The 60,982-nt window shown below is 38.4% G+C and overlaps 2 protein-coding genes across 2 annotated transcripts in view; both read right to left on the bottom strand.

The window, feature by feature from the left end:
- Positions 1 to 984, bottom strand: part of SPINK7 (serine peptidase inhibitor Kazal type 7) — a 3,325-nt gene extending 2,341 nt beyond the window's left edge. The window contains exons 1-2 of the mRNA XM_037802086.1: positions 924 to 984; positions 22 to 47 (exon numbers count right to left, since the gene is read on the bottom strand). Of these exons, the coding sequence (XP_037658014.1) occupies positions 22 to 47; positions 924 to 984 (87 nt within the window). The remainder of the gene's footprint in view (positions 1 to 21; positions 48 to 923) is intronic.
- Positions 985 to 15,910: 14,926 nt separating this feature from the next.
- Positions 15,911 to 48,117, bottom strand: SPINK13 (serine peptidase inhibitor Kazal type 13). The gene is made up of 5 exons (XM_037802007.1): positions 48,097 to 48,117; positions 46,831 to 47,017; positions 23,132 to 23,244; positions 22,362 to 22,489; positions 15,911 to 15,959 (listed from the first exon to the last, which is right to left on the bottom strand). Exons 1-5 carry the CDS (start codon positions 48,115 to 48,117, stop codon positions 15,911 to 15,913), a joined length of 498 nt encoding a protein of 165 aa, XP_037657935.1.
- Between the last annotated feature and the right edge of the window lie 12,865 nt (positions 48,118 to 60,982).

The raw sequence follows: 60,982 nt of genomic DNA, 5'->3' as shown, positions 1-60,982 counted from the left end.
CAATGTATGTACTGTACTCACCATTGGTAAAGACAGACTGGCAGCTTCTGGAAGAGAAAAGCATATAGAAATGTTAAAATAAGGCAAAGTCTTGAAATCTAATTAGTTAATGTAAGTTTGGTCCTATAGGTCCAATAGGTCCTACAGGTTAACAATTTTGCATTTCCTCTGGCAATAGTCTTAGCGCATACCCCATCCTTATACAAAATTCCAGCTATTCAGCTATTTGCTGAGGAAACTGAATGACCAAGTGACAGGTAAACCCTTGGTTCAGGCAAGAGAGTTATCCATATTTCCTCCTGTGATTGGCCGCCAGATATTTTTTGGAGCTCATTGTGTCTTTGATAATGGCCCAAACTTATATAATAGTAGTGCAAGTAGCATTGCAGTCACACTTCTAAGAGCCTGAGAAACACCATCTTTAATGTGCTTTCCCTCCTAATGAGATACAAGAAGGTAATTGAATGCCTTTAAGGTACTAGATTCTTATTTTAATTGATTTCATACCATATAAAATTCTAATGGTGGACATCTGGCCAATGGAAAATTGTGTTTTATTTTGATCCTCCTGGATTGATCTAGGGAGACATTCAAGTTCTGTATCATTTCACTGAAGAATAGTGTCAAATAGCACTTATTTCCAGTGTCGTTATGGGGTGGTAGAACTATGGAGAAGATAATTCAATTTTTTTGTTCCATGGATGACAATCAGAATCCATGAAAGGGAACGATATTAGCTCCAAATCCCTCAATCACCAGCTGGGGCCTAAGATTCTCCCTTCCCAGACAAGGGCCGTTTCTATTACAGAACAATACACTTTAAATCCATACAACTACACATTTTTCTCGGATGCTCACATCCAATGAAAGATTTTTCAGACAAGCTGCATGGATGTATGGGGCACTGTCCACCCTTCACTCACCTGCCCTGTTGCAGAAATGGGCCACTGTACAGAGCAGAAGGACGCCCCCGATGACCTTCATGGTGGGGATGGCTATGAAGCAGAGGCTGCTCGGGGACCGTCACCACAGCTGCATCAGCCATGCCTGAGGAGAGTGGCCATGTATATAAGCAACCGCGGCTTCTCCACCTTCCCTATGAGATCATCCAGAGTCAATGTTGTCCCTGAGTGGATTTCTAAGCAGACATCACACCCTGGGTGGGGTTACAGTCCTTGTCACTTAATCGCTACTTCCCATCTGACTAATTTCAGGTAAGAAGTATTTTTCTGCCTGCACCTTAGGTGGGGACTGTTACTTTGAATTCTAAACTTCGTATAGTAAACGAGATTAGGTATGAGCTTCTTGACCTAGTTAGAAAATAAGTGAAATTTTCAAATTTTTTGTATTCCCACAAAATGAGGGATATTAAACCCAGATTAGACAGATTGTACCTATGTTTATATTTTGCTTCCTAGGAAAGTGTTGTTTTATTTTTGAAGCAATAAACCTATGAAGTAAACCAGGTTCTAGTGGAGGGGACAGTGGCCTCACAGGCACCATCCCTACTTTAATCCATCCTCTTTGATGCCTTCAGGTGAATCTTAGTCAAAAGCCTCGTGATGTTCAGCCTCTGTATCTTTGTCCAAGAGCCTTCACTATGTGACTCCAACATTTCTCTTCATCTTCATCTTTCCATGCTGGCCAAAGTAAATTCTCCATCCAGGCCAAATTTTCATACTATATAACTAGAAAATTGGTCTACCATAGTCTTTTTTATTTTTTATTATTTTTAATGCAATTTTATTGAAATGTATTCACATACCATACAATCATCCAAAGTGTACAGTTGTTCACAATATCATCCTATAATTGTGCATTCATTCATCACTACAGTCAATTTTTGAACATTTTCTTTACTCCAAAAAATAAAAATAAGAATTAAAATAAAAGTAAAAAAGAACACCCAAAACATCCCATACCCCCCTATTATTCATTTACTTTTTGTACCCATTTTTCTACTCATATATCCATATACTGGGTAAAGGGAGTGTGAGCCACAAGGTTTTCACAATCACACGGTCACACCATATAAGCTATATAGTTATAGGGTCCTCTTTAAGAATCAGGGATACTGGATTGCAGTTCAACAGTTTCAGATATTTCCTTATAGCTATCCTAATAAACTGAAAACTAAAATGGGATATCTATATAATGCATAAGAGTTATCTCCAGAATGACCTCTTGACTCCGTTTAAAATCTCTCAGCCACTGAAAATTTATTCTGTTTCAATTGTGTTCACCCTTTTGGTCCGGAAGTCTTTCTCAGTACTACGATGCCAAGTCCAGGCTTATCCCTGGGAGTCATGTCCCACATTGCCAGGGAGATTGACACCCCTTGGGAGTCATGTCCTACATAGGGGAGAGGGCAGTGAGTTTACCTGCCGAGATGGCTTAGAGAGAGAGGCCACATCTGAACAACAAAAGAGGTTCTCTGGAGGTGAGTCCTAGGCATAATTATAGGTGGGCTTAGCCTCCCCTTTACAGCCGTAAATTTCACAAGAGCAAGCCTCAAGATCAAGGGCTTGACTTATTAAGTAGGGGGTTCTTAATTTCACATAGCATATGTTCCGTCCAAGATAAACAATCAGTGTCTCACATTGTCTTCAGTTGGTTGTACAATCATCATCACTCTCCATTTAAAGCAATTCTCATGACCCCAAACACCCTAAAACTCTTGTCAGACCTTAATAATTTATCCCTAGTATTTGTGTGGTACTAATAAGGTATTCCTATTAATTATAGTCCCTAGTATGCGATAGGTAGTTTTTCCCATATACCACTCTGTTGTTAACTCTTTGTACCAGTGTCATACCTGAGAAGTACATCATGTAAGCACTTATTTATATTTATAGTGCTCATCTGTGGGATACATGCCTTTAAACAACCCCTTTCTATCATGTTTGCCTTTCTTGCAGCTCTGATACTTATAATCCCATTAACGAATAGTCATTACCCCATCCATTCCCATATCTTTAAATTCACCCTAATTAGCATATCTGAACATATTAGATTATCATTTCCTGTTTACTAGCTTCTGTCTATCTCTAGGTCCCCTATATTCTGTTATGAGACATTGATTTTACGTTGTTCAGGGAGTTCATATTAGTGATAACATACAATGTATCTCCTTTTGTGTCTGACTTATTTCACTCAACATTATACCTTCAAGGTTCATCCATGTTGCCGTATGTTTCAGGACCTTGTTCCTTCTTACTGCTGCATAGTATTCCATTGTATGTATATACCACATTTTATTTATCCACTCATCTGTTGAGGGACACTTGGATGGTTTGCATCTCTTGGCAATTGTGAACAATGCCGCTAAGAACATCAGTGTGCAAATGTCTGTGCATGTCACTGCTGTCAGATTTTCTAGGTATATACCAAGAAGTGGAATTGCCACATCATAGGGTAACTCAATAACTATTTTTCTGAGGAACCACCAAACTGTCTTCCATAGTAGCTGTACCATTATACATTCCCACCAGCAATGAATAAGAGTTCCAATTTTTCTACATTCTTTCTAGCATTTTCTTGTTTTCTGTGTTTTTAATAGCAGCCATTCTTATTGGTGTGAGATAGTATCTCATTGTGATTTTGATTTGCATTTCCCTAATAGCTAGTTAAGATGACCATCTTTTCACATGTGTTTTAACTATTTGTATTTCTTCTTTGGGAAAATGTCTTTTCATTTCTTTTGCCCATTTTATAATTGGGCTGTTTGTACTACTGTCTATGAGTTATAGGATTTCTTTAAATATGCAGGATATCAGTCTCTTATCAGATATATGGTTTCCAAATATTTTCTCCCATTGCGTTGGTTGCCTCTTCACCTTTTTGAAAAGTCTTTTGAGGCACAGAAGCTTTTGATTTTGAGTAGCTCCCATTTACCTATTTTCTCTTTCATTGCTTGTGCTTTGGGTGTAAGGTCTAAGAAGCTACCTCCTATTACTAGGTCTTGAAGATATTTCCCTATATTATCTTCTAAGAGTTTTATGGTACTGTCTCTTATATTGAGGTCTTTGACCCACTTTGAGTTAATTTTTGTATAGGGTGTGAGGTTGGGGTCCTTTTTCATTCTTTTGGATATAGATATCCAGTTCTCCCAGATCTGTTTGTTGAAGAGACTGTTGTCCCACTTCAGTAGATTTAGGGGCCTTATCAAAAATCAGTTGGCCATAGATCTAGGGGTATATTTCTGAACTCACAATTTAATTCCATTGATCAATATATCTGTCTTTGCGCCAGTACCATGCTCTTTTGACCACTGTGCCTTTATAGTGGGCTTTGAAGTCAGAAAGTGTAAGTCCTCCCACTTCGTTCTTCTGTTTTAGAGTATTTTTGGCAATTTGAGGCCCCATTCCCTTCCACACAAAAACTAGTTTTGTGTTGAATCTTGTCTTATTCCTGATCTTAGGAAGGGGGAGGCTTTCAGTCTCTCCCTGCTGAATACTATGCTGGCTGTGGGTTTTTCATATATGCCCTTTATCATATCAAGGAGGTTTCATTCAGTTCCTACCTTTTGAAATGTTTTTATCAAAAAGGGATTCTGAATTTTATTGAATGCTTTTTCAGCATCTATCCAGATGATTATTTGATTTTTCCCTTTTGATTTGTTAATATGTTACATTACGTTGATTTTCTTATGTTGAACCACCTTTGCATTCCAGGAATGAACTCCACTTGGTTCTGGTGTATAATTTTTTTAATGTTCTTTGGGTTTGATTTGCAAGTATTTTGTTTAGGATTTTTGCCTCTATATTAATTAAGGAGACAGCCCTATAGTTTTCCTTTGTTGTAATATCTTTGTCTGGTTTTGGTATGAGAGTGATATCAGCTTCATCAAATTAATTAGCCATTGTTCCTTTTTCTTCAAATTTTTAAAAGAGTTTGAGCAGGAATGGAAAGTTTAATAAAATTCCCCTGTGATGCCATCTGGCCTTGGGATTTTATTTGTAGGAAGATGTTTGATGACTAATGGGATTTCTTTACTTGTGATTGGTTTGTTAAGGTCTTCTATTTCTTCCTGGGTCATTTCTTCTTGGGTAATTTCTTCTAGGTGTTCATTTGTTTCCAGGAAATTGTCCATTTCCTATAAGTTGTCTTCTTTGTTGGAATATAGTTGTTCATTGAATCCTTTTATGGTTTTTTAAATTTCTTCAGGATCCATAGTGACGACCCTGCCCTCATTTCTTATTTTGTATATTGGGTCTTCTCTCTTTTTTACTTTGTCAGTTCAGTCTAACTAAAGGTTTGTCCATCTTGTTGATCTTCTCAAAGTACCAACTTTTGGTTTTATTTATTCTCTCTATTGTTTTTTTGTTCCCCAGCTCATTTATTTCTGCTTTAATCTTTAGGATTAGTTTGCTGATAATTCTCTTGCCTCTTCAGTTGTTCAGTTAGGTCTTTAGTTTTAGCTCTTTCTTCCTTTTTAATGTATGCATTTAGAGCTATAAATTTCCCTCTTAGCACTGTCCTCACTGCATCCCATAGGTTTTGATATGTTGTGTTCTCATTTTCATTTGTCCCTAGTTATATACAATTTCTCTTCCAATTTCTTCTTTGACCCACTGGTTGTTTAGCAATATTGTTTTATCTCTCTATATTTGTGAAAGATCTGGTTCTTTGGTGGTTATTCATTTCTAGTTGCATTCCATTTTGGTCAGAGAATGTGCTTTGAATAATTTCAGTCTTTTTAAATTTATTAAGACTTGTTTTGTGCCCCAGCGTGAGCACTAGAGAAGAATGTATATCCTGGTAATCTGGGATGTAACTATATATGTCTGTTAAGTCCAATTCATTTATCCTATTGTTTATGTTCTCAGTTTCCTTATTGGTCCTCTGTCTAGTTGTTCTATCTGTAGAAGAGATTGATATATTGAAGTCTCCCAACATTACTGTAGAAATTGGGTTTGTTCCCTTCAGTTTAGCCAATGTTTGTCTCATGTATTTTGGAACGCCTTGCTTGGGTGCATAAACATTTATGATTGTTATTTCTTCTGGGTGAATTTTCCCTTTTATTAACATATAGTGCCCCTCTTTGTCTTTTATGATGTCTTTGCATTTAAAGTCTATTTTGTCTGATACAAATATAGCAACCCCTGCTTTCTTTTGGTTGTAGCTTGCATGGATATTTTTCTCCATCCTTTCACTTTCCATCTCTTTGTGTCACTGGGTCTAAGATGGTCTCCTGTAAACAGCGTATCAGTGGGTCGTAGTCTTTAATCTATTCAGCCGATTTGTATCCTTTTATTGGGAGTTTAATCCATGCGCATTCAATGTTATTACTATGAAGGCAGTTCTTGAACCAGCTATCTTATCCTTTGATTTTTAGTGGTCAGATCTATTTTCCCCCCTCTCTCTTTCTTTTCCTTTAAGTTACCTTTGCTAATAGTCTTCAGTTCTGTGCCCTTTCCAGACCTCACTGTCATTTCTTTTTTCCTCAGCCAGTGGAGCTCCCTTTAGTATTTCTTGCAGGGCAGGTCTCTTGTTAACAAACTCTCTCAGCATTTGTCTGTCTGTGAAAATTTTAAACTCTTCCTCAATTTTTGAAGGAGAGCTTTGCTGGATAAAGAATTCTTAGCTGGCAACTTTTCTCCTTCAGAATCTTAAATATGTCATTGCCTTCTTGCCTCCATAGTGCCCGCTGAGTAGCACTTTGTGGTTTCCCTTGTATGTGGTGAATTGCTTCTCTCTTACTGCCTTCAGGACTTTCTCCTTCTCTTCAGCATTTGACAATCTGATTAGTATATTACTCAGTATAGTATATTACTCAGAGTGGGTCTATTTGGATTTATTCTATTTGGTGTTTGTTGGGCTCATGTGATTTGCATATTTATGTCATTTATAATGGTTGGAAGTTTTCCTCAACTGTGTCCTCCAATACTCTTCTTAGCTCTTTACTCTTCTTCTGGGTAACCAGTGATTCTTATATTTGTGCACTTCATGTTGTCTTTCATTTCCCTGAAATCCATTTCAATTTTTTCAATTTTTTCACCATTTGTTCTTTTGTACATTCGTAGTCAATTGCCATGTCCTCTCATTCATTTATTCTTTCTTCTGCCTTTTAAAATCTGCTGTTGTGTGTCTCTATTTTTAATTTGATTTACAGTTCCTTTATTTCCATAAGATATGCTTTTTTAAAAAAAATTCTTCTTTCATATTCTTCTTTATGCTCATTTAAAATCTTCTTGATGTCTTTAGCCAACCCACTGAAGTTGTTTTGGAGATTTGTATATACGTCTTTGATTAATTGCTCCAGATTCTGTATCTCCTCCTGCTTTTTAATTTGGTCATTTTTGCATGTCCATACCTACTTGGGTCTTCATGTGCTTTCTTATTTTCTTTCGGTTTTGGGGCATTTGCTTATCTTGATAAGGTTATTTTGGGATGTGCAGGATTATTTGAACATTTATCTATAATTTGGCAGAATTACAGCTTGCTGGAGTATACTTTCTCTGTCTTCCCAGCAGATGGCACTCTTGAGCCACCTCTTACCCTCAAGTCAGCTTTTTCCCAATTTCACCTTTGCTCTGTGAGGGTTCCAAACCAAGTGGAAACCCAATCAGCGCACCAGTTCTTCATGTATGCTGGGGACTGCCAACTCTGTGGGTGGGGGGCGGGCCGTGTGCAATTTGGCCGGGAATCCACTCAAGGGCAGTGAGTCTGGCAGTTCCCAGGTCCCCGAGTGGACCACTCAGGCTGTGGGGCTGCATCTCACCCTCCAGCTGAAAGGCACCACAGTCCATCTGCCTTGCACCTGCGAGACTGCGAGGTTGAGGAAGGGTTCCTGGTGCTTCTGTGCAGTGCCATTGCCTTTCCCTGCCTCTCCCTTGTACACACCATGGGCTGTTGTAGAGAAGTAAATGTAGTCACCACAAGTCTGCTGAATCTCGAGTTGCATCATGGGATCTCTTGGCCACAGAGCTGTGAAAGGTAATCTCCCCAGCAACTGCTGAGATGGGTACACAGAACATGGAAAACTGCCCCCTCCCCCCCCTTGGCGGCTGGCTCCAGCCACCAGCCCCTGGCAGCAGTCCCGACTGAAGAAACTCACCCTGTCCTTTCGGAGGCAGTTTCTCCACTTTTCATAGAAGTCCCTGCTGTGTGTTGTAGAGGTCCCTGTCCAGGCGGTCTCGCCCTGGAACTGCTGTTCTGGGTCATTTTCTGACCTTTGTCTAGGTTTTTTCACAGAGGATAAGTTTGCTCTGCTTCTTCTAATCTGTCATCTTTCTGAAAGGCCTGGATTAGCTTTAAGAACATGATTTTCTGGGGTCTGTTCAGCTTCAAACTACCACACTCCACTGTCTGGACCCCAAAAAGACATGTTCCTTCCGTATGCAAAATACATTCATGCCATTCTAGTAAATCATTTCAGTGACAATATTAAGTACAAAGTCTCATCAAAATTGGTTATAGGTTTGGTCTGTCCTAGAGCACAGTCCTCCTCTGGCTGTGGACCTGTGAAACTTAGAACAAGTTATCTGCTTCCAGTATGCAAAGGAAAGACAGTCATAGAGTAAATATTCCCTTTGCCATAGGGAGAAAATTGGAAGAAAAACAGGGGTCACTGGTCCCAAACAGTTTCAAACCCCACAGGGCATACTTCGCTGGATTTCAAGGTCTGAGAGACATCTATAGAAGGATGCCTTGTCCACGGAGCCTATTATAGTGGCAGCCGAACCCTTTGCAAGTGCTTGTACAGTGGCCATGCTCTTGGCTCCACCCTCCTCAAGCATCAGGGTGGCAGTCAAGCCTTCCACAATCCCCCTGGCATCTGAGAACTGTGGGGTGGTAACACTCTTCCTGTAAAACATGCTGGAAGCTCCACCGTCTGCAAACTCAGGGGCATACTCACCCTTTCCACAAGCATAAGTGGGACCACTCTCTTGGCCCTAGGTGTCTTTGCTCCAGATCTCAGCTTCTGTGATTCTGCCTTTGAAGTCATTTTTCCTTCAAACTTTCCCTTTTCTGTCCCTTTTAGTCTAGGCTGGCAAAGGATCTGTTTATACAGATCTCACAAAAAACTTGTCAGTTTTGCATGCAGCATACGTGGGTCCCAAATGTCAGATATTAGGACCTTCCACAGATCCTTCCTGGATAACTACATTACCAATTCTGGCTTGCACTGAAATGTCTGACTGGTTCCATATTCAGTTAAATCCTTACATGGAGCACTGTTCTCTGAGGACTTATTTTCTGGAAACTCAGAATTTCCCAAACCATTAATTTCTATTTTCTTTGTACCCAGGAGTTCAGTTCCTAGCTTATCCCTTTCCTCTAACATTTTACTAAAAGCTGCAAGGAGAAGCAAGGCATCACTTCCCACATTTAGTTTGGAGATCTCAGCTAAATATCCAAGCTTGTCACTTTCAAATTCTGCCTTCCATTCTGTATCAGGACTCAATTTTGCCAAATTCTCTGCCACTTTAAAACAAGGATTGCCTTCCTTTCAGTTTGCAATGACATGTTCATCATTTCTATCTATGCCCTCACTGGAAGTACCTTTAGCATCTGTATTTCTACCAACTCTTCCTTCAAGCCTGCTCATTTCTATCAAGCATCTCACAATTCTTCCAGAATCTTTCCTTTATTCATTTATAATGCCATTCCCACATTTTTGGTATTTGCAATATAACACCCCACTTCCTTGGTACTGAAATCTGCTTTAGTTTGCTAGGCTGCTGAAAGCAATATATCAGAAATGGGTTGGCTATTAACAATGGGAATTTATTAGTTTACAAGCTTACAGTTCCAAGGCTGTGCAAGTGTCCAAATGTAGGCATTATCAAGACTATGCATTTTTCCCCAAAGACCGGTTGCCAGTGATCCTGACTACTCTGTCACATGGCAGGGCACATGAAATAACCTATCAAAAGTCCCACCCACAAGAGGTTTACATCTGCTGGAATGGATTAGCTTCCAGTATGTGATTCTCTGGGGTCCATTCAGCTTCAAATTACCACAAGTAGTTTTTTTCAATTTTCTCTCTTTCCTTATGTTATATTTGTTCTTATTTAATTTATTAAAATTAATTTTGTATCTGAATTTAAAATAAATGTGGGCTTGTTTGTGTCTTTATAACTTTTTATTATCAATCTCAAAATTAATTTTGTATTTTACAAAAATATTGGTCTTCAGTGGGTTGCAAATAGAAAAGAAAGAACTGGTCCTTAAATACAAAGAACTGGTCCTTAAATACAAATTATTTAAGAACCTCAGTAGAAAGCTTGGTGACTATGTGGCTGTCAGCGGAGTTCTCGAGAGATGAAAGGAAGGGTAAAAATTTTGAGACTCATGTCAGAAAATGAAGCTCCATCAAGTGAAATAGGCACAGATGGAGGAGGAGTTGGCTTGTGGGGAGAAATGCTTGGTTCAGTTTTGGACTTGGTGAGTGGGAGTTGATGGTAGAAAACACAGATGAAGGGTCAAGCAGGCGATTGAAGCTCTGGGTTGGAGTTAAGGTCAGGAAAAAAATAAGACCAAGGACTCATTTGCATAAAAGTGTTAGTTTCATGGAAATGGTAAGACCTTCAAAGGAAAGAATGCCCTAGGACAAAGCCCCTATAATTTATCACATAGGAGCTTTCAATAAAACTGGCTTACACTTTCCGTTAAAGTTGATATCCTTCCAACTGATTTCAACATTTCTAATAATGACCAGAAGAAAGGAATAGCATTGTTGGTGATGATGAAATAATGATGATGAAATAATTATAAAACAATGATAATAAAAACAAGTACTTATGTAGTCCTTACATGTCAAGTGAAGTTTTTATCACATAAGAAAGTTAAGACACAGAGGGGTTAAGTAATTTGCTGAAGATCACTTAAATAATGTGTGGTCAAACAGTGAACCTTATTGTAAGTGGTGGACTATAGTTAATAATACAATTATAAAAATGTTCTTTCATGAATTATAACAAATATACCACACTAATGCTAGGGATGGTATATGTAAACTGTGTTTTATACATGATTTTTCTATAAACCTATAATTACTCTAATTAAAACGAGAAAAAAAGATTTGTGGTAGAGTTGAGATTTGAATTCAGGAAGTTTATTTCAAAGCCGATATTCTTAACCATTAACCTATTAACCACTAACCACCAACAAAGTTGAGGTGAATATTGCTCAGAATCATTAACATAGCCATATAAGAAAAATACAGTTGTGTCTCCCAGGGGAAAAAAAAAAAAGGAAAAACTTGTCTTTCTCAAAGTCTCCTCTAAGGAGCCTAAACCAAGGCTTCTCAAACTGTCGTGTGCATTAGAAATTCCCTGGGGATCTTGTCAAAATGCAGAATTTGACTTGCAGGTCTGTGGTGAGATCCGTAATTTTGCATTTCTAACTAGCTCCCAGTGCTGTTGCTACTGCTGCTACTCCATGGTCCAGGCTCCCAGGAGAAGGGTCTGGGGAGTTGGGACCAGGGGGAGGGGTGTAGGGAGGCCAGATGAAGATGTATGAATCTGTCATAATGTTCACAGATAAGTTATGTTCAGAGTAGTGTCTAGAGGAGTTGTTCTGCTCAAAGTTTTCAGTGTTGAAGAACTAGTCCTTCTAATGACTTTCATCTCACATAGAACAAGACCTGGACTTTAATCCATGGCTTGTAACCCCGAGTCTCTCTTTTCTCAACTCTGGGCCTTGACTTCTCATGAGCCTTCTGGCATCTCTCTGCCTGGTGCTGTAAAATTGCACAGTTTACTTGCTTGTCTGAGTTTAATTTCCTCATCTGTAAAATGGGGGTGACAGTGATATCGAACTCAGAGGACTGTGTGGAGGATTAATTGAGACAAAGCAAATAAAATACTCATTATAGCACTTGACATGGTGGATGTGCTCACTGGACATGGGCTCATCCTTGTTGGAACTCTACCTCTGCCCAAAAGGCTAGGCCAAGCCAATGTGTCAAACTGCCCCTTCCTACATTGAATACTTGTGTTCTTACTGGAAACCTCAGGTGGTTATTTCTGTTCTCAGTTGACACCCTCTTCCCATGCCCTCCTCAACTTCATATATACTTAGCTTCCATACTAATGTTCATGTCTGTCTCCCAAACAACACAGGATTTTTACACAACAGTGAAGGCATTTCTTATAAATCAGGAATTTCTAGGCTCTGCCTGTTTCCTTATTAAAAATAAATAACTGTGGATTCTCTCTTTTTTGAAGGGATTAAAAAAAAAAAGAACAGAATTTTTCCTTGATTTCCCCCTTTTATTCTGTAGTAGGACAGGTTTTCCATTCTACTCTCTCCTTTTTGGGAGAGGATTTTGATTTTGTTTTTGTTAATTTTTGTAAGCAGAGAAAGGAAATAGAGAGATTAAATAATGAAACAGATGGTCAATATATGTAGGAGAAAGTCATATTTTAGCAGATACTTGAATTTGAAAGGCTTGAGAGACCTAAGCTCTATCTCCCCAGCTCCATAGTAGGGAAAGGGCATGGAAACTACTGTCTAGGTGCAAAGGGGAAAGGAGGGAGCAAGATGTAAGAGGATGAAATTCCCTAGTGCCCACAGAAGTGGACTGTGATATTAGCTGGAAAGGTGATGGTGAAAGTTAAGAAGAGTTATACACTGTATAGATGTTGTTTAAATAAAGAGCTAGGCAGATAAAACTAAGGAAAAAAGAGCGGGGCTGGCATCTAGTGGCAACAACAGGTAATGACATAGAGAGCCCAGCGGCCAAACAGCAGTTTTTCACCTTTTGTCTTCTGTCTTCAGACATAATGATGGCTTCCTCCATCTATATTAGTTAAGATTCTTTGCAGGATAGGCCACAGGACAATAAACCAAATTAAACCAAAAAGAAAAAGGAATTTATTGATTGAAGTAATATGAAGGATGGGATGGAGGGATCATTAGGATGGCTAGATCTAAGAAGTCAAATGATACCGAGGTTTCTCCCTTGGAAAACCATGCCTGCCCTTCCTTTCTCCCCCCTCCCTAATGTCTTGGCTTTCCTTCTCCTTCCTTCTGTTTGCATGGGGACATTATTCTCTCCTAATGTACATGGGCTTCATCCATGAGATTGAGGTAGATGGCCACAGAGCTGAGTGGATGTATGCATGTGTTTGTGGGGGGAAGGGTATATTAGGTTATCTTTTCTCCTCCAGTTTCTATGCGCTGATGACTTCCAAATATTTTGTCACTCTCCATTGCAATTCCAATGTCCTGACCTATATATTTAAATGACATCTTTACCTGGATTTCCTATAAATCAAGCACAAATTAATCAAAATAGAAGATGCTACTCCTCCTATGTTCTTATTCTTGATTATTTGTGTTTCTCTCATATAGCAATGCTATGTATAATTTCCCTTTGGATCTGTCTGCATCAGAGATGAGAACCTATTAGGGGGTTAATGCATATTCATTAGATAAATGAATAAATATATACTTAATGGGCAAAATGGAGATGACTCTACTTACCCCATAATTTTACTTCAAAGATTAAATGAAATAACATGTAAAATGTCCACTACAATGCTTAGCATTATGTAAATTCCCAACCAATGAGTGAGATGGATACAAATGATATTATTGTTTAAACTGATATCTTCAGTATCCACAGTTTAAAAATGTGTATCATGACATGGAAGGATCAGAGAATATCCTCACCCTGGGACAGCAACTTCACCATCAAAACATCCTTTAGACTACTTCTGGCCATGCCTTTCTATTTGGGAGCAATGATGGGATTGTTTGCATTTGCCAGTACAAGGAGAAAAAGTGGGGGAGAACACTTTCTCCACCTAAATGGAGCTACCACTACCAGATCTCAGGGCCTTGTCAGATATAGATTCCATTTCAGCCTGGGATTCTTTTGAAATGAGTCGGGTGAAAGATAAAATGAACATATAAAAAAAGCAATAAACCAGTTCATAAGGGAAATTATACACCAGATTTCCCAGGCATAATCTCTCTTAATGTTTACAGGAATCTTGTACGTGAGACAGACATTTTCATTAAATGTGGAGAAAGTGATGCTCAGGGATTGTAAGTCACACAAGTGGTATGAGGAAGTGAACCAAGGTCTCTGTTCTTCGCATCCATCCCAAGTGCCCTGCGTCACAGCTCCACATTAGACCATCAGGAAACCTCTTCCCCTACGAGAAAGCACTGGGATGGCACCTTTTGCAGTTTTCAGAATCAGGCCTTCTTTTCTTTCGGGATCAACATTTCTTGCAGAAGTGGAATGTATCCTTCAGTATGGAGCCTAGAGGTGTTGAATGCCTTGCAATCTCATTGTGTCATGAACTATTGAACAGGAACAAATCTTAAATTGCAGTTGCATAATTGTGTACCACCATCATATAAATACACTCAAGACCATCACACCTGACATTTATCATGTCTAGGCTGGGATGTCCATACTACCTTTATAACCAGGGGAAAAATTGGTTTCCAGTATGAATAGACTCTGGGAAAGGATCTCTGCAAAAGCAAACTATCTAGGGATTTGTTTTTCTTTTAGATCCTTTGTTCTTAATGTATTATTTGGTTTGTCTGAAGAAACAGACAGCAAGATGCAAACTGGGTTAAGAAAAGAAATTTATTAGTAAATGTAAAGGAAACGTAAACAGTAGACCTGATTTAGCACAGCTGGAGACAAAGTCAGTGACATCGGTTACAGTTTCTTTCCATCTCTTTCCCTGCTCCCTCTACTTTACTTCATTCTTTAACAGGCTTTCCATTTGTTCTCACAGACAGCTGCCTCTCCCTCTGAGGGAAGATTTTTCCAGGTGTATGTCCAGGAGAAAAGAGGGAGTGTCTTTCTCGCAGCATTTCCAGGTAAAGACTTGAGTCTCAGTGGCTCTGTTTTAGTTAAGTGCTTATGCCTGGATCAAGATCTGTGGTAACTCCATTTGTTGATTAGCATAGACCCAGGCTATGGGCTCCTTCCCTGACCAAGATGGAGTGAACACAGCTAAGGCTGAGGGTTGGGGTAGTTCACCAAAAAGAAATTGGATTTCAATTACTAGAAGGTAGATGACTGGATATTCAGGCAGCAGCAAAAGATGTCCACTCCTTAACTGCCATACCAGCTACTAACAAGACTCAGTGTTGTAGAGGAATTATCCTATGGTAGAATATTGCTGCTATCTGATATAAAGTAGTTGACTTTAAAATTCCAATCTTGCTTGCTAACAAATGAAGGATTAGTAGTAGCTCTCATTGGGTGAGGCCAGATGCTAGTTTAAGTGGCTGGGTTATTCTTCTGCATAAACAATACAATAAGCCAAACCAAGCAAATTCTGAAGCTACTGTGCTCAGAAACAGTGAAAACTGATGTGACCCAAAATTTAATAGTTTGTCAGTGGCAAACCTGAGGGCAGAATTCGGTCTCTTTATTTCCAGACTAATGTTCTTTCTTTTTCTTTTTTTGAAAAAGAAACTTCCATTTGATTAACACTCCTAATTTCCTCACCTCTCTCTCTTCTGTTTACTTTTTCAACCATGGGAGGTGTAACTTATTTATTTGGTGAGTGAAAAATAGAACTAAGCTGGGTAGCTCAGTGACTTTCTCTTTTGGGGTCTTCCGTTTGTTCCATGCCTTTAAGTGAGATTGGTGGGGCAGATGGGCCTGCAATTTGGGGTAAATTTAATTCAGGGGAGTATTAGTAATCCCACTAAATGAACGAACCTTAGACCCAAAGAAAATGGAAGTTAACTTAAAAAAATCAAGAAACTAAATGAATATCTATCAGCTCTGTTTATTCATAATAATTCTGATATTTGAATCTTTGTTCATTTGATTGCTTTGTTTGTCTCTCATTTGGATCCAAATTAGGGTTCAGCAGCAGGAGCATGTTATTTATCATATGCCTTCAAATTCCCAGAGAAATAATTTTCAGAATTAAGTAGTGAAAAGAATAAGCAAGTATAGTTACTCTGTTACCAATTAGTCACATTTTCCATATTTATCAAATTTAATGTGAGAACCAAATTGCCTAAAGAGAAGAGAAAAGAAGGTTAGTATCATAGGGAAAGTAGACATTGCTCATGAATGTCCTCTTCCTTATCTTTCAAAGAAGTCTTGAAAAACAGAGCTGCTTTTATAGTTCCTTTAGGCCTATCTCATTTTTTTTTTCCATTTCTGTTGTCACCACCATAGTATGGATATTCCTCCCCTGTCTTAATTATTCAAAAAGTATTCTAGGAAGGTATTTCAAGGTAGATCTTTCATCCTCTAACTAACTCCCATTTCAATACCTTTGCATTCATCATTAACAATGCCAGATTTTTCTACCAAGAAAAATATAATCAAAACAATAATGCTATCCATAATAATTCAAAACTTCACACTCTGCTCAAAAGAGTCACGGGTCACACTGCCCATACACTGGAGTCAATTTTCCTTGCTCTCATATTTTTGTTTCTCAGAAGACTTACTTGCCTAATTCTCCATCCTTACATTTTACTATTCTCTAAATATATAATATTTCTTTCAACACACTCTTTCTCTTTATTATTTCTTTAAAGGCATTACACCTTGTCAATTCCCAATTTTTCCAAAGGAACTAACCCCGTGTAGATTGTCCATTCCATTTTCTTTTGTATATTTTTTCTAAAAAATTTCTCTTTCTTCAAGAGACTCCTTGCTCCAACCTTCATAATCAGGCTCGTCTTTGAAATATATTTGATCTACTTATCCTGTTCAAAGTTTGCAAATATAAATGCTTGTCCAAGCCAAGCAGGTAATATGAATAAGTGAAGCTGATGTGGAATCCTGAACTGCATTTGATGGGTAGCTACTGCTGAGTAGCTGCTGCTTATTTCTTACATGCAAATTATGGCTTACTATTACTATATTAATTGAATTTTCAAAAAATTGGAAATTCATAGTTTTAGGCAAAATCTGATTTTTGAAATACTGTCAATTATTTCAAAATTTACTAAGACACTAGTTTGGTCAAACAAATCCGATGCTGTTTTCTATTATCATGAACTTTACTATGCACATATCCTTTTTGCCAAATAAGACCACAATTTTGTAAGGAGTCCTAGGGTCTCTTTGATAGAACTCTGTTTTCTTAGCACCTATTTCAGGGCCCTATATGGAGTAGGCATGGGAGATTCCTTTCAGGATAGTGACTATGGTGTAAGCATATAAAGGATATAAAACCTTTAAAAGGATTTACATTGTTCACAAGTGGTATCTCTCAGGGTTATGAGTTCATTTTGCCAGGAATTTTTTTCAAAACACTGCCAACAGCAAAGACTGAGAAATTACTCTCTTCCTTCATCACTCGGAAGAGCGTCAGAACAGTTCTTTTTACCCCAGATGTAGAAATAGGATGAAGCTTTCACATGCAAAATTGCATGGAGAATTAAAACAAGGTACAAGTGTTTCACCACCCGTCATTGGTGTCAGCGCCATCTGTGTTCTACAATAAGACACGTCTGAGCTGAAGGGGAGGACATCTGCCGCAGCCCCAGGGTATCACAGCCACAACCTCAGGAACAGCTGAGAGTACTGGGTCTTAAAGCCCTCTTCCCTGCCAGACTACACAGGGCACAACCCCCAACCACAGGGCTGGTAGTCCCCATTGCACACAGAAAATTGGTGCAACAATTGGATATCCACATGGTTTGTATCCCTACTCTCTGTATAAATGAAGTTGGGGAGATCTAGATTGAGGATAAGAGGTGGCTGTGGAGCACCATCTGCTGGTAGGTCAGGAAAAGTGCACTGCATCAAGTTGTAGCTCTGTCAAATTATAGATAATTGTTTAAATAACCTTGCATATCCTAAAAAAAAACCCTATCAAGATAAACAAATGCCAAGAGGCCAAAAACAACAGAAAATTATAAAGTATATGAAGAAACCAGAAGATATGGATAACCCAAACACCCAAATTAAAAAATCAGAGGAGATATAGAACTTGGAGAAATTAATCAAAGAAGTAATCACGAACACCAATACCATGGCTCAGGAAATAAAGGACATCAAGAAGACCCTAGAAGAGCATAAAGAAGAATTTGCAAGAGTAAATAAAAAATAGACAATCTTAGGGAAATAAAAGAAACCATTGATAAAATTAAAAAGATTCTTGATACACACAGTAATAGATTAGAGGAGGCTGAGGAAAGAATAAGCAAACTGGAAGAGTGGAGGTTGGAAAGTGAAAATACCAAAGAGGGAATGGGAAAAAAAGAAAAAAATTCGAAATGGATTTCAGGGATATGACAGACAACATGAAATACACATATATGAGAATCATTGGTATTCCAGAAGGAGAAGAGAAGGGTAAAGGACTAGGAAAGGTATTCAAAGACATTGTTGGAGAGAACTTCTAAACCCTTCTAAATGATATAAATATATAAATCATAGATGTCCAATGAATACAAACGGAATAAATCCAAATAAACCAACACCGAGACATATTCTGATCAGATTGTCAAATGCTGAAGAGAAGAAGCAAGTTCTGAAAGCAGCAAGAAAGAAACGATTCACCACTTAAAAGGGAAACAACATAAGACTAAGTAGTGACTACACAGCAGCCACCATGGAGGCAAGAAGGCGGTGTATGACATATTTAAAATTCTGAAAGAGAAAAATTGCCAACCAAGAATTCTTTATCCTGCAAAGCTCTCCTTCAAATTTGAGGGAGCATTTAAAATCATCACAGACAAACAAATGCTGAGAGAATTTGCTAACAAGAGACCAGACCTACAAGAAATACCAAAGGGAGCCTACCAGCTGAGAAAAAGAGAAAGGAGAGAGAGGTATGGAGAAGGGCACAGAATTAAAGAGTTTTAGTAAGGATACATTAAAGGAAATAAACAGAGAGAGGAGAAAAAAATATATCTGACAAAAACCAAAGGGTATGATGGCTGATTCAAGAAATTTCTTCACAGTAATAAAATTGAATGTGAATGGATTAAACATCCAATTAAAAGATATAGATTGGCAGAATGGATTAAAAAATATGAATCATCAATATGTTGTTTATAAGAGACTCATGTTAGACCCAGAGACACAAAGACATTGAAAGTGAAAGGATGGAAAAAAATTTTCCATGCAAGCTACAGCCAAAAGAAAGCAGGAGTAGCAATATTAATCTCAGATAAAATAGACTTTAAATGTAAGAATGTTATAAAAGACAAAGAAGAACACTGTATACCAATAAAAGGGACAATTCAACAAGAAGAAATAACAATCATAAATGTCTATGCACCCAATCAAGGTGTCCCAAAGTACATGAGACAAACATTGGGAAAACTAAAGGAAGCAATACATGTTCCCAGAATAATTGGGGGAGACTTCAATACATCACTCTCCCCTATAGATAGATCAACCAGACAGAGGAACAATAAGGAAATTGAGAAACCAAACAATGTGATAAATTATTTTGACTTAGCAGACATATATAGAGCATTACATCCCAAATCACCAATATATACATTCTTCTCTAGTGCCCACAGAACTTTCTCCAGAATACATCATATGCTGGGACACAAAACAAGCCTCTGTAAAGTTTAAAAGATTGAAATTATTCAAAGGACATTCTCTGATCACAAAGGAGTAGAACGAGAAGTCAATAACCATCAGAGATTTAGAACATTCACAAATATTTGGAGGTTAAACAACACATTTCTAAATATTCAGTGAGTTAAAGAAGAAATAGCAAGAGAAATTGCTAAATATCTAGAGACGAATGAAAAGGAGAGCACAACATATCAAAATTTATGGGATGACTGATTGGATCTTTTTGCTTATGATTGGTTTGTTGAGGTCTTCTGTTTCTTCTCTGGACAGTCTAGGTTGTTCATATGTGATATTGAGGGAAATTTTATAGCTCTAAATGCATACATTAAAAAGGAAGAAAGAGCTAAAATCAAAGAACTAATGGAACAACTGAAGAAGCTAGAAAATGGACAGCAAACTAATCCTAAATCAATCAAAAGAAAAGAAATAACAAGACATAGAGAACAAAAAAATAGATTAAATAAAACCATAAGTTGGTTCTTTGAGAAGATCAACAAGATTGACAAGCCCTTAGCTAGACTGACAAAATCTAAAAGAGAAGACTCAAATAAACAAAATAATAAATGATAGATGGAATATTACTGCAGATCCTGAAGAAATTTTAAAAATCGTAAGAGGATGCTATGAATAACTGTACGCCAACAAACAAGATAATGTAGAGGAAATGGACAATTTCCTGGAAACATGTGAACAACCTAGACTGACCAGAGAAGAAACAGAAGACTAGCTATTAGGGAGATGCAAATTAAGACCACAGTGAGATACTGTTTCACACCAATTAGAATGCCTGCCATTAAACAAATAGGAAACAACAAATGCTGGAGAGAATATGGAGAAATTGGAACTCTTATTCATTATTGGTGGACTGTATAATGGTACAGCCACTCTGGAAGACAATCTGGCATTTCCCTTGAAAACTAGATATCGCATTACCCTTCGATTTTGATCTAGCAATTTCACTTCTTGGTATGTAACCAGAAGATCTGAAAGCAGTGAAGTGAACAGATATTTGCACACTGATGTTCATAGTGGCATTATTCACAATTGCCAAGAAATGGAAACAATCTAAATGCCCTTTAACAGATGAGGGGATAAACAAAATGTGGTATATACACATGATAGAATATTACGTGGCAGTGAGAACAAACGAGGTCATAAAACGTATGACAACATGGATGAATGTTGAAGATATAATGCTGAGTGAAATAAGCCAGACACAAAAAGAGATATTGTATGTTACCACCAATGTGAACTCTGTGAAAAATGTAAAATAAATACTTCATATTGTAGAATGTAGGGGACATAGAAATAGACAGCAACCAGTAAAGGGAAATGATAATCTAATAAGAACAGTTAAGCTATTGAGGGTAATGCTCAGGAATGATTATGGTTTACAAACTTTCTTGGGTATGATAGGATCATGTTGGAAGCAATGTAGTTATTTTAGGTTATTTGTTTTTCTTATCCTTTGTTTTGTTAGGGTTTGTTAATTTTCTTGGGATATGGTAGGGACATGTTGGAAGCAATACATTTGTTTTGGGTTATTTGTTTTTCTCATTCCTTTGTTTGGTTTTATTTGAATTGCTTATTTTTTTGATAAAGTAAAAAAAAGCTATTGCATTAAAAAATTAGCTTCAATGTTATTTTAGGTTATTTGGTTTTTCTATACATTTGTTTGATTATGGTTTGTTAACTTTCTTGGGGGTATGGTAGGAACATATTGGAAGCAATGTAGTTATTTTAGATTACTTGTTTTTCTTATCCCTTTGTTTGGATATGGTTTATTAATTTTCTTGGGGTATGGTAGGAACATGTTGGAAGCAAAGTAGTTATTTTAGGTTATTTTTTTTCTTAATCCTTTGCTTTATTTTGTTTGAAATATTGTGGCTTTTTTGTGGTTTGTTTTAATTTTTCAATCAAGTTAAAAAAAAGGAATGATAATGTAAATTTCATTTTTACATTTATCTTTCTTTGGAACCAATGGTAGAGACTTAGTTAAATCACATTTTTCTTCCATCCTTTTCCTTTAATGCCATTTCCATCATTCTCTGACTCTAGTATTTGCTCTGATGAGTATCAGTTTCTTTTATTGGGCTAACTTCTTAAGGGATGCAATCTTCACCATCTCCTTCAGTGCTCAGCAGTAATCCCCATGGGATGGGAATGTGATGCTGAAAGCCCATGAGGATTCTTCCCAAAGGAAGATCTCACCAGGCATGGAGAGTTTTATATATTAGGCTGATTTGTAAAACAATTTCACATGGAGCAAAAATATATCTGAAGGAATATTATTGATTTTTAAATGAAATTTTCTACTGAATTTATTTGGAAGATAGTTGACTGTCAATTGTTAGCCACTTAAGACCACGTAACCACTTCCTACTAATGTGCATAGCTATGCCCTATCTATGTCTATGTCTACATCTGCATGTAGACATCTATGATATCTGTATCTGCATCAGTATCTATATCTATCTATATTTACCAAACAGTTTTGATGGGTGCTATTCATAGTTTTCTTAATGTGTCTTTTTGAAAAATTTTGAGTGATTTTTAAAATTGGATTTCCATTCATTGTTTGAATATAATCTATAGACCATCTACAAGTGGGATCTCTGTACAATTCTACCAAAATATCATGTGTTTTTTCTCTATTTTTTTTAATAAGTCAACTTTAAATGTTAACTGAATTTTTTAGACTTTTCTCTTCACTATCTATGTAATCTTTCCTCAACTTCTGTAAACAATAGAGGCTATTTAAAGAAAAATCATGCATCAGTAATATCAAATTCCCTGGCTAAAGATATCTGAAAATTCCGTGAAGAAGTATAGAGAAAAAATAATATTTTTTTGAACTTACCACTGGTCAACACATAGGAAACATTCATTCACATAAGTGATGCCATTTGTAGCACAAACATATGCTGTAACTTGGGGACAGTTTGCTTCATAAAGAGGATCCTCTGGATAGTACATTTGACATGGAGGCTGCAAATATCATGAAATTATTGTAAGAATAATAAAAGTAGATCCCCCTAGCTATTCCTTGCCCATCACTTCAGCTTCCACACACAAATAATATTGCATCTTACTTATCATTCGATCCTTCTCCAATATTTCCTGTTCTCTGGGCTTCAGTAAAGGCAGTTTTTCTGACTGCAGTGTTCTCACTCATTCCATCATCCTAAAGTCATAACCATTATAAAATTCCAGCTTAAACCCAGATGCAGAGTTTTCATTTAAACTTGGTGTCCCTGATTTCAGTAACTTATTTTAAGAAGTTTGTGAGTCAAGGTACTTATGTGTTTGTGAATTTCTAAAGGACAAGGGCTCAAGCTGTTGTGAAAGGACTCTGCATTGAGAGTATCTTGGAATTAATCCTGGCTTTATCACTGATCAGTTTGTGACCTTAGCCATGTGGCAGGTGTTATTTCATTTAATGTTCAGAGATATATTTTACTGTTATAGTACTATGTGGGAAGAAATCTAAGCCTAGAGAGAATAAGATATACACCTAAGGTCACATAGAAATCTTTCATTATATTTTATGATCATGAGATTTTAGGTCTCTCATGTCAAGAGAGTGATCATATTAGAATCAGAAACCAGAACTGAGAGGGTTAAATTTACCTTTGGCCATTTAGATTTGTCACGTTGTTTGAAAATTTCTGCAAATAAAGTACAGACGCATGAGATTAAATAAAAGAGTTCTGCATGGGATGTGATTTTACCCACTGAAGTCACTGAATGAATAAAGAAATGTAATTTAATTTACACATTTGCACAAAAGTATTTGAAGAAAATTACAGCAACAGAATTTCTAGGTGATATTCTTTTAACTACTTTGTCCATTTAATTACCTTCCTTCATTTTTTCAGTCCTACTTCATTTATGAATTTACTGTATACCATAGAGGGAAGGGTAAAAGAGTTTGGAGTTATACGCATAACTTACAAACCATGTTATTTTCAGCAAGTTACATGACTTTTGTTAGATTTAGTTTCCTCTGCACTTCAATTGGCATGATTAAATGCATTTTTTAAAGATTGTTGTGAAACCTACACATGAAATAGTATATAAAGTATCTAGGTCTGTTCCTGTTGACATCCTGAACTAAAGAGGAAAGAGAGAGTGATGACAGGAAAACTGGGGGAGTCCTTGACTCTGGGGAGACTGGGAACCATGTTGAACTGGTTTGTGTGAGGCATGTTGGTGCTGCATGGAGACAGAGGGAACCACCTGGTTGTGAGAGGATGAAATTTAAAAAGACTTTTTGTTGTTCTGCTCTTGCTTTTCTCGTTGTGGAATGAAATTTTAAGTATTCTAGAAAATTCTAACTTCCAAAAAGTTAGAAATGCTGAAAGTTATAAGAGATGTTCTGAACAATATTTAAAATCTTCCCACAGAAGAAACATCAAACCTACTGACCTTTCCCAGAAGAAAGCATCCCAATTACATACACGTTCTTTTAGGGGATAAAAAAGATGGAATACCCTTATCTAATTCTAAAAGTCCAGAATATTCCTAATATGAATATCAGACAAATACAGTTATGAGAAAAGAAAAAACAATCATTTAATAAAAATAACAAAATGAAATAAAATAAAAAAATAAAATAAAAATAAAATTATACATATTTAGTGCACACCATACACAGGAATAAACTCCCAGTAGATCAGGATCTAAATATGACAAATGAAACCAACCATATAACTACTAAAGATTAATATATTTTAAACAAAAAAGATGGCTAAATTTTTTACATAAAAATAAAAATAACTTCGTGGCAAAACGAAACCCCAGAGTCTTATGGGAAAGATGGTGGAGAAGGGAGCTCCAGGACTCAATCCTCCCACCAAAACAGTTATTAGACAGGCAGGAGCTGTCTGACACAACTATTTCGAAACTCCAGAGGGCAGAACACTGTATAGCATCCAGGGAAGAGCAGGAGGAAGAGGCTGATAGATTATGGTAAAGAATTGTAAATTGTTCTCCCCTCGCAGCGGCTACCAGTACCCATCCCCCTCTCTCCAGCAGGCTGCTACAGGTTCAGCCTCTGGCTAGCTGCTACTAATAGAAAGGGACATAAAAATCCTCTTCCCCAAGAACAGGGATAGATTACAACTTTTGATTAAAAATTCGGATTGCTGGGTCCCATCTCTGAGGGCAGCTATTGTTTCAACTCTGCCCTGGACAAAGGTGGCAGCAGCCATTCTTTGAACCTCCCTGAACAGGCATGGAGGCGGTGGAGATTTAAAGATGCAGATATCCCTCAGGCTGCAGGAGAAAGTTAGCTCAAGGGCTGCATTTGCTGGGCAGGCCAGGAAAGCTCAGCTTTGGGGAGCCATTGGAGAAGTCTTGGTACCCTTCCTAATTCCCTCCCCAAGGCACTTTGGAGCTGGTCTGCAGTCCCTCATGGGTCCCTGGCCCTGTTTTGGCTAGGAAAGACCAAATTGGGAAAGTCCTCATCGGGATGGCCCTCCTTCCAGAATTTGCCCTTCGTGTAAAAAAAAAGTGTAAAAAACTGTAGAGGCAGACAGTCTGGGACAAAGGCCTGCCAGCTTCGGATACCCTGGAGAGGGAGGTTTGTCCCCTGGGAATTAAGAGGGGACAACCAAACTCCTATAAAGAGGGGAACTCTAAAACAACTAATAAGCAAAAGCCCCAGACAAGACAAAGGCTAGTGAGACAGGCAAAATACTGCACAGTGCATTTGCCTCAGGCTGACCTTCCTGATAGGAGGGTCGAAGCCAAGAAAATGTCTCTCTTATCGCCAGTTGGTTACAAAACCAAGAAACAGACATCCCAGGGAGTAAATCCCAGAGTTAACAATTTAAAATATTAATATGTACAGTGTGCAATGAAAAAGGACAAGACAAACAAAGAAACGGGAAATGATGGCCCATCCAAAAGAAGACGATAAAAATAAAGAAAATCCCAACGAAGAAGATGAGGCTGTAGACATACCAAACAAAGCTTTAGGAAAAAAAAAGATCTTGAAAAATGCTTAAGGAGGTGAAGAAAAGTGCAGAGAAAGAACTACAGGATATCAGGAAAACAATGAATGGACAAATATGAGAGTCTAAGTAAAAGAAATTTTAAAAAGGAACCAAACAGATCTACTCGAGTTGAAGACCACAATAACTGAAATGAAAAATGCTCAGGAGGGTTTCAAGAGCAGAATGGAGCTGGCAGAAGAAAGAACCAATGAATTTGAAGACAAGACACTTGAGATGAGTCAGGCCAAAGAGCAGAAAGAAAAAGGAAATATTATAATCTAAAATAGCCTAAGGCAGTGAAACTGCCACCTTAAGTTCTAGAGTAGCCCCTTCGTTACTAGCTTGCAAAAGTTTCCATTTCCCTTTTCTGAGCTCCCACCTCCTCATGTTTATTCATAAGAAGCTTGCTACACTGCAAGATAGTTTCATGTTTTTCTCTCCCTTAATAGTACCTGCTAAAGCGGGTTCTAACCAGTCTCAGCCACTGGGGCATGCTCAGTTGAAGTCTTGACCTAAAGTCACCTTTGCCTAATTATAATAGTAAAAGTCACACCCACTGATCATACTAAGCCATCATTTTTGCACATGACCACTAGACATGCCCTTCAAGCAATGCTAAAGGGAGTTCTTCGGACTGAAGTGAAAGGACACTAGACAGTGGTTCAAATCAGCGTAAAGAAATAATGACCTTCTGTAAAGGTAACCATTTGGGTAATTATAAGCACCAGTGTTATTGTATTGTATTATATTGTATGGTATGTAATGCCACATCTTACTTCCTACAGGTGATGAAATGCAAATGCACCAAAAGTAATGATAAATCTAGGTATTTGGACATACAATTTACAAAGATATAAGTAGTAATGAGAATCAAAAATTGGTGGGGATCCCCCCTACGTGGGATCAGACACCCAGGGAAGTGAATCTCCCTGGCAACGTGGAATATGACTCCCGGGGAGGAATGTAGACCCGGCATCGTGGGATGGAGAACATCTTCTTGACCAAAAGGGGGATGTGAAAGGAAATGAAATAAGCTTCAGTGGCAGAGAGATTCCAAAACGAGCCGAGAGATCACTCTGGTGGGCACTCTTACGCACACTTTAGACAACCTTTTTTAGGTTCTAAAGAATTGGGGTAGCTGGTGGTGGATACCTGAAACTATTAAACTACAACCCAGAACCCATGAATCTCGAAGACAGTTGTATAAAAATGTAGCTTATGAGGGGTGACAGTGGGATTGGGAATGCCATAAGGACCAAACTCCACTTTGTCTAGTTTATGGATGGATGTGTAGAAAAGTAGGGGAAGGAAACAAACAGACAGAGGTACCCAGTGTTCTTTTTTACTTCAATTGCTCTTTTTCACTCTAATTATTATTCTTGTTATTTTTGTGTGTGTGCTAATGAAGGTGTCAGGGATTGATTTAGGTGATGAATGTACAACTATGTAATGGTACTGTAAACAATCGAAAGTACAATTTGTTTTGTATGACTGCGTGGTATGTGAATATATCTCAATAAAATGATTAAAAAAAATTGGTGGGGAGAAAGAGGGGAATAAGAAATGTATGTGTGCAAATGCTATTGAATTTAAGTTGGTATCAAACCAAGTATATTTGTTATATATTTAGGATGTTAAAATGTAACCCTATGGTAACCACAAGGAAAACAAATGAAAAATACATCCAGATAGAAATGAGAAAGCACTCAATGTGATACAACCCAAGAAAGCAAATAATATAAAAGAAGACTTTAATGGAAGTGAGGGACAAAAAAGGTATAAAACTTACAAAGGCTAAAGAGCAAAAGAAAGATCTGTGATATCATTATTGACTTTATGTAAATGGATTAAACTCTCCAGTTAAAAGGCAGACATTTGTAGAATGGATTATCTGTCTATCCATTCTACAAGAGACTCACCTTAAAGTCAAAGATATAGGTAGGTTGACAGTGAAAAGATGGAAAAAAAAAATACACTCACACACACACACACACACACACACACACACAATACAAGTAGTAACCAAAAGAGAGCTGGGGTGGCTATAATATTGAATAAAATAGACTTTAAGTTAAAACACTTATGAGGGATGAAGATGGTCATTACATACAGATAAAGGGAACAATTCAACAGGAAGATGTAACAATTATAAATAGATGTGCACCTAACAGCAGAGTTCCAAAATATATGAAACCAATACTGACAGATTTGAAGGGAAGAATTGACGTTTCTACATTAATAGTAGAAGATTTTAACACACCGTTATCAATAATGTATAGAACATCTAGTCAAAAGATCAATAAGGAAGTGTAGGACTTGAATGATACACTAAACCAAACAGACAAGTATAGAACACTGCACCCAACAAAAACAGAATACACATTCTTCTTGAGTACACATGGATCATTTTCCAAGATAGACCAAATGTTGGGTCACAGAACAAGTCTAAAAAAATCAAAACCATTGAAGTCATACAATGTATATTCTCTGACCACAAGGGAAATAAGCTAGAAATCAATAAACAAGGGAGAAAGGGAAAATTCAAAAATAATGTGGAAATAAACAGCATACACTTAAACAACAAATAGGTTAAAAAGGAAATCACAAGTGAAATTAGGAAATATCTTGAGGTGAATGAAAATGAAAATACAATATAGCAAAACTTATGGGATGCAGTGAAGGCAGTGCTGAGAGGGAAATTTATAGCTCTAAATGCTTACATTTAAAAAGAAGAAAGACTGCAAATCAGAGACCGAGCTCAAAACTGTAAGAACTAGAAAAAGAAGAACAAACTAAACAGAAAACAGGCAGAAGGAAGAAAATAACAAAGGTTAGAGCAGACATAAATGAAATAGAAACAAACAATAAAACAATAGAATCAATGAAACCAAAAGTTCATTCTTTGAAAACATCAACAAAATTGATACACCTTTAGCTCTACTGATAAAGAAAAATGAGAGATGTTACAAATAATGAAAATCAGAAATGAAAAGGAAGACATTACTACCACCCCTGCTGAAAAAAAAAGGAATATAATCTATAAAAGACTGTATGCCAATAGATAAGCTAGATGAAATGGACAAATTCTTGGAAACACACAAACTGCTACACTGACTCAAGAAGAAACAGAAGATTTCAACAAACTAGGAAAGAGTTTGAATCAGTAATCAAAAACCTCTTAACAAAGAAAAGCCCAGGACCAGATGGTTTCAGAGGGGAATTCTACCAAACATTCTAAGAAGTCTTAACTTCAATTCTGCTCAATTCTGTGAAAAGTTGAGGAGGAGGAAACACTCCCTAACTCATTCTATGAGGCCAACATCACCCTCATACCAAAACCAGATATAGATTCCACAAGTAAAGAACACTACAGACCAGTATCTCTATGAATATAAATGCAAAAATCCTCAACAAAATAATAGCAAACCAAATCCAACAGCTATTAAAAGAATTATGTACCACGATCAAGTGGCATTTATCCCTGGTATGCAGGGTTAGTTCAACGTGAGAATATCAATTAATATAATTCACCACATTAACACAATGAAGGACAAAAACCACATGATTGTCTTGATTGACTCAGAAATGGTGTTTGACAAAATACAGCACCTTTTCTTGATAAAAACACTTAGAACACTAGTAACTGAAGGAAACTTCCTCAATAAGATAAAAGCCATATATGAAAAGCCCTCAGCTAACATCCTACTTAACAGTAAAAGACTGGGAGCTTTCTCTTAAGACAGGAACAAGACAAGAATGCCCACTGTCACCACTGTTATTTAACATTTTACTGGAAGTTCTAGTCAGAGCAGTTATGCAAGAAAAAGAAATAAAAGGCATCCAAATTCAAAAAGAAGAAGTAAAACTTCCCTTATTTGCAGATGATATGATCCTATATACAGACAATCATGAAAAATCCACAACAGAGCTCCTAGAGATAATGAATGAATTCAGCAAAGTGGTGGAATACAAGATCAACATGCAAAAATCAATGTTTCTATAAACAAGCAATGAACAATCCAAACAAAAAAATCAAGACAAAAATTCCATTCACAAAAGCAGCTAAAAGAATCAAATATCTATGAATAAATCTAACCAAAAATGTAAAGGACTTGTACACAGAAAACTACAAGACATTGCTAAAAAAAAATAAAAAAAGAATTAAGTAAATGGAAGGATATTCTGTGTTCATAGATTGGAAGGCTAAATATCATTAAGATATCAATACTACCTAAGCAATTTATAGACTCAATGCAATCCCAATCAAAATTCCAACACCTTCTTTGCAGAAATGGAAAAACCAATCATCACATTTATATGGAAGGGTAACAGACCCCAAATAACTAAAGCCATCCAGAAAAAGAAAAATGAAGTTGGAGGACTCACACTTCCCGATCTTAACACATATTACAAATCCCCAGTAATCAAAACAGCATGGTACTGATACAAGGACAGACATATAGACCAATGGAATCAAATTGAAAGCTCAGAAATCAACCCTCACATTTATGGCAACTGATTTTTGACAAGGGGTGAGGACCACTCAACTGGGAAAGAACAGTCTCTTCAACAAATTGTGCTGGAAAACTGGATCTCCATTTGAAAAACAAACAAACAAACAAACAAACAGAAGGGGGACCCCTACCTCATATCGTATACAGAAATCAACTCATAATGGATCAATGACCTAAATATTAGAGCTAGAACTATCAAAACTCCTAGAAGAAAATGTAGGGAAGCATCTTCCAGATGTTGTATCAGGCAATGATTTCTTAGACTTTACACCCAAAGCACAAGCCACAAAAGAAAAATAGATAATGGCACCTCATCAAAATCAAAAACTTGTATTCCTCAAAGGACCTTATCATGAAAATAAAAAGACAACCTACACAATGGTAGACAGTATTTGGAAATCACATATCTGATAAAGGATTAATATACAGAATATACAAAGAAATCCTTCAACTTAACTATAAAAAGACAAACAACCCAATTTAAAAATGGGCAAATGTCTTGAACAGGCATCTCTCCAAGGAATATATGCAAATGTCCAGAAAGCATGCAAATCTTTCATCATTAGCCATCAAGAAAATGGAAATTAAAACCATAATGGGCTATCATTTCACACCCAGAATGACTGCTATTAAAAAATTGGAAAATAAAGTAAGTGTTGGAGAGAATGCAGAGAAATGGGAACACTCATTCATTGCTGGTGGCAGTGTAAAATGATACAACTGCTATGGAAAACAATTTAGCGGTTCCTCAAAAAACTATACATATCACTACCATATGACCTGGCAATCCTGCTACTAGGTATATACCCAAGAGAATTGAAAGCGGGGACTTAAACAGATATTTGCATACTGATGTTTTTAGCTGCATTATTGACAGTTGCCAAAAGATGGCAGCAACCCAACTGTCCATCAGCTGATGAATGGATAAATAAAACATGGTATGTACACACAATGGAATATTATTCAGCAGTAAAAAATAATGAAGTCCTGATACATGTGACATGGATGAACCTTGAAGACATCATGTTGAGTGAAATAAGCCCGACACAAAAGGACACATATTTTATGATCTCACTGATCTGAAATAATTAGAATAAACAAATCCAACTCATAGAGTCAGAATCTAGAATATAAGTTACCAGGGGATGGTCGGGGGAAGGGGACAGAATAGGGAATGGGAAGTAAGCTGGTTTGAATGTATTATGTCCCCCAAAATGCCATTATCTTTGATGCAATCTTGTGCAGGCAGAGGTATTAGTGTTGATTAGATTGTAATTCTTTGATTGTTTCCTTGGAGATGCGACCCACCCAACTGTAGGCGATAACTCTGATTAGATAATTTCCATGGAGGTGTGGCCCTGCCCATTCAGCGTGGACCTTGATAAGTTGATTAGAGCACTATGTAAGCTCCAACAGAAGGACCAAGCTTGCTACAGCCAAGACGAATGCTTTGAAGAACACACAGGAGCTGAGAAAGGAGCTGCAGCTTAGAGAGACATTTTGGAGAAAGCCATTTTCAAACACAGTCTGGAAGCAAAAGAAGATGATGCCAGCCCTCAATGAAGGTACTCTGTTGTTGACGCCTATCTTGGACACTTTATGGCCTTAAGACTGTAACTTTGTAACCAAATAAACCCCCTTTATAAAAGCTGATCCATTTCTGGTATTTTGCATTCTGGCAGCATTAGCAAACCAGAACAGGAAGTTAAGGTTTAAAATGTGCAGAGCTCTTATTTTGAATGATGGAAATGTTTTGGTAATGGTCATGCTGATAGTAGCACAACATGGTAAATCCAGTTAACAGCACTGAAATATATGTGATCCAAAGGGGAAATACTAGATTCTATATATATGGTAACAGAATAACATTTTTAAAAATCCATGGAACTACACTACACAAACAGTGAACCCTAAGTTAAACCATGGACTTCAGTTAATAATACAATTATAAAAATGTACTATCATCAATTGTAACATTGTAGAGTTTCTTGTGCACATTTAGAGATCTTTTTCCTGGGTTTCCTTAAACTTACTGTGTGCAATTGTAACAAATGTTCCATATCAAGGTATTGGCAGTGGGGTGGTATGTGGGAATACTATATTTCATGCATGATTGTTCTTGTAAGCCCATAACTTCTCTAATAAGGGATTAACATACAAAACAAAACAAAACCCACCATAGACAAAAAAAGATATCTGATAAACTAGGAGAAAATATTTGCAATACATATCACAGATAAAGACTAGTATCCTAATATAGAGAGGGCACTTTAAAAATAAGAGAACAAAAAAATTTTTAAAATAAATAATTGCAGAATGGGCAAAAGATACTTTCATATGTTACTGGTAGGAATGCAATCTGATACAACTTTTATGCAATATTGAACAAAAATACATTTATATTTACATATGACTCAGAAATATCAATAAATTTACCCTGAAGATACACCTCCAAAAAATACACAAATGCATATACATAAAGTTATTTATTGCAGCATGTTTGTAATTGTAAAATACTGAAAACAAACTAAATGCCCATACATAAAAGAATGGTTGAATAAAGTTCAGTACGTCCAACCAACAAAGTGCTATATAGCTATAAAAAGAATGAGGGAGATCCCTATGAACTGGTATGCAATGACTTCTAGAATATATTACAAATTATGAAAAGCAAGGTAAGCAGGTGTTTATTATGGTATCTGTAGTATCTAAAGTATCTATTATACTTTTTGCATAGGAATGCAAGGGAAGTAACAAAATGCACATGTATATGTTAATTTGAGCAAAAAAGAAACATAAGAAGGATAAACCAGAAACTCATGAGACTGGTTACATATAGGATATGGGTGGGAATGAGGTAAAGAGGATAAGGGAATGTTGACAGTGGCACTCCTCTGACTATAACTTTTGGTTCAGTCCTGAGTTTCGGAACCGTGTTAGTGTTTTCGGATACTCAAAATAAATAAAGTCACAAGGATAGGGAGAAAATCACAAAAATCAATACAGATAGAAACAAATCATATTTTAAGTGAAACATATGACCACACTAAAGGGCTAGGTTTGGAACCAACCCAGGTAACTTTTAAATATAGTATTTGGACTATACACCCTTATTCTAAAGACAAAAAGGAAGGCTAGACATAAATTGAATTCTAATCTTTAGGCTTCTTTCTCACAGAAGCATAAGATAGGACTACTTGAAACTAGAAAGTAAATTCTAGGATTTATAAATAAGTAAATATATTGTGGACAGTGGGAGCAAGGTGGGTTTCTCACTGTTGAAAAATTGTTTCAAAGATCTCTTCAAAATCCTCAAATACTTGCAAATGAAATAAAACATTCTAGATAATTTGTGGGTCAAAGATTACAAACTATTTTGAGCTTAATGAGAATGAAAACACAACATACCGAAATTCATGGGCGATAGTAATAGCAATATTTACAGAGAAATTTACAGCACTAAATGGCTATAATAATGAAGAAGATAGGTCTCAAATTAATGACCTTTGTTTCCATATTAGGAAACTAAAATGATAAGCAAATTAAGTCCAAAGTAATATGAAGAAGGAAATAAGGAAGTTTAGAGTTGACATCAATAAAATAGAAAACAGAAAAACAATAAAGAAAATCAGTGAAACCAAATGAGTTACTTGAGAAGAGCAATAAAATTGATCTATCTTGAGCCAGACTGATCAGGAAGAAAAAAAGAAGAGAGAGAACATAAATCACTGCAGTCTCAACAGATATTAAGAGAATAGTAAGGGCACATTATAAACAATATTTTGTCACATGTTTAAGAACTTAGGGATAATCTTCCCATCTTAAGATTCTTAACTTAATTGCATCTGCAAAGTCCCTTTTGCCATGTAAAGTACATATTCACAGCTTCTAGGGATGAGCATGTGGTCATCATTGGGGGACCATTATTCTGTCTACCACAACAGGAAATATGGCTCTTGTCTTTATGTCAAATCACTTGGTTTTGATAATCTAAATAGGAAGACATACATGTCAATCTCACCACCATTCACATCTTTTGTTGTTTATTGGCTTTCTTAACGTATATTAGAGAGCTTCTTGGAACACAAATGAATAGTCTGCATCCTTTTATTAGGAAAAAAATGTATTGGTTACAATTAAAACATTAAGAGTTTTTATGCACTAGAGAATTTCTTCTGGGTCAACCAAACAGCAATAATGAGAATCCACAACGTAGAAACCAAGTCTGATTGATCCACTTAGGAAGTCCCATTTTAATGGTACCCAAATTGTATTAGCATGTCCAAAGACCTACATTTCAGTAGCCATTGCTATCCAGAGTCACAGGTGACTTTTTCATTCCTACAACTTTTAGAAAATCAGATGTTTCCCTCCTAAGATTTACAAAGTTGCTTACCTGAAAAAGCACTGTGTGCCAAAGTGGAGGAAATCAGGAAAAATATGGTCATGCAAGAACAAGCAGCCATGTGCTCCTAATCATCCTGGTTTGGTAAGGCCTGTGAAAATTCTCAAGATAGTTTAATCCTAATCCCTTCAACACACTGGCATCCCAAACATGAGAAACTCCACTACCCTGCGATGGTGCCATCCCCATAAACTTGGTCGTGGTGGGCTCACCATGGCCTAGTCTCCAGGGAATCAGGCCTGAGAAGGCCCTTCTACTCTATAGCAGACGAGAGGAAACCATTACAATAATTGTTTACTTTCTGCCAGTAGCCGTGTACAATCACAGTCCTGGCCTGGAAAAACTAGGCTCAGGACTCTCTATTTCAGCTGTCACCAGGGCTGACCCCAGACATATTACTTAGAGTGACCATATAATTTATTATCCAAACTGGGACAATCTTGCTAGTAAATATGAACACTCAAATAATTCTTAAGAATTTTGGAATAACAAGTTTGATATGAGATCTGTCATGGACAAACAGAGACATGTTATCATCCTATAATACAAGTTGTTTGATTCCCTTGGATGGACTCATTTCTCCCACATTGAAATCCCTCATTTCCCTGCTAGGTTTCTTTCTTCCAGGTCAGCTACATGGGGCTGAAATACAAAGAATAGATTAAAAATGGAATTGTTGTTCCTCGGTTGTAAAAATTATGTGTACTTGCCCTGATGCAAGAATCAGGTTAAATATCGATGTCTATATAGTTTTCATTTGTATCACATTTTCTCTTAAACTGATATATTGAAATGGGTGAGATGCTAGAAGCCATGGGGTTTGGAATCAGAGAGGATGAGATCAAATTCTAGCTCCTCAATTTCTTAACAGTGTGAGCTCAGAAGAAATTGCCAACTTCATAGGATATTGAGAGGATAAAGTGATATTAATACAGTAAATATTTTAAATATGTTAAATTGATTATTTATTTATTTAGCAAAACTCTGTATATCCATCTTTTGCAGGGATGGACATATTTAGGTCCAGAGAGAAGACCCTTTTCCAAGTTAATTTCCTCACTTCCCTCATGCCATACTTTATGTATTTTGTCCCATCTCAAAATTGCAGCTGGTGGGTTTATACAGAAATAAGAGACAGCAATATTAGGAGTTAAGTTTTCCCTACTCTCATTTGCAGAAGAAACAAAACGAGGGTACTGGAAAGACAAAAACAAAAACAAAACAAAAGGGCAAACCCACTAATAGAGAGGAAAGCTGAAGAGATCCCCTTACTGATTTGGACTAAGGATAGAGGAGGTGAAGAGAAGTTACCTGAATGAGGTGGCTGCAAAATGTGAGCCTGCTGCAGTCTCCCTGGGGTTACAGTTGGCCTTGAGCACTGTTCCTGCTCAGTGCCTTTGGCTTGAGGCACATGGAGTAGAAGAGCAGGGTTAGGCCTTGCACTCCTTTCTCGGTTGAGTGACTACTTGCTTGGTATGAGTTTGATCCCTCTCTTGAACCACCCACTCTGATGTTTCATGCTTCAGCAGATGGAAACAGATCTAGAGGTTCTGTACTGGTGGTTTCTGGTTGTGGGTCATGAGGACAAGAAGGACTGGCATTCTGAAGTCCAGGTGACATTTGCAAAGCAGATGAATGACTTCCCATATTCCTGATGATCTGGTTAACTTTCTGGCCAAATCTAAGGCACATTCCAGTCTTTCCCAATTCCTCTGCCTCCTAAGGCCACTTAGACCCTCCTGCTTCTCAGAAGCCTTACCTGTTTTACGTTTCTAGGACATGATTTCTGCCATCATCCTGGGGAACTCCAACATCCAAACCAATGATCTATGCAGCACCCCAGCCTCCCAATTTCTCCACTTATTTCCCTCCAACAACCCTTATCTCCACTATACCTCAACAGAGGCCTGAAATTTTACCATTATCTAGAATATTTCTAACCCACAGGTTTTATACTCTACTGGAACAGTTAGTCCCCTTTTGCTCCTTTATATTTCCTTCCCATCCTAAGTCCCAAATCTGACATTTATATTTAGCCCCTTGATATGATGTCCTGCTCTACTATTTTTCCCTCTTTCTTCCAAGCTGGGATAAAATCAGCTTCCTGTTTTCCTGTTCCTGCCCCGGGTTGTGGGACTAGGATGGAGAAAATTCCATATAATCTTGCTATCTTCACCACTCACCTAAGCCCTCTACACTCCCGAGAAAGCCTCTCATTTAATGTCATGATGCTATTTACACCACTAGTTCCCATCCTATTTCATTTCTTTTTTTCCAGTTTTTCAACTATCTGACCTCATATTACCCACATTAGTTTGAAATGTGAAAGCTCACCTCTTCTTCACTGAGTTTTGAAACTTAAGGATGAGTTATCCCACCTTTTTGTTTTTCCTCTTTACCTTAAAGTTCTGGAAATGTTATCGTTTACCTATCTTTCTCTTTTTATCCTTCCCTCTGTATCAACTTATATAGGATCTATACATGCATTGATTCCTATCCTTCTGCTATGTAATTTACATCCCTCATCACACTTTTTCCTCACAACAATCCTGTGAGGTTTATACCATTCTGAATGTTGTATGTGAGAAAAAGAAACATGCTTAGGGGGTATATTTGTTTGCTGAAGCATTAACAAAGATACTAATGGTCATAGATAGGATTCAAACTCAGGTTAACTCCAAATCCCTTGCTCATCTGCTTTCCTACATTTTTATACTTGTTGGAGAAAGATTGTTCCCTTCAATTTATTCTCTAACAGTCTTCTTAGACTCATACCATGAATGTCTTGTTTAATACATTGTTCCCTCTTTGGTCAGCTCCCTCGCTTTTTGGGTAGGATAAATCTGAAGTATGTGTTTCGCAGTATGTCTAGTGATCCCCCTGGATGTAAGCTCCAGTTTCCCACTGGGTAACCTGTGGTAATGCTACTCATGGCTCCCGTCACTTTCCTGCCTTACTTCCCCAATCTCCTACTAAAGTCTCCTGGATTTACCTCCCCAATAAACTACTTTATATTGAAATCCTTGCCACAGAATCTCCTGGGAGAACCCAAACTAAGGTAAATATATAATAGATATCTCAAACCTAACACGCAGAGAGGAAACTCCTCATTCCCCAGTCCCAGATGGTCTCCCATTACAGCAGCAGGAAGAAGGAAGGGGAAAAGAAGAGCATATCCCCTTCGTTTCAGAACTTTTCCTAGAAGTTGGTCACCTCATTTGGGCTGAAGGAAACTCAGCCCCCTGAGCATCACAGAAGACCCTCATTCCCTCAGAGGAAATGCTCTCTATAGCCTGCTTGTGAGGTATTACCTCGGCCTAGCTTTTGACAGACAGCTTTTGATATTTACTGGGACCATAAAGCTTTTGTTTCCCTAAAGAAGATGGCATGGAGCTGGTTGGTGAGTGTAAAAATATTTTCTATGTCTGTGCCACATCCTTGCTCAGATATAAATGGGTCTCTAAATACTCCTCAGCCCTATTTATGATATCTGTCAATGCTGGAAGCTTGTGGAATCTCTATAGTTTTGTTGAGGTAACTTCTCAATTAGAAAATTTCCCCAGGACATAAGAATAATATCATTGTCTCTTCTTTAGCTATGCATATATAATAGGACTGATTATGTAAAGCTAACACCTGAAAATCACTGATTCCATAACAAAAAAAGTCAACAGAATCCAAGCCTTCTTGGACACACACACTTTTAATTGGGCCATCATGTTACACTGTTTCAAAGTGTGCCCCACACATATTCTTTTTCACAACCATAATGGCGGTGGCAATTAAACCCCAAGGCCGAGGTGTAATGCCATTAATCTAGGCTTATTTGATAAAGCTTATTGAATTATTAATGCCTGCCAAAACAAATTTTCTAGAAGGCTTCATAAAAGACCTATGTTACTGAAAAATCGACCCACTTTAATATGGCCATATCCCATTTAGGGAGGGGAAACATCTAATGCTATATTGGCACCACCCATTTAATCTTAGCTTTCCTTCAAAAGACTTTGGAAGCCAGTATTTTCCTAATTTGCTTAAGTAAGAATCAAGAGTTGCTATTAAAAATTCTGATTCCTAGACTTCTCCAGTATAGGTTGATTCATTCAAAATTGGAGAGGGCCAGGAAATGGTGTCAAATATTTGCTACCTTTCCCATTTTCCTGACTCTATCTGATTTTTAATCTGAGTGCTCAAGTTATTTAACAGACACTTAAATAGTTTTCCCATGGTAACAGTGGGTCAACCCCTTAACATAAGTGGCACTTGTCTAAATATAAATAGGCTGCTTTCATCATACACTGTCTTCAGCTTCTCTCATAGCACTTCTTTAAGGAATTCCAAGTTCACTAAAATGTACTCTATATAGTTACTCAACCAATGGAATTTTAGACTCATTATGTCTTACAATGGAACATGAATTGAAACCAGTTATAGAAAGATAACAGTGACTTGGAGTCCACTGTTTAGCATTGTTTGGCACAGCTTTCCATCCACCTTCCTGAGATCTTCACTATAGTCCCATCAGTCTTTGAAACATCAGCAGACACAGTGGCAAGAGGAAGGGAGTTCTGGAACACCTCATGCTAGTATTGAAATGTTGTGGCTCCAATTCCACTTATAACTTGGCCTGGATTAGTCACCTGTCCTGCAGCAAACACAATCTGGCCAGGAAATTAAGTCTTCCACTTGTCCAGACATCAGTGTGCTGAACTAATTATTATGATCTTCGGTCAGATACAGCTAGTCACTCTTTCAAAGTTCAAAATTTGGAGATAGTAATCTTACCAAACATAATCCATGCATATAGTGGGTTCATTTTCCCTCTTCGTAGTGGACAATGCTGACCATCCTCTTGGGGGTAGGGAGGAAAGGGGAAACAGCATTACTCTTTACTCCACTGGATTTTCATCAGTATCATCTATCCTTTATTTTTTTTTCTTAGAATTTCTGCTAATTGAATGCTGTACCTCTCAAATTGATTATTTATGTCTTATATTTTCCTCCTCTTTTCTATTGGTTTATTTTTATTCCCAATTTTGAGATTTCTCCATTTCATCTTCCAATCTTGTATTGATTTATTTCTTTCATCATATTAAATCATAGAAGAGCTTTCTTACTCTTTTTTAAATATCCCCTTAATCGTCTCTTAAGGATACGTGATCTCAACTCTCTGTGCATGTTAAAATTTTTTTTGAATTTGCTTTTGTTTCCCAAATTATCCATCTCCTGGGGTCTTTTTTGTTATTGTTGTCACTCATCTTGATTTCTCTCTTGTTAAAAACATTTCTCAAATATTAGGTAATAATTGATTTTTATCATTAAAAATCTTCTTTGGGTCTCTGGGATATGTGAATAAGGTTTTTTATGTATTTGTATTAATCTCTTGACTATTTTCCTTTAGGGTGAAGAGATCTGGCCATTCCTCTGGACATATCTTTAACACAATATAAAGACTTGCTATCAGCTATCATTAAATTTTTCTAAATAATAGCCTTTCTTTTTTTAAACTTCATCTATTAATTTAATGTGCTTCCCCCACACCCAGAAATCAAATGTATTTTTAAAATTATCAGGCTCATTCCATGGCAATGGGAAATGGTCAAGAATATCTAAAAAAAAATTTTTTTAAGAATAATAATGGAGGGGCACTAGCCAAAGCAGACATTAAAACATATTATAAAACTATATTAAATAAAACCATATAAAGCTAAAGCATGTATAGACAGATCAGTTGGATCTAATTTAGAATTCAGAAATAGACCCAAAGTCACCCAAATTAATTGTATGAAAATAAAGTAGAATTTCATATCAGTTGGGGAAAAGATGGATTATGTAATAAATGGTAATGGATGGCACAACTGGAAACCTTCTGGGGAAAAAAGAGTTTTGCTCCATACCTCAATCTTTAAGCCAAAGTAAGCTCTAAATATATCAACAATTTAAATATTTTAAAAATGAAAACATAAAACCATTAGAAGAAAACATGAGAGAATTGTTTTTTGGTTTTGTTTGTGTTCACAAAGCAAGCCTCAGGTTGAGGGCTGGATTTATTAAGTAGTGGGTTCCTAACTTCACTTAATGTATAGAGAATAGCCTTTCAATTCTTTTTATTTTGATCCTGAGGTCTGACACCTGACCCCTATGTAGGCTGCATGGAGCAGGGAAGAAGATATTGGGAGTGATTAGTTCTTTTCATCCCCGTTCCTACATAATATCATAAGATCGTAAGATCTTGAACCTCTTGGCTAATCCTCAAGCTAGAACACCTCCCATTTTGCTGCAAACATCTCCAAGACAGCTGATGCCTCCTCCACCCAGCTTTAGTAGTTACCATTTACGTTCTGTTTTGCATGCAGATATTAAATTACCTTTATCCCTCATAGCTACTTAACTATTCTATCATTATGAATTAATCACTTTTTTGTTTACTTCTCTGTTCTCATTTAATGGGGTCTGAAAGGAAATGCTAATCATCTTCCTTTGTGAAACTGAGATTATATTATTGGGAGGACTAAAATCATCAATGTATTTAACATTTTTAGAATAGTGCCTGACCTGTATTAATTACTATAAAAGCACTTGCTGTTATTGTTAGTTACCACATTCCAGAGTTATGGAATCACAGATGTGCAGCTATACCTCTGCCCATGGCCTCGTAAGCTTTGTTATTTACTAGGTTACCTGTCCGAGAGACCCAGATATAATGTCCCATATAATGGAGTATGGTTATTTTTTTAACCCATTAATTTAAAGATAAAACCTTACTACTTCTCCTATCTGTTGGGAGGTGTGTGTGTGTGTGTTTGTGTGTGTGTGTGTGTGTGTGTGTGTGTGTGTGTGTTCATGTATTGTCCTCCCAATTAATTATATCACAGGTAATTAAAAATATATAACTGCCTTCTGAGCAAGTTTATAAATCACATCTTAAAAATGAGAATTTAAAATGCAAAAAGTTGAAGAAAAAAAACACAAAAAACAAATGATAAAAAAAAAGGCTGTTGAAATTCTCAGTGAGTGGTGGAGTAATCTCAGGATGTTTTGACTTCAAAGTTCTTGCCCCTCAGTCATGTTGACAGAGAATGACAGTTAAGTATTCAGAATGGTACTCTGATAATATCTTTCCCTTCTTCAAAAACATCTATTGTCTCTATATTGTCTTTAAGACACTGTTTAAATGCTTTGGCTTGTTATCCAAAGCCACACATTGCTTGGCTCTTCCTTTCTGGTCTTTCCATCCAGCTTAAAACCAACAGCCATGTCATGTGCTCTCACCATCTGAAACTAATTTTTGTGCTCAGAGCAAGTCATGTTTCTTCACGTCTCAGTGTCTCTGGTTATGCTCATTCTCCTAAATAAAATGCTCTATGTTTTCGTCTTCTCTCTGACAAGATGATGTCACTTCTTTTGGCTCTCTCCTTTCTCCACTGTCTCAGGACACCTTGTCAAGAACAAGAACTAGATCTTTCCGGAAAACTGATGATAATGAACTCCGATAAAGTCTGGGTGACACAGCTCCTGAGGTTTCTTCCATAAAGAGCCTCCACAGTTGGCACAGGGTGACGAACTGCTCTACTTCTCTTTGGCTGTTGTATTAACCCCCAGCCAAGACTCTCATCAACAAGCCTCAAAAATGAGAGGTCTTAGGTGTAGGTGGGTGGACAGAGGTAGAGACAGCAGTGAGCATGGTGAAAATTTCTGACTTCACATGTCCTTTTGAAGTGTGTCACTAGAAAGTTGCTGATGGAGAGAGGGGTATCTAGACCCCTTGGCATTGCTTCTGCCCCTAGAGGCCTCTTGTCCAGCCACAGACAAGAACTCCTGCTCCTTAGGGGGACTGAACTCAGGGGAGATGGAGTGGGGCCACTGTAAAGACCATCAGGGCCCTTCATTTGAGCAGCTCCTTATATTATATGCAGAGAGAAACCTTGCTCTGGATTTGTAAGCAGGCCTATTTTTAAAAATTAAATTCAGTTTTATTGAAATATATTCATATGCCATACAATCATCCATGGTGTACAATCAACTGTTCACTGTACCATCATATAGTTATGCATTCATCACCCCAAACTATTTTTGAACATTTTCCTTACATCAGAAAGAATCAGAATAAGGATAAAAAATAAAAATAAAAAAGAACACCCAAATCATCCCCCCTGCATCCCACCCTATTTCTCATTCAGTTTTTGTCCCCATTTTTCTACTCATCCACCCATGCACTAGATGAAGGAAGTGCGATCCGTAAGGTTTTCGCAATCATACTGTTACCCCTTGTAAGCTACATTGTTATACAGTTGTCTTCAAGAATCCAGATTGCTGGGTTGGAGTTTGATAGTTTCAGGTATTTACTTCTAGCTATTCCAATCCATTAAAACCTAAGAGGTGTTATCTATATAGTGCATAAGAATGTCCACCAAAGTGACCTCTCGACTCCATTTGAAATCTCTCAGCCGCTGAAACTTTACTTCGTTTCATTTCAGATCCCCTTTTGGTCAAGAAGATATTCTCAATCCCACGAAGCTCAGTCCAGATTCATCCCTGGGAGTCACATCCTGTGTTGCCAGGGAGATTTACACCCTGGGAGTCAGGTCCCACGTAGTGGGGAGGGCAGTGAGTTCACCTGCCAACGTTGCTTTGTTAGAGAGAGGGCCACGTTTGAGCAACAAAGAAGTACTCGGGGAGACTCTTAGGCAAAATTATATATAAGTTTATCCTCTCCCTTGCAGTAATGAGCTTCATAAGGGCAAGTCCCAGTCTCAATGTCTGTGAGAACATCAGCATCAGTCCAGGTGAGGAAGTCCAACACTTCCGTATTTTCCCCCAGTTCCTCAGGGAGGCCCTGCAAATACATTTTTATTCTCTTCCCAAATTACTTTGGGATGTGTCACTATTTCACTCTAAGCTATACAAACCTACCATATCTCACTTCATATTCAAAGTTCCATGTAATTGTGGTGTTTGAACAAACTGACTGTAGAGTTATACTGTTTAGAAAATATAGATCCTGCACCAAGTAGACATCTCTTCCCTTAGTCTCACATGGAAGTCGAAGTTTTAAAACAGTCAGTTTCAAACTTTACCCTTTGGCCTGGTTTGCCCTAGTCTTAACCAGATCCGCTTCATTCATATCACTAATTGAAGTCTGGGCTCTTTTTCAGCTTTTTTTGTTTTTAACAGTTGCTGTATGCACTAATACTGATGTTCACATCTGCTAAGCTCTAGCTCTGATTTTCAGGTGTCACACAGATACCCAAAGTTCCAGAGACCAGTCAGGTTATACGCTAAGGGATCAGCATCTCAAAGTTTGGAGATAGCCATTACAATTCAGGAATAGATTTGACTGCTGTAAGAGCTTACAATCTAGGGACCATTACAATAATCATTCCCCTCTTAGGTTGTGTTCTAAGATTCAGTTCTGAGTTTACACATCGTAGTTAGTCCATATTGGTGAGACATTATAGTGTTTGCCTTTATTTCCGGCATACTTCACTCAAAATACTGTCTACAGGATGTCGGAAATAAAGCGGTACCTGTAAGGGAATAAACGCTCACTCGGTTCTGGAGGAGAAAAGAATTTATTTACGATTTTGCAAGATAGGGCGTCCAGCCAAACACGTGGAAGGCTGGTGCGCCAGAGGAAGAGAATGGCGATCTTTAAATCTCCTACTCCTAATTCGCAAGTCCCTCCCCTGTTTTCCCATTGACTGGGTACTACAGAGGTTACAGCCTATCCGAGAACACTAACTAATTCATCTTTTGAGATTTTAATTTGTACAGCCAATCCCAGCGAGCCAACTAGCTCATTATTGAGATTTTGAACTGATCAGCCTATCCCCCCAAATTTTTTTTTTTTGCTGTGAGTTCCCACCTCTGATTTTACCTCATATCTCTTTACATTCCAGTAACTATGGTTACTTTTCCATATAAGGAGCAGGCAGATTCTCTCTTCTCTTTGTCTGGGGCTTGTTTAAACTGGTTTTGCCTCCATTTCTCTTATTCCATGCTGTCTCTATGTGAAAGCTAAACTTATTCCTTTCTTACACAGGATCCATTCACCTCATAGCATGTCTCACAGCTTCACTCCTTCTCATAGTTGCTCAATATTCCATTGTATGCATACACCACAGTTCACCACTTTTTTCCTCAGTCTATGTACCCTTAGGCCGCCACCACCCATTGCAAATCTTGAATACAGGCAGGCCTGTTTTAATCACTTATAAAGTTCTTCTTTTCTTGAGTTGGTGAGGAAGAAGAGGAATGGGCTTTATAAAAAGTATAAATGGACAAAATGGGGGTTAGAAATATGGTCCCTTCTCTGTTGAAATTTCTTCTTCAATATGGGCCCTAGAAACTGGTCTTCTGGAAACATATTCCTGGTATTAGTGAAAGTAAAATGAGCTTGTTGAGTAGTTTTCTTTCACAGTGTGCTGAAGATTTATTTTAAAGTCCTAGTAGCTTCATTTCCACTTATAACCAAAGTCATTTTGTTCTTAATCTTGACGTTTTTTTTTTTCCTTCCTTTTTCTGGTGAGTAATTTTGCTTGACTTATGTGCTAAAATTCTTGACATTCAATAAATTGCATGAAATTAAGGGGTCATCTGAGGCTGAAAAGGGTTATGAAGTTATTTGAAAAATCTGTTTTCCAGTGGCTATCACTGTAACTAATTTACTTTAAAAGGGAATAGGGGACAATGTGTGAAATCAGAGGCCACTATGGAAAGAGGTGGAAGATCTGTGCTCTTTTCTTATCAATGCAACTAATTCACTTAAGCAAATCCTTTCCAGGTCCTGGGCATTAGTTGCCACATTACTAACATCTAAAATAGAGGCTCTGTACCCAATGAGGTACTTATTTTATTCCATGACTCTCTGATTAACTGATTATCATCTCTAAATCTGCAAAAGCAGGGCACTATGTCAGAAGTAATGATACTCTACTTTTTCTAGAAGCCTCTAGTTGTGACCATAGGGCCCAATAGTGCAAAGAACCCTAGACTTAGAAAAAAGTCTTGAACTTGAACCCTGAATATACTCTTTAATAGTTGGGTAATTTTGTATGTTGTATGGCTTCCCTCAGCCTCACTCCTTTCAGCTACAAAATGGTGAAGTTGATGTCTACTTGAAAGGGTGGTTAGAGGTATTTGTCCCGGCCTGCGGGACGTTCAACGGAGGCTCCGAGTCCTGTGAGGGAGGAATGGTATGGGACAAGAGACACGAGGAATGACAGCAAGACAGGTTTCTGATCAAGCTGCAAAATTTTATTGAAGAGGCAGGGTATATATACTCTAAGGGTGGAGGGAGTGGCTAGTAAGGATGGGTGGCGACCTAGGATTGGCTGCTGCTGTTGCTAGGGTGGAAGGCAAACATAGGGGGATTGGCAGTTGCTGTTGCTGGGGGTCTGGGATTGGTGGTAGCTGTTGCTGGGGTGGATGGCCAATGGGCGGCTACTGTTTAGGCGCGAACTAGCTACTGCTTAGGCGGGAACTACTGTTACTTCCTTGAAGAAGGCTAATTATAGCTTAGGCTGTTCTTGCATTAGCCCTGGTGGCCATGTTGCATGTTACCGGTATCGCTGAAGGTGAATATTATATATGCTACCTTAATTGTCCCCAACATCTCCTCCCTTTGTTTTTCAAAAGGATGGAGGAAGAATGCTGATTGAGCATTCCTTTGGCATTAACATGCTGGGGGAAATAGAGGCCTCATTCCCCAAGTTGTTTGTGGCTCTGTTTTTCTGGGGAGGGGGATTAGTGCAGAGCAAACCCCTATGCAAATGAGGCATACTTCTCAAGGAGCTCAAAAACGGCCTTTGATTGTTTTGGCCCTCCTTTGCAGTGCTTTTTTACTGCAAAGCACTGCTGGATTGCACCCAGCGGTACCAATCATAGCATAAGCTAGAAGCATACTTTTGAGTTATATGCTGCTCCCGTAGGAGGGGGATTCTTACCCGTCAGGGTGAGTAGCATTCAAGTAGTCTAGATTCACGCCTTGGTCAGCGAGGTGGAGCCGGTGGTAATGCACTTGAATAGGCCTGCCTAGGGCAGAATCAAGTTGATCCTTAACTAGCTGTATTATTCTTTTTATGGCCCAAGGAGCAAAAGATATTATAAGGATTATGGTTATTAAGGGGCCTAATATAGGGAGGAGGTAAGGGAGGATTCCATTGAACCCCCAGGAGGGACCTCCTTGGGCCTCCCGTTCACGCTTGCGGTCTGCAATTCCTTCTCTAAGCTTGGTCATGGAATCTCTAACTATTCCAGAATAATCAGTGTAAAAGCAACATTCCTCGCCTAATGCAGCACAAAGCCCTCCCTGTTTAAGGAAAAGTAGGTCTAAGCCTCTTCTATTTTGGAGAACAACCTCTGATAGAGATGTAAGGGATTTTTCAAGATGGGTGATAGAGGTTTCAATACGGGCTAAGTCTTCGTCTACTGCAGCTCTGAGGTTAGAGAGGCCCTGTTGTTGGAGGGTAAGCGAGGTGATTCCGGTGCCTAGGCCAGCAAAACCTAAAAGAGAAGCAATGGTAACAGCAGTAATAATTTCTCGTTTTTCTCTGTGCACAGTTGGGAGCTGTGCATCCCAATAGTGATAGAGGTCCTCCTTAGGACGGAAAAGGATATGGGGCAACACAGTCACCAAGACGCACGTTTCTTTTGTTTCAGTAAGGGCTTTTGCTGATACGCAAGGAGTAAGCCCCGTGGAAGAGCACAGCCATTTTGCCCCTGTTGGGGGAATATAGAATTTACCCTGCGATGGAAAGGACGACTGTGCACAGACCTTTTTTAAGGAGGGGGAAATGTTACCAATACAATGCCCAGAGTGAATAACAGATTGCATGGTGAGGCCGATTTTTGTTGTATTCCAAGGACATTGGGGAGGATTGTCTTCGTTAGAAATATTAAATGAGGTATTAAGGGCTATAGCGTCATAAAAAGGGGGATTGACAGAGAAACATAGCCAACAACTGCGAGTAAGGTTAGGCTGGGAGGAGTTTAGGGAGAGAAAGGTGGCTTGGAGTATTGACCAAAGTGAGTTATAGATTGGCTCTATGAAAGAGCTTGAGGGTGACAATGTTGGGTTGGTAGTGGAGGAATAACTGGCAGTTTTGCGAGGAGGAGATGTTGGGGACGGGGGAGCTAGCACTACATTTGGCCCAATGGCGAACGGCTTTTGTTGTACTGCTTCTTTTTTTATTTGGATAAGGCTTCCCGGGTCGACCCTGTCTCTATAGATTCTGAAGCCCCAGGTTCGACCGGTTAACCAGGAAGGATCAGTGGGGAGTTGCATGGTAAGATTAAGGTGAGTGCAGGTACCTGTAGGTGGAAGGTGGGAACTATCGTCCGTGCTGAAATAAACGGGCTCATCACGGGGTTTGCAGTTCCAGGGGGCCCAGCGTAGGGTAAGATAGTGATCAACGCTAGACGGCTTCCAACCAGTACCTAGTGTTTCGCAGCCCCAATAGGCACAATAATATTGATTGGGGGCATTGCAATACGGTTTTCTGGGGTTGGAGGCTGGGCACATATAATATTGGTGTTCATTACTGCCAACGGGGGGGTTGGGAAATAGATTAGAGGCGTTGACGAGAAAAGAAGGTTGCCCTGCGGTGGTATTGGTTTGCACAATTTTGGAATCTTTCCACCGCGTTAGGGTCCATTTCCAAGGTTGGTGGGGGTTACCTTTGCGATCGAAAATGCCATGCGGTACACAAGGTAGGAGGAGATATAAAGCGGCAATTTTGAATGGTAGTACGTTTAACATACTAATAGGGGTTATAGGTTTTTTTTGTTAAGGAAAGCAAGCTAGCAGAGTGATGCACCCTACAATGCACAAGTATGTTATAGCAAGCAGGAGGCATTCTAACGGGCTCCAATGTTTTGGGGCAACAGCTGCCAATCCGGCTGCAAACAGCAAGGCCAGAGAGCCAATTAGTAAGAGCCAATAGTTCATGTGACCTCAGTGATGGGGCAAACCTGTAAGTTGGGCTTCTCTCGGTTGCCGGCTGCACGTAGGTTGGACGTATTCTGGGCAGGCTACAGCAAGGTTGGCGACGTGCTGGAAGAGAAAAAGAAAAATTTTTTCTCAGGGAGGGGTTTGTTCCCTGGAAAGGTTATTGTTAAAGGGAAGGGGGGATTTTGGGGCTTGTTTTGATAGTGGAGGATTAACATGTCTTATTAGTCTTTCCAGCGAGGGCCTTCCTTTTGTTGGTCATATATGCAGGCAGAGCCTCGTCCCCAAATGATAACGGGGTCAGGCCCATTCCATTCTGACGTTAAGGGGTCACGCCACATAACAGTGGCTTGCTGCATCTGTGCTTTGGGATGCCAATGTCTGTCAGCTGCAGATTGTCCTTCATTATCCAGAGTTAGGAAGTTAAGAACAAAAAGAGCATGATGTAAAAGGTCTCAGGGGCGTTGTTTTGTGAGATTGAGGGTGCTGTCAGCTAGACGGCACAGGGCATTTTTTAGGGTGCGATGTGCTTGTTCTACTACTCCTTGCCCCTGGGGGTTATATGGTATTCCTGTAGTATGCTTGATTTGTAATTGTTGACAGAAGGTTTGAAAATTTTTGCCAGTGTATCCAGGTCCATTGTCTGTTTTGATGATTTTAGGTTGGCCTAAAATAGCGAAGCAATGTAGTAAATGAGAGATAACATGTTTTGAAGCTTCTCCTGTTTGCAAACTAGCTTGAATGAATCCACTATATGTGTCAACACAAACATGGATATATTTAAGTCGCCCAAAACCAGCAAAATGGGTGACATCCATTTGCCAGATTTCATTTGGGATGAGTCCTTTTGGATTGACTCCCAAATGAGGGACTGGCAGTTGGGTTACACAGTTTTTGCAGGCTTTAACAATGCCCCTTGCTTGTTCCCTTGTAATATTGAATTTTAAGCGGAGGGTGTTTGCATTTAAGTGGTGTTGAGCATGGGCTTGGGAAGCTAAGGTTAGAGAATCGCAGAGATTGGGGCATATTAACTGAGTGGCAGCGTCTGCTAGTGCATTGCCTTTTGCTAGAGAACCTGGTAGATTTTGGTGGGCACGGAGGTGCCCCACAAAAAAGGGGTGCTGTCGTTTGAGAATTAGCTTTTGTAGTTGTGAAAATAAGGGGACTGCATTGGAGGAAGGTTTGATAAATGGAGTTGTTTCTAATAGTGGTACAGACTGAGCTATGTATGCGCTATCAGTGTATAAATTAAAAGGTTGGTTTTGAAGGTGGGAGAAAACCTGCAGGACTGCATAGAGCTCGACGAGTTGAACTGAAGTATAGGAAGAGTGCATGGAAAATGCTTGGCCTTGGATGACGTATGCTGCGGTTCCATTTGCTGAACCATCAGTAAAGACTAAGGTAGCAGAGTCTATTGGTTTTGTTTTAGTAACTTTTGGGAAGGTGAATTGATGGATTTTAGCGAACTGGATTAATGGATCGCTGGGGTAATGGTTATCAATATTTCCTAGAAACGAAGAGCATGCAATAGCCCACTCGTCGTCGGTTTGGGAGAGCCAATGGATTTGATCTTGAGTGTACGGGACGAGAAGGGAATCGGGGTCTTTTCCAAACAATTGGCGACTAGTTTGTCGGCCTTTAATTATGAGGGCAGCTATAAGAGAAATGTATGGCGAGAGCACTTTTGATGGAGTAGCGGGGAGGTGAACCCAGAGCAATGGGTGGCCTCGCCCATTTGGTTGTTTTAAATTGGATTGCCAGAAAACCCCTGTAGGTGTGTGAGTTGTAGCAAGAATTTTGAAGATTAAAGGTTGGTGGTAATTTATTTGATAGCAAGTTTGACTTTGGATAGCTTGATTTATGATGGTAAGCACTTGCATTGCCTCTGGAGTTACGCTTCGGGGAGAGGAGGGGTTTGCGTCTCCCTTTAAGATATTATTGAGCGGCAGGAGAGTTTCAGTGGGCAGTTTTAGGTAGGGGCGAAGCCATTGAATGTCCCCTAAAAGTTTTTGGAAGTCATTTAGCGTTAATAGATGGGAGGTTCGCAGTTGAATGCGGGGTGTTAAAACTTGCTGGTGCCAAAGCTCGAACCCTAGATAGGAAAAGGGGTCTGAAGTTTGTGCCTTGTCAGGGGCTATTTGAAGACCTCTTGCTGTTAAATTTTTAAGGAGGTTTTGAAAACAAGAATGTAGTTTGGACATGTCTTGACCTGCTAATAGGATATCATCCATGTAATGGAGAATGTAGATTTGTGGCCATAGTTGTCTGACAGGGTTAACGGCGTTAGCAACAAATTTTTGGCATAAAGTTGGACTGTTGGCCATGCCTTGTGGCAAGACTTTCCATTGAAATCGGGGCATAGGGCCTTGAAAATTAACTTGAGGAACACTAAAGGCAAAATATTGTCTATCTTCCAGGTGAAGGGGTATGGAGAAAAAACAATCTTTTAAATCTATAACTATTTTGTGAAAATTAATAGGGATAGCAACTGGCGAAGGGAGGCCAGGTTGCAGTGCTCCCATAGGTACCATAGCTTTGTTTACGGCTCGCAAATTTTGCAACAGTCTCCATTTGCCTGATTTCTTTTTTATAACAAAAATAGGAGTGTTCCAAGGGGACTGAGTAGGTTCAATATGTCCGGCATTAAGTTGTTTCTGTACTAACTTTATAGCCGCTAGGGTCTTTTCTTGAGTTAGAGGCCATTGATCAACCCACACTGGTTCTATGGATTTCCAGGAAATTTTTTCAGCGTGGGGTACAGGGATGTCAATGGCCGTTAGGGTAAATTTTGTAGGTGCCCAAGTCCTGTTCTAGCTGTATTAGGTGTTATAGAGATGGGCAGTTTTATCCCTTGATTAGTTTTGCCTAGGCCTTTGCCAGGGAGAAAATTCATTTTGAGCATTTGAGCAGTAACTGTATTACTAGGGCTGCACATAAAAACTTTCATTTGATTTAGAATATCTCTACCCCAGAGATTAACGGGGAGATGGGGGATAATATATGGTATAACGGTGCCAGTGTTTCCTTCCTCATCCTCCCATTTCAGGGCTTGTGAACTTTGTAGAGGATTTGTGGCTTCGCCTATTCCTTGTAAGTGGGTGGCAGCGGCTGTGAGAGGCCAGGATTTAGGCCAGTGATTTGAGGATATAATTGTGGCGTCAGCCCCTGTGTCTAAAATTCCTTCAAATGGTTTACCATTTAATTTTAATCGTAAGGTGGGCCGATTATGGGATATTGGTTGTGCCCAAAAAATGTCGGAGGATCCAGGGGCCTCTGTAGGGTGCTGGAGTTTTTTGAAGTTTGAGTTGATGTGCTGAATGGGGAGTATTATAAGTTGTGCTATTCGAGTGCCAAGAGGAATAGAGATAATATTGTTTGAAGTGGCTGCGATTATTTGTATTTCACCTTTAAAATCATTATCTAGCACACCCGGGATGATTTGGACTCCACGCAGGGTGACACTAGCTCTCCCTAGAATGAGACCAAAGGTATTAGGGGGTAAAGGTCCATAGACTCCTGTTGGTATGAGGAGAGGACTGGTTTCTGGGGTTAATATTGATTCGGAGGTGGTACAGAGGTCCATTCCTGCACTTCCTGCTGTTGCTCTCCATAAGTCTGAGATATGGCAGCGTGGTTTATGATTGGGAGTGCAGGTACTGCGACTGGGGAAGGCTGAACAAACCGTACTGCCCCTGGGTTCGTTCTGGTTGGGGCCTGGGGCCGGCCCCATTGGGAGTTTCCCTGGGGCTTGGGATTAAGGGGTTGGCCATTTACGTCTGCTCGAGAATGGCATTCAGACACCCAGTGGAACCCTTTTTTACAGCGGGGACAAATAGAGGGCGGCAATGGGGGTTTGTTGTTAGTAATGGGTAAAGAGGAACTGGTTCGTGGCACGGGGCAATTTTTTGAAAAATGGCCAGGTTGCTTACAGTTATAGCATATTGGAGGCTTTGCTTGTGCCGTAAAATTTTTATGCTGCGCTGCAAAATTTTGAAGGGCGGCACCAATGGCTATTCCAAGAGTTTGAGTGGGTCCGATGCCAGAACAGAGCTTTATGTAATTATTAAGATTGGTATTACGAAAGGGGTGGATTGCTGCTTGGCAGGCAGCGTTGGCATTTTCATAGGCCAGGTGTTTAATAAAGTCACTTTCATTTTCACTAGCCCCGAATAGACGTTCAGCCATGTTTTGTAGGCGGCTGAGAAAGTCGCTATATGGTTCATTGGGCCCCTGTCTTAATTTAGCGAGAGAGGCAGTGGCAGCACCCTTTTGTGGAAGTTTTTTCCATGCTCTAAGCCCCGCCGTTTGTATTTGTGCTAGGAGGCCTGGGGGGAATTGAGCTTGCTTATCATTTCGATGGTAGGGGCTTTGACCTAAAAATTTGTTTAATGTCCATTTTTTAGAGGTGGCTTTACGGGCATTACAGGTGGCATACCTTTTACAGTGCTCTTCATAATCGGATTTCCATAACAGGAAATCGCCGCCGGACAAGGCAGCTCTGGCTAATTGGGACCAATCGTTAGGAGTGAGTTCCTTTTCACTGAGGCTTTCTAATAAGGTGAGCATGAAGGGGGCGGTAGCGCCATAATCATTCACTGCCTTTTATAATTTTTCTAAATATTTTAAACTGAGTTTTTTATATTTAGCTGTTGGGGTAGTACTAGCTTCCTCTTGCTCCTCTGCATCAGAACTGGGGGGGTTTGATTGTTTTTCTTCCTCGCTTTCGCTACTAGAATCGCCATTTTTGGAGCCGGAGACGCCATTTTGGGAGCCGGTGGCGCCATTCTGAGAATCTTGGGTCTGACTACGCGTAACCAGAAAGGCATAGGCGCGGCAAGTGCAATGGGGACGCCATGAGCGGGCATTTTCTGGAAGCGCAAGGGCTGCAATGCTTTGAGTTGCCGACTGGAGGTCGGCGAGCAAATTGGCGGCTCGCAGCCGCACCTGTTTAAAGGTTTCTCTAAAATTATCGGCGTATAGCCAGAGATTTTCTGTGGCTTCTTCTAAAGCGTGGAACTGAGGTAAGGACGTGACTGGATAAAAATGAGAATATGATTTGGGAAAATCGGGTGCGTAAGGGGGTGGCTGAAATGGAGGAAGGGAGTTGTTCTCCAAAGAGGGAGAGATTTTAGCCTCCGGTGCCTCCAAAGAGGGAGAAATTTCAGCCTCTGGTTCGATTTTGTGCTGATCGGGCAATAGACTAGCTTGACTGGTTGGGGTATTTGGCCTATCCCTGTTGGAATTTTCGTTTAAGGGATATTCAGGCATGTTAATAATTACTGAGCTGCATGCTGAAGCGGAGCAAGAGTGCTCTCTTAAAGCTTCCTCTCCTATTTTACAGAGATTTTGAATGTCTGGAGCTGAGGAATGAACTTTTAGAATTTCATTAATTAGGTTCCAATAAGAAAAGGCAGTAACTGGGACCTTTTCAGGACCGAAGGCCTGGAAGTAATCTTTTAAACAGTCTCTGACTCTTAGCCAGCATTGGTGGTCTATAGTACCCTCTTGAGGGAACCAAGGGCAGGTTTTTAACAAAAAATCAAAAAAATGTGTGAGATCTTTTTTCTTAACTCGAGTTCCTCGTGCCTTGAGTGATTGTTTGACCTGACTAACATATAATTCGTGTTGGGAAGTTACTTGTCCCATGTTAGGGATGGGGGCTTACCTTTTGTTGGCTTCTTTTCTTCTTTCTGTTTCTTCCTTTCGCCGGCACTGATTGACTGCTGAACGGATCTGTCTCGCGACCGAGTTTATTCGAGGTGATCCCTGGTGTGGTTTTCTTTCTTTCTTTGACTGCTGAATGGCTCTGTCTCGCGACCGAGTTTATTCGCGGCGATCCCGGGTGCGGTGAGTGTGAGGTACCTCTCTCCTTGAGTGTGGAGTTCCGTCTCTCACAGAATTCAGGGCCCCACATTGGGCGCCAGTTTGTCCCGGCCCGCGGGACGTTCAACAGAGGCTCCGAGTCCTGTGAGGGAGGAATGGTATGGGACAAGAGACACAAGGAATGACAGCAAGACAGGTTTCTGATCAAGCTGCAAAATTTTATTGAAGAGGCAGGGTATATATACTCTAAGGGTGAAGGGAGTGGCTAGTAAGGATGGGTGGCGACCTAGGATTGGCTGCTGCTGTTGCTAGGGTGGAAGGCAAACGTAGGGGGATTGGCGGTTGCTGTTGCTGGGGGTCTGGGATTGGTGGTAGCTGTTGCTGGGGTGGATGGCCAATGGGCGGCTACTGTTTAGGCGCGAACTAGCTACTGCTTGGGCGGGAACTACTGTTACTTCCTTGAAGAAGGCTAATTATAGCTTAGGCTGTTCTTGCATCAGCCCTGGCGGCCATGTTGCATGTTACCAGTATTGCTGAAGGTGAATATTATATATGCTACCTTAATTGTCCCCAACAGTATTAAATAAGATAACATGAGAAAATGCATAGACAGAAACTAGAATCTTTAGTGTAATCAATTATTTTTGTTTTTGTTGTGGTAATTATTGGCCTCAGAGAACTGACTTTGTCCATACAAAGTAAAATTCACCCATTTCAATCTTTGTAATTTTCTTGGCAATTAAACTTCATTTAATATTTTTTACTTATCCATAGAGAAATTAAACATTTGATTAAAGAGTATGCCAATTAATTAATTCCTTTCATCTGTGTTTGTTTGCAGGTATTACCTCCCAAGCAGCAAGTTTGAAGTCCGAGGTAAGCTCCATATATATGACTGAACCATTTCCCCCCCATGAGCACTGTTATGGGTTGAATTGTGTCACTCAGAAAGATATGTTGAAGCCTGATCCTTGGTACCTCAGAATGTGACCTCATTTGGAAATAGGGTCTTTGCAGATATAATCAATATAAAGTGAGGTCATACTGGATTAGGGTGAGCCCTAAGAGATGCAGACACAGACACAGAGAGGAGAGCATCATGTGAAGATGGAAACAAACAGGGAGAAGATGGTCATGTGAAGACATGGAAGAGACTGGAGTGATGCTGCCACAAGCCAAGGAACACCTGGGGCCACCAGAAGCTAGGAAGAGGCCAGGAAGGATTCCTCCCCAGAGCCTTCAGAGGGAGCATGCCCTGCTGACACCTTAATTGCAGACTTCTAGACTCCAAAACTGTGAGAGAGTAATTTTGTTGTTTCAAGCCACTCAGTTTGCAGTAATTTGGTATGTCAGTCTTAAGAAACTAACATAAGTACTTAGCATCCAAGGTTGGGAGCAGATAAATTGAACTGTGGCCTTAGCCATTGAGTTTTGCTATGTGAGAGTGATAGAAACATAGTTGCAAGAGAATGGAAGGTGTCAGCAGAAGTATATGGGAACCAGCTTGATAGGAAAGCAATGAAAATCACTTCTTTGATTTCTTTTAGCATTGTCTTATAATTTTCTGTGTGCAGGTCCCTTACATACTTGGTTAGACACTGAAAGAAAATAAAGGACTCAAAGGCATAGAAGTCTCCTCGTTTTTAAAGATTGATTGTAGTGGATAATTTTTGAGGATGTAAAGAATATAGGTGGTTTCATCAAAGCACGAGATATTCTATATTTCTAAGGTCAAGCAGCTCCAGGTGACAATAAGGTAAAGCATCTGGATTTGTGAGTGGCTGACAGGCAAAGGAAATACCAGGTAAAAGTTTTTAATTTTGATGGGGTTCCATTTGTCTATTTTTCTTTTGTTGCTTGTGCTTTGTGCTTAAAGTCTAAGAAACCATTACCTAACACAAGGTCTGGAAGATGCTTCCTTCTAAGTTGCTTTATCGTTTTGGCTCTTAAATTTAGGTCTTTGATGCATTTTGAGTTGACTTTTGTTTATAGTGTGAGTTAGGGGTCCACCTTCATTCTTTTCAAATGTAGATCCAGTTTTCTGAGCACTATTGGCTAAACAGATTATTCTTTCCAAATTGAGTGGTCTTCAACCCTTGCCAGCAATCAGTTGGCTGTAAGTGTGAGGACTGATTTCTGAACTCTCAGTTCAATTCCATTAGTATATATATATATATCTGTCCTTGTGCCAGCACCATGCTGTTTTGATTATTGGGAATTTGAAATAATTTTTCAGATTGGGAAAGTTGTGTCCTCCAACTTCGTTCTTCTTTTGCAAGATGGCTTTGACTATTCAGGGCCCCTTACTCTTCCAAATACATTTGATGATTGACTTTTCCATTTCTGTAAAGAAGGTTGTTGAAATTTTGATTGGAATTGTATTGAATCTGTAAATCGCTTTGGGTAGAATTAACATCTTAACAATATTTATTCTCCCAGTCAATGAACGTGGAATGTCCTTTCATTTATTTAGGTCATGCTCTTAGCATTGTCTTATAATTTTCTGTGTGCAAGTCCCTTACATACGTGGTTAGATTTATTCCAATATATCTGATTACCTTAGTTGTTATTGTAAATAGAATTTTTTTTCTTGATTTCTTCCAGTTGTTCATTACTGGTATATAGAAACACTACTGATTTTTGTGCATTGATCTTGTACCCCAACACATTGCTGAATTGATTTGTTAGCTCTAGGAGGTTTTTTTTGTGGATTTTTCAGGATTTTCTATGTACAGGTTCATGTCATCTGCAAATTGGGAAAGTTTTACTTCTTCCTTTCCAATTTGCATATCTTTCTTTTATTTTTCTTGCCTTATTGCTACAGCTAGAACTTCCAGTACAATATTGAATAACTGGTGACAGTGAACATCCTTATATTGTTCCTGACATTAGAAGGAAAGCTTTAAGTCCTTCACCATTAAGATGTTAGCTGTGGGTTTTTCATATATGCTATTTATCATGTTGAGGAATTTTGTTCTATTCCTAGTTCTCTCAATGTTTTTTATCAAGAAGGAGTGCTGGATTTTGTCAAATGCCTTTTCTGCATCAATTGAAATGATCATATTTTTTTCCTTCATTCTGTTAATGTGGTTTATAACATTAATTGATCTCCTTATGTTGCATAACTGGGATAAATCCCACTGGATCATGCTGTATAATTCTTTTAATGTTCTGTTGGATTTGATTTGCAAGTATTTTGTTGAGGATCTTTGCATCTATATTCATAAGTGTTTGTTGTTGTCTGAGATTATTGGGTATGCATATTCCTTTCTTTTGCTAAGTTTGAGAAGCTTTCTGTCATTATTTCTTTGAATATTTCTTCTGCCCCTTTGTCTCTATTCTTCTTCTGGGTCCCCCATAATGTGTATATTGGTATGGTTGATGGTGTCTTGGGCTATTTTCACTTCTTGTAATTCATTTTTCTTTTTCTTCATCCTGACTCATTTCATCTTGTCTATGGTTTCACTCATTCTTACTTCTGCCAGTTTGGGTCATCTATTGACATCTTCCTGGGAATTTTTCATTTTAGTTATTGTGGTGGTCAACTCCAGTTGCTCTGTTTGGTTCCTTTTTGTTTGTTTGTTTGTTTGTTTTTTTGTTTTTTTGGTTTTTTTTTTAATCTTCATTTTATTGAGATATATTCACATACCATGCAGTCATACAAAACAAATCGTACATTCGATTGGTCACAGTACCATTACATAGTTGTACATTCATCACCTAAATCAATCCCTGACACCTTCATTAGCACACACACAAAAATAACAAGAATAATAATTAAAGTGAAAAAGAGCAATTGAAGTAAAAAAGAACACTGGGTACCTTTGTCTGTTTGTTTCCTTCTCCTATTTTTCTACTCATCCATCCATAAACTAGACAAAGTGGAGTGTGGTCCTTATGGCTTTCCCAATCCCATTGTCACCCCTCATAAGCTACATTTTTATACAATTGTCTTCGAGATTCATGGGTTCTGGGTTGTAGTTTGATAGTTTCATGTATCTACCACCAGCTACCCCAATTCTTTAGAACCTAAAAAGGGTTGTCTAAAGTGTGCGTAAGAGTGCCCACCAGAGTGACCTCTCGGCTCCTTTTGGAATCTCTCTGCCACTGAAGCTTATTTCATTTCCTTTCACATCCCCCTTTTGGTCAAGAAGATGTTCTCCGTCCCACGATGCCAGGTCTACATTCCTCTCCAGGAGTCATATTCCACGTTGCCGGGGAGATTCACTCCCCTGGGTGTCTGATCCCACGTAGGAGGGAGGGCAGTGATTTCACCTTTCAAGTTGGCTTAGCTAGAGAGAGAGGGCCACGTCTGAGCAACAAAGAGGCATTCGGGAGGAGGCTCTTAGGCACAATTATAGGGAGGCCTAGCGTCTCCTTTGCAGCAACCGTCTTCCCAAGGGTGTTTGGTTCCTTTTTAAAATTTATATCTCTTTGTAGAGATTTTCATATTGCTATCCTTTAGTATTTTCTCTGTATTTTCCTTCATCTCCTTGGGCATATTGACTATTTCCTGATATACTTTATTTTTTTTTGTCCCTTTATTCTTTTATTAATGCCTACTTTTATATTTATTTGGTTCTTTGTATTGCACCATATTGTGTCCCTTCTCATTCTATCTGGATATATTTTTCATGTATTTTGTTGTGATTACCGTAGTGTTACAGTTGAACGTCCTATATATGTAGCTATCATATTTGATTTGATACCAACTTGACTTCAATAGCATACATATACATACACTGTTCCTATACCCCTCCATTTTTCATACTTGTTATAAATTTTATCTTTTCACATTGTACTTCCAAAACCACAGATTTCCAATTACTTTCTATACATTCACATTTTAGCACCTGTAGAAAGTAAGGAGTTACATATCAAAAAATGTAGTTCAGCTGTACTGGCATTTATATTTACCATAATGGTTACGTTAACCTGAGGTCTTTGTTTCTCTATGTCACTTTGAACCAGTCTAGTGTCCTTTCTTTTCAGTCTGAAGAACTTCCTGTAGCATTGCTTGTAGGACAGGTCTAGTGTTGAAGAATTCTCTCAGCTTTTATTTATCTGCAAATTTCTTAATCTCTCCCTCATTTTTGAAAGTCTCATTGGATATAAAATTCTTGGTTGGCAATTGTTTTCTTTCAGTACTTTAAGTATTTCAACCCACTGCTTTCTTGTGTAGAACCCAATATACAAGATGATCCTAGCTAGCTGAATGAATACATGATGATATCAGAACTCATTTCCAATGTTATTTTGCAGTTTACTAGCTGTGATACATATGTGAACATATGGTGATTTCAGGTGATGTAGAAAAGATATTTGACAAAATCCAGCACTCCTTCTTGATAAAAAACATTTAGAAAACTAGGAATAGAACAATAGATTCCCCAGAAAAAGGAGTTAATTTCTGTGAGCTTCATTTCCTTCATGGGCAAAATGGGGATACAGTTTGATTGATGTCGGAGTTAATTTGAAGTTTAAATGGCAAAACTTACGTATGGAATGTCACTCTGTACGTGAATCATGGAGTGCCCATGTGAATTGTTAATCTATTATCATTATCATTTTTATTTATTTTACTGTTTATATGGAATAGAAATAAAGAATGAATGTTACATAATGTTCAGAATATTTGTACAGATTTATGGTTTAGAAATATGTGAATGTTGAAATCTCATTTTTTGTTTGGTAATTTTGGAATAAGATGAATCAATTCCTTTATCTTTTATATGAGGCTGTTTCAAATATATAAAGGGAAAGGGGGCAGAACTATAACAAGAAAAGGAGAAAATGATCATAATGGATATTTTAACACATCTCACTCAGAAACTGATTAACCTAGAAGGGGAAAAATCAAATAGGATATATATGATTTGAAAAACAATTAAATCCATGATCTAGTGAATAGATATAGAATCTTATACTCACAAATTGGATAATGTACATTTTCAAACATATATGGAACATTTATGAAATTATACTGTAGAATGCCATGCTTCCATTTTCAACAAACCTCTGATAATTGGTATATGATGGTACTTATTCTCTAAACAAAATGCAATAAATAATAGTATGTGTAAAGATCATTAAAACCCAATATGTTTGGATATTTGAAATATAGGGTTACATAATCATGGGTCAAAGAAGGAATCAAAATGGAAATTGGAAGATATTGAGAACAGAACAAAAATGAAGACATAACGTATACTACCTATCAAATATGTGGGATATAGCTAAAATTATACTAAGATAAAATTTATAAACTTAAATGCTTTATGTTGCAAGTGAAATGAAGAGAGTTAAGGCTTTACATATTCAATTAATTAAATTGTAAACATAAATATAATACTGAAATGTAGGAATAAGATTTTAAATAAGGCAGGAACAGACGCTAGTGAAATAGAAAAAAAACTTGAAGAGGGAGGGTCAGCAGTCTCAAGCAATATTTACTTTAAATTTTAATAAAATTGGTAAACTGCTGTTAAGGTAAAAGAAAGAGAGAGGGAGGTAGGGAGAGGGAGGGAGGGAGGGGGGAAGGCACTTGCTAAAAACGTTAAGAATAAAAAGGAAACATAACTACAGATATGGCAAATATTAAAAAGTTAATGGACTAAAACAAATAACTTCATGGCATATAAATTAAAAACTTAGATAAAAGATAAATTCCTAGAAAATATAATTTACAACATGAACTGAAAAATGTATAAAAGCTAGAAATTGGTTTTGTGATTTTAAATTTATCTCTCAAAATGTAAAACCTGAACTAGATGGTTTAGAATAATAAAAAAA

This window comes from Choloepus didactylus, chromosome 13 (assembly GCF_015220235.1).
Source record: "Choloepus didactylus isolate mChoDid1 chromosome 13, mChoDid1.pri, whole genome shotgun sequence".
NCBI classification, from domain to species: domain Eukaryota; kingdom Metazoa; phylum Chordata; class Mammalia; order Pilosa; family Megalonychidae; genus Choloepus; species Choloepus didactylus.
This window is presented reverse-complemented; position numbering and strand designations above follow the sequence as displayed.

Coding starts and splice junctions, on each gene's coding strand:
- SPINK13 (XM_037802007.1), bottom strand. CDS start 48,117: ATGGCATTTTCGATCGCAAAG. Junction 47,018..48,096: donor TGGCATTTTCGATCGCAAAG/GTAACCCCCACC, acceptor TTCCGTCCTAAG/GAGGACCTCTATCACTATTG. Junction 15,960..22,361: donor TTCCTATGTGTTGACCAGTG/GTAAGTTCAAAA, acceptor TCTTCTCTTTAG/GCAATTTGGTTCTCACATTA.